This window comes from Garra rufa, chromosome 3 (assembly GCF_049309525.1).
Source record: "Garra rufa chromosome 3, GarRuf1.0, whole genome shotgun sequence".
In the NCBI taxonomy this organism is placed as follows: Eukaryota; Metazoa; Chordata; class Actinopteri; order Cypriniformes; family Cyprinidae; genus Garra; species Garra rufa.
In genome coordinates, this window is record NC_133363.1 from 62,226,397 (window position 1) to 62,298,485 (window position 72,089).

At 35.5% G+C, this 72,089-nt stretch overlaps 1 protein-coding gene across 1 annotated transcript; it reads right to left on the reverse strand.

The window, feature by feature from the left end:
• Nucleotides 1-6,945: 6,945 nt before the first annotated feature.
• On the reverse strand, nucleotides 6,946-52,689 carry LOC141331699 (basement membrane-specific heparan sulfate proteoglycan core protein-like). Its single transcript, XM_073836732.1, has 20 exons — nucleotides 52,421-52,689; nucleotides 51,340-51,618; nucleotides 48,791-49,060; nucleotides 39,857-40,135; nucleotides 39,107-39,382; nucleotides 38,721-39,005; nucleotides 38,352-38,630; nucleotides 37,964-38,224; nucleotides 37,474-37,712; nucleotides 18,636-18,643; nucleotides 12,209-12,468; nucleotides 10,970-11,263; nucleotides 10,405-10,680; nucleotides 9,781-10,053; nucleotides 9,395-9,679; nucleotides 9,026-9,304; nucleotides 8,484-8,744; nucleotides 7,917-8,162; nucleotides 7,366-7,470; nucleotides 6,946-6,986 (listed from the first exon to the last, which is right to left on the reverse strand). Exons 1-20 carry the CDS (start codon nucleotides 52,575-52,577, stop codon nucleotides 6,946-6,948), a joined length of 4,653 nt encoding a protein of 1,550 aa, XP_073692833.1. The 5' UTR covers nucleotides 52,578-52,689.
• Nucleotides 52,690-72,089: the final 19,400 nt, after the last annotated feature.

Consider the following 72,089-nt stretch of genomic DNA (forward strand, 5'->3'; position numbering starts at 1 on the left):
GAAGGAAGTTGACTCATTGAAGATGGTACTGCCATTGGAAAGACAGGGCTTGGATGAACAAATGGACCATAAGTAGTAGGAAAGGGCACTGGATAATTAGGAAACATCCATGGAAACATTGCTTGGCCCTGCTGGTGACTAAAAAGAGGCATACCACTTCGTGACATATGCTGATCATTGGGTGTATATACTGGATATGATGGCTGTTGACCAGATGACAACCAAGAGGGAACATTACTCAAATGAGCTGGATTAATACTCATTACAGGAGGATTCACCGAAGTCTGGAACTGTGAGTGAGTATGATCTGTAGTAACTGATATAGTCGGTATTTGTGAATCAGCAAGGTGTCGAGAACATGGCTCTAATAACCCTCGCCCTTCTTGTGGCAGTGGTGCTGGAAGCATAGACTGAGGTGAAGGAGGGAGTGTATTTTGTCTGTTGAGCTTAGGTAGAGATATAGATACAATATCATCACATTTTGCTTCATGTTGTCTCAAGCATTCACCCAGTTCACGGACTATAGGAGCTCTAGCATCATCATCATCTTGATGGTTAACAACAGGAGATGTGTGATTAGAACTTTGCTCAGAACTCACAGAAAAGGAAGAACTTCTACTTCTTGACTGCATTGTTCTCATTGCCTGGCTCAACTCTGATAAAATTTCCTTTTATGTGCTTTATATCATCAGCAAGAACTCTCACCTCCTCACGAGTCTCAGAAATGGAAGCTCCCTGTGATGCATCCATAAGAACTTGATCAGAAGTTACTTGTCTTTGCGTAGAAGCTGGCACATTTTGCTGTGGCTGAGTAAGTAAGTAATCTTGATGCCATCTAGGTGGTTTCAATATCCGTTTAGGTCTACCAGATCCAGATCATCATCCTTCTCCATCCTAGCAGCCTCTCCGGCTCGAAGGACCATGTAAAGTTTGCAAGGGATTTAGGGTTGGTTGAGGAACGTGCTACCAGGATGGGGTGTCCATTAAAACACAGATGAATCCAGTACTCAGTCCATGCATTTTATTCACCATTAGAGGCATAAGATTTAAGCCAGGGTGGCATGACACAGATAGAGTTGTATGGTTTCTAAGAAAAAGTCAGGAACACATCAACTCTAAAAGAAGCTCTCTTTGTGGGAAAGGAAAGGCAATGTTAGCTTCAGCAGCATGTTGCACACACTCCAAACAACAGCAGCTAAATACTGATTAGTGCACCTGAGGAGACTTAGCTCCACCCATGGTTGACTGTCATGTGACCTCCTGGGAGTTCTTAACATATATATATATATATATATATATATATATATATATATAGTGTGCTTGATGATATTTTGACTTGTAAGAGTTCCTCCTTTAATGGCTATACTAATTTTTCTACAGTGATCTACATTGAGCAGCAAATTGAAGCAGAACCCAGTGTCAGCAAGGCATGTACATATATGGGAAAAAAAAAAACAACAACATTAAACATTAGATTCAATATACAAACTGATCATAGTTGTCAGATCAAGCTGTTTTCACTCATGTAACTGTTTATATTGAAAAATCAGCAAAACAAACCACGGCGCATGCGCGTTACACCGTCCAGTACATATTGGGCCTGATCCAGCTACATCATCGCGCTACAGTCTGCAGCGAGGGGTGTCTCCTGCATTCGCGGAGAGCACGCTTAAATCTGCCACACAAACCCCAAAGGCTCTTTAAAGAGCCACCTCATTATTTCCATAAAAAAATAAAAAAAATAAAAAAACATTTTTCTCTTTAATCGCTTTCTAGGAACATGAAAAAGGTTTTGATGGGTCTGAAGTGTAACTTATTACTGAAACTGTAGTATTACTAAACGTGTTCAAACAACATCGGCAGAGGGTGTTCCAGATTGTTTTAAATCATTGCAGTTGATTACAGTTCATTATGTATATGATTTGCAAAACTAATAAATGCTTTCTGTAGAATTGTTTCTAATGTTATCCTGTTATGTCTCATTTAAAAATGAATAAATATACTTAAACCCCGTGTATTTCCGCAATGCAACATTGGAACAGAATACTAGTGGTGTGCTCCGATTAGATGTAACCAAGTGCACCTGTCTGCAGCCTGCAGATCGAGGCGGGGCTGAATCTGGGGTGGGGCTGCACGTGTCGCCCCGCCCACATGCCTTCTCATTGGTAGTAGGTAAATTAATGACGTCGACGCAACATCCATCCCACAACTCATCTCATTGGTTAGTGAAATGGATTGACGCCAAATGCAGTTGGAAACTATACCAAAGAACTTATACTCTTTGACTATACTTATGAATTATACGTTTTATATAAACGCTGAATCCTTTGCTTATTTATTCAGCTTTCAGATGTGTACAAATCTCAATTAAAACGTACGCTTATGACTGGTTTGTGGTCCAAGGTTACATACATTTACAAGCATGTTATGTAAGGGATAATGTACAGGCAGCCGGTAGTTATCGCAGAAATAAGCCCCGACAGTGTGATCAGGATCACACTGAAGGGGCTTATTTCTGCGATAACTACCGGCTGCCTGTACATTATCCCGCTTATTACACGGCTACTTGCCACATAAGGAAAAAAACTGGACATGAATATGAATTTGTAACCTTTTATTGGTATATTTGTTTTAAATTAACATTTTTATCCTTCCGCAAAACGATATAGTACCACGTGACTAACCTTCAAACTATGTACGTTAGTAAGACAATTTAAATAGATTAATGTCGAAATTTTCCATTGTTAATTGTGGTTGTCCAGTGTTTGTCACAAGATGGCGCCAAACGGTAATCTTTGATGGCAGGGAGGGATTTTAAACATACAAGTAGTACCGGCTATGCGTTATTACTTTGGAGCAGTGATTATTTGAAAATAATGAACCTGCAAATGTCTCAACTGACCAATCAGAATCAAGCATTCCAAAGAGCCGTGTAATAAGCAATGTTAACCAGTGGTGTTTATTTACAGCTTTTTTTTATTATTGTCTTAATTGTTAAGATACATAAATGTGGAAAATTATCAGCAAGAGTGTCCACTATCCTTATGTTATTAAATTAATTAATAGAAAGTGTTGTTAAACATCAGAGTTGTTTATAAATACAAACATTTATGACACATGAATGAATTATGATGACACATAAATGAATTTCACTGTTATTTATTTAAGATAATAATGTTCACAGTTATTTCTGATTCTCACTCCCGATCTTGACACGCGAAACAGCTGTCTGGGTCCTCTGTGCTCAAATACATTAATTTCTCTAAGCAATTGAAATAACACCCTATTGACCCTTCCCGAAGTATATCTACTAAATTGAAGCATATTTTAATTTCTTCTAATTTCGCTATTAATTTACCATATCGGATTACTTCCTTGTTTAGTCAAGCCAGCTAAGGCATTTCTGGTCAACTGTACTGTGCCGTAATATGAGCGTACTTTGTTCGCTTTCTCTACATAATCCATTCACAATCGAAGAGAAGTGTTGTTTGTCTATGAGGACCAAACGTCCATGTATACCGTTTCAAGAATGACAGATGCCAGTTTAAAAAAAAATAGAGTAATTCGGCTAAATATGCGCGATTCATTGCTATGATTGACAGGAATAACTGGACCAAACATCTGACAAGCTGATGGCAAAAAAGAGCTTAAATGATTCAGACTAAATTTAGAGTAACAAAACTACAGCAGGAACAAGTATGGTTAATAGATCAATGGATTTTAGAGTTCAAGATAAAACTTAAAAGATGGTATTAAACTTTATAAAATATTTAATATTCCTATCTATTCACATTGACTGCATTATTTAATTATTATACCATAATTATTTAATGTATTTGTAGTGAAATATATATTAGTATTTAAATAATTTACCCTTATAGGCTGTTTGTGTGTGAGCTTAATGATTTTCTGCACTTCCTATACTATATACTTAAGGACGGTAAAAGTACTAAAATTTATTATACTAGTAATTTTATAATAAATCGAAAAGCAAGACGTCTTGAAAAATGTAGGGAGTTTAAAAGGCAGCTGCATAATAAATAATCCTGTGCTGCCATCTTTTGGTTATATTGGGTAGTTCCATATTATGCTCAGTGCATAAGGTCAGTTGTCTTCTTTCAGTTTCATATTTCCTGCACTCTAATATGACGTGTTCCACTGTTTCTTCATGCCGGCAATATTCACATTTCCCTGTGTCATGTTCACCTATTTTCAGTAATGTTTCATTTAATCCCGTGTGTCCAAACCGAAGCCTTGATATTATTGTCTCTTCTCGCCTATTCCTCTCTGTACACCTTATTTCTCCCACTCTCCTTTGAATCTTATGAAACCATCGTCCTTTCCTACTTTCTTCCCATTGTTGTTGCCATTGTTTCTTTAATTTATTTTTAATAATAATTTTTGTCCTAATAATAACTGTAAAATCAATTTGATTATTTTTAGTAACTTCCTTTGCTATTTTATCTGCTATTTCATGTCCCTTAACTTCATAATGTATTCAACGTCATTACTTTGCCACCAATGAGATGAGCTGTGGGAGTTACGTTATCTCGACATTATTAATTTACCTACAACCAATGAGAAGGCATGTGGGCGGGGCGACACGTGCAGCCCCGCCCCAGAATCAGCCCCGCCTCGATCTGCAGGCTGCAGACAGGGGCTTCTCGATGTAACGGGTGACGTTTAGTAGACACGCCCATGATTGTGGTTTCACCTAGGTCCTTTAGCGAAGTGTAGAGACAGGGCCACGCGTCATAATATCAAGGCTACGCCCACCTGGAAGTTGCCTCTTGTCATTTCTGATTTGTAACAAAAAAGAAAGAAAAAAAAAAAAAAAAACAGAACAATGTCTAAAAGCTGCTATGTGACAAGATGTTCAGTAAACAAGCTGTCAACCTAAAAAACGAGGGTTTAAGAAAACAAAAGTAGAGGGCAACGTTATTACTCTGAGAACTGCGCCCGCTGGAGGGACATTTAACAGCGACAGTAAATATTCATTATTAAACCATATCAAAGGTTTATTTTACCACCCTGAAAGGAGGAGATATATTGAGAAACTACATTTTATTGGTCTGTGTCTGTGTACTCTTTTCCTTAACTTCCTTTTGTTGGAAAATGATCCAACTGAAATATGGCCCAACGTGAAATACCCAGACATCTCCAACTATTTGTGTCTTTAAACTCTCGTTTTTTTTTTTTTTGTGTCGACAGCTTATAAAAACGTAGTTAAGTGTTTTTAGCTTGTTTACTGTACACCTTGTCTCATAGCAGCTTTTAGACATTGTTCTGTTTTTGTTGTAAGTCAGAAATGACAAGGAAAAGTCAATGGAGAGTGTTGGAGTGTCGTATATTCTAATTAAAAGTTGAGATAAAACGGAGAAATCAACGCCGTGGTTATTATTATGATCATGCAATTATAGCAAACAAAAAATGCGGGGAAATAAAAGAAAGGAACGGAAACTGATGATGTTGATGGTTGTCAAGCATGAGGTGATGGGAGGGATTTACACTTTAAAGTCCCTGATTGGTTTAATTGTGTCCAATGAAATCCTTCAGTGGGTTGGTCAATGGAGATACAGCAATCACAGTCGCTGTTTTCTCTTTTAAAATTAGCATAGAGCAGTCCATAAAAGCCCAGACATTTATATTTAAAAAAAAAGAAAAAAAAAATGTTTTCAACTTTTAAAAGATGTAAGTAAATCGTCATGCCTGAACCAGTAAAGTCTGCGCCTATAAACGTTCACAGAAGGCCATCACCAAAGGCTGTGACCAAATACACCAGCTCAAAGTAAAGCTTCATCTGATCAGCAAACCCAAAGGCTCTTTTAAGTGCCACATATTATCTTTAAAAGAGCGTGCTACAAAGTCTTTACACTTTATTTAATAAATTTATTTAGTTCAAATAATTATCATTCACTTTTACTTAGCGTTGATTACTTCTGAATACTATATTGTCTACCGTCCCTAAACACACAATGAACAAACTAATCAAGGTCTTCAGAAGTACCAGAGTTTTTTTTTTTTTTCTCTATTTCTCTTCTCAGGGTTGGATTTAAACTTTTGATTTATTGATTATCCCTTATCCCATTGATTATCCCTTTCTGGACAATACAGCTTTTATTTTATTTAGGATATTTAATTAAACATAAATGAAAAAGTAAAAAAAAAAAAAAAAAAAAAAAAAAAAAAAATATATATATATAGTAACTAATAGTTAAATAAACTAACTAATAGTTTTAGAATTATACTAAAACAACTTTTACTTGCTGAACAGGTATAAACTCAGACAACAGAAGTCTAAACAAAGCCATTTAATAATAATATAAAAAAACACCATAAACAAAATACACATTTGACATCATTAATGTAATGCCATTATTAGTTGTTCACTGTATTTAAAACATAACATTAGTTTAGTCTTGTTAATAGAGGTCTGTTCATTAAAGTGTTATAATGAACCTGTTCCTCACATTCAATACAATTTTAATGTATCCAGTATTACGTATTGACATTTATTGATATAACTTTTATTGACAGTCAGGTTAAAACTGAGCAAAAACATCTTTGTGCTGATGTTTCATCAGTTTGAACATTTCTCATGAATGGGCCGGTATAAGGAGTTATAAACTGCTGTAAATTGTATTTATTTCATTTAAGAGTTGTATTTGTCCAGTGTCTTTAAAAGCCAACTTTCAGTGGCTTACAGTGAATTTGACTGACAAACTAAGAAACTCTTTTTGGAGTAGATGATGAGCCAGGAAGAGTTTCTGTATCGAGTTTGCTTGTTATCCATGTGTCGGTTTGGTTTCTCCCACAATCTAATATACAGCACAAGTGAATGAGAGTGTGTTAGTCTGGACTGTCTATGACCAGCCTGAGACTCCAGCATCCTGTGACCCTAAATCCAGTTTGGAGAATGAATGAAATATCAGCTTCCCATGAAGTTTATTCCTCTGTTATGTGGCTTTGTTCTTCGGTAGATGTAACTGTGAAACACACACAGACACACAAACCATTTATTTTCACTAATCATTCGGACACTTTCTGTTTAGCTTCCACTCCAATTATTGCTTATGAACCATCTGTTGTAAACAGGGGCGTCGTAGTTGGGGGAAAAGGGGGACTAAATTACCAGGGCCCCAAGTGTGGGGAGGGCCCCCGAGGATCAACCTCCCCCCCGGAACGTAGTACAGCGGGGGCCCCTTAGCTGAGTCAGTGCACAGGGCCCAGAACGACGCAGCGACGCCCCTGGTTGTAAATATTGATCTATAATATATAAAAAGACTAAAATAATTTCTGTCAGTGAATGTAAATGGTTTGTAGGTAAAAACACTCAGAGAGAGACAGATCAGATATAAGGTGTACCTCTGTAGCATTTGAACAGCAGCACGACTGTAGACAGCAGATACGGACAAGCTGCCAGAAGAAAACTGAGGATGTTGAAGACTGAAATCTGACCTGAACATGACACTGAAAAACAGAAACACAATCACATTATTGAGCAACATTACAGAGATCCTAAAGGCTTTCAAAAAGTTTCAAAAGCACTGAAATATATAATCACATCTGTAATGCCCCCTTCGCTCTGAATTAATGGAATAGTTTACCCCACAAAAACTAAACTAAAATAAACAATAGAATGAAATAAAATAGGTTTTTTGTTCATTTGTTTTCCAAAGAAGAAAATACAGGATTGGTGAACAATGAGAGAGTAAATGTGATTCTAATCCTGTAGTTAATGTCCTCTTCATTAGGGTGTTGGTTCTGAGGTGTTGATGATTTCACTGTATTTCACTATATGTGATTTGTTAGTTATACTTTTGTTAATGTGAGTTATGTGAAATAATAAACTCAGCTGTCAATAACTGATTGCTCATGAATGAAAACAAATCAGACTGAACTCCACTGACTCTCACCTCTGACTGAGATCCAGCTGTGGAGTGACTGTCCTCTCTCTGTTTTACAGTAGTAAAAACCCTCATGTGACTTTGAGACTGTAGTGATGCTCATTTCTCCTGTCGTCTGATTCTGGACGAGTGATCCGTCTTTATAGAAATCAGCTCTGAGGATGGAGGAGTTTGTAGATCGATGTAAACAGTGTAGAGTCAGAGTATCTCCCTCAATCACAGGATCAACAGAACTCACCAGAATCACATCACCATCTACAACACAAGATACACATGACTGTAGGAAGACATGTTTTACATATCATACATAATTAACCAGAAACTAACATGTAAATAATGTAGATTTCTAATAATATTGATTGTATACCTTGATATTCAGTATTCAGAATAAGTGTAAAATACCCTTCCAGAATCACAAGACAATCCACAACTGTTCAGAATTACAGCAGCTCATGTTTTTTTTCTTTCTTTCTGGTACTTAAACACATAACTTAATTCTTAAATGGTCACATTATTTTTGGTCAAAAACTGATTATTTATTATATTTCATGTAGTTTCAAGTGTAATTTGACTCACCATGTACAGTGATGTTGAGAGGGTGACGTTTGTCTCCAGATTCAGACTGACACCAGTAAACTCCAGTGTCAGATGTGCTGAGAGAGACGATTCGACATGTAGATCCTGTTTGTTTTGAACAATCTTCTGTGTTTCTGTCTGTGTATCTTCTCACTGTCCATCCAGAGTTACTCTGATCCTCACAGCTCAGAGAGAGAGACTCAGATGAGAAGTGTTGACTTCTGTTGGGACTCACCACCAGAGGTACTTGGGACAATTTACCTGAAAAGAGAAAAATCTCACTCAAAATTGACAGCACACACGTTTATGTAAAAAAAAAAATCACCTGTATTTAAGTACAATTAAGTTAAAATGTAGCACTGAAGTTTGAAAAAAGAAAGGCCTTGTTGTGCATATGAGTGTGTATTCTATAGTGCTTCTTATCTGAGTATTGGAGGAAGGTTTTTGACGTTTGCATTGGATTCAGATGGTTTTGTTCCCTTATACTAGAGTGCAACTAAACACAAATGAATACAAGCATTAATACTGTCCCACAGGCTCACCAGTGATCCACAGTGGCTGTGTGTTACTGTATTTTGTGTAATAGGCCGGTGGTCCTCTCTCTGCTCTGCACGTATAAACTCCTGTGTGCTGTAGAGCAGCAGGACTGAGAGTGTAAGAGCCTCCAGCTCCTCTGCTGCTGTCTGACAGATGATCATCATCTCTGAACCAGCTGAACGTCCAGCCTGTAGAGGAGCCTGTAACCTCACAGATCAGAGTCACTGAGTCTCCTTCAGTCAGCCACGGCTGTGGAGACACTCGCACTGCTGCCTGAGCTTCAGCTGAACAAAACATGAGGAGTTATAGAGCCACAGAGAAACTGAGAGAGAAGCTGTTCACACTGATAATAATGAACAAACACACAAACTCACCTGATACAGTCAGTGTAACAGCATCACTGCGCTGAGAGCTTTGTCTCCCCATCTGTCCTGTACAGGTGTATTTACCGCGGTGAAAGTGATCAACACTGCTGATGTTCAACTCTTGTGTTGAGATTCGACTGACAGAGTTTTTATATTGGTAGTTTGTTCCCTCTGTTTCCCATCTGTATGTCCACTCAGTGTCTTCTCCCCACTTTATATCACATCTGAGAGTGACTGTTTCTCCTCTGAACACTCGTTCATCAGGCCGTACCGTCACCACAGCTTTAGGACTCACTGTACAAACACAGATAATTGCATTTATTTTAGATTTCAAGTTTTAGACGTTTTGTATTGTCTGTGATCTGTGTGTTGTGTCACATACTATGATCTCTCACCTGTAACATTTACCCACAGTGCATCACTGTATTGTGTGTAGTAGACTGGTTTTCCTCTTCCAGCTCTACACCAGTACTGGCCTCCATCAGACACTGAATCAATCTTCACTCTGTAGGAGTTTGTTTCTGTCTTTGTCTCAGAGTTCAGTGTGTGTTTGTACCAGTAAAAGTCCCATCCAGTGGACAGATCCATGCGACAGGTCAAAGTCACTGTGCTTCCTGTCAGTGCAGCTCCTGCAAGATCTGATCTGAATTCAGGCTTTGGCTTTAGATCTGCAGGAGAACAAGAACATTACAAATCATTTGTCTGCTTCATAATAATTCCTGATTATCAAGCCTCATTTGTGTTAAAAGGAAAAATGTTTGTCTAGAAACAGAAGCACTGTAACGGTTTGCTCGATTAGGTTCAACTGCAAGTTGTTTGAGCACAATATACATGAAATACAGAAATAGTGAATTTGCTACTGAGTTTTTATACAGTTCTGCATCTAAGCAGAATAATGACTAAAGGTGAATTGCTTCAACCCTCTTATAACAACAACTTTGGCTGATAGAAGAGTATAAGTAAAGAGTTGAGCCACAAATTTAAACAAGTATTAAACAGATGTGAATATGATGAGTCACCTGATACAGTCAGTGTAACAGCAGCACTGATGTCTGATGTCTGTGAGTCTGATCTCTCTCCTCTACAGCGGTATTCACCACTATCAGACACATAATCAGCTCTGAAACTGAACTCTGCTGTTGTTGTTCTGTATGGATAGCGAGTGTTTCCATCTTTAAACCAGCTGTATGTCCACTGAATGTTTCCTCCTCCCTGTATGTCACATTTGAGAGTGACTGTCTCTCCTCTGAACACTCGCTGATCTGGATTCACCTTCACTACAGGTTTGGGTCTCTCTGTATCAGTACACATATATGCAGACATTCATTAAAAAAGCATCACTGTATCATGATCACTTTTGTTTATAGTATAATACGTATTTGCAACAAAACTAGAAATATAAACAGAGTTTAGTTAAAACCCAAACATACACATGTGAACAAGCTAATCAATGTCTTCAAGATCACTAGAAAGCTAAAGGAAGGTGTGTTTGATTAGGGTTGGAGCTAAACTCTGCAGGACAGTGGCCTTCTAGGACTGAAGTTGTCCAGCCCTGGTTTAGGAGGACAATGGTGTTCAACTCACCCGTCACCATGAAAGAAACACTACTTGATTGTGATGAGTTTGGTCTTTTATCTCTTTGTCCTCTACACCAGTACTGACCCGCATCAGATGTAATTACTCGTTTGATAATGACAGTGTCTCCATTTACAGTGTAACGATCAGAAGTCTGTAACATTACACTGTTGTATCTGCTGCCTTTGTACCACTCATATCTCCAGTCTCTGTGATCAGACTCAATCACACACTTCAGATTGACTGTCTCTCCAGTGAACACAGGACTGTCTGGTGTCACAGTCAGTGTAGATGTGGGTAAATCTGTGAAGAAAGACAAACACGTAGTGAGGCAAATAGCTTTTTAAATTAAAATGAAATTGCCCTGACAATAGTTTTCTGATCTCAGTGTTTTTTTGAGAAGGCTCTGGCTCCGTCATATATATATATATAGAATGCTAGTTTAACATAGGCTAGACTAGGTTCTCTGCCAAAACAGAACACAAGAAAAAGTCTTAAAGGTGTCAATGGTGGAAGATTAAGGGAGCATTGAGGAGGTGTCAGAGAAAGAAAAGAAGCAGAACACCTGCACATCCCTGTTGAAAAAAAACAAAAAAAAACAGCATATGCTGGTTAGGTATGTTTTGATGCTGGGATGATAGTTTTAGCTGCGATATGTATGTGAAAAGCACTATAAGAAAGACAGCGTAGCACACAGTATCAGTCACAAAAATATAAAATTAAAATTAAAATATGAAATGAAATAAAAATAATGATGAAGAGCTGATTAACAATTAAATAAATAGCATTAAAGGCATAATTCACTCAAAAATTAAAATTGTGTCATTAATTACTCTCCCTCATGCCATTCCAAACCAGTTAGACCTTCGTTCATCTTCGGGACAAAAATTAAGATATTTTTGGTGAAATCCGATAGCTTTCTCACAGTGGTTCAACCATAATTGTATGAAGCTAGGAGTAGCCTTTTTTATGTGCAAAAAAAACCTAAAATGTGTTCAACAATTCTTGTCTGATGTCACTTGGACTATTTCGTTAATGTTCTTGGTACCTTTTTGGACCTTGTGGTAGGAACCTTTGCCGTCTGCATGTTTGATTTAATCAAAAATATCTCAATTTATGGGCTAAGAATGACATGAGGGCGAATAATTAATGCCATGAATTTTAATTATGGGTGAACTATACCTTTAATAACAAAATAGAATCAGTCCTGTTTTAAAAACAGATAAACAGATGTGAATATAAACTCACCTGATACAGTCAGTGTAACAGCATCACTGATGTCTGATCTCTGTGAGTCTGATCTCTCTCCTCTACAGTTGTATTGACCACTATCAGACACAGATGTGATGCTGTAGACTCTCCAAGTGATGTGTTTGATGACTGAACCATCTTTAAACCAGCTGTATGTCCACTGAATGTTTCCTCCTCCCTGTATGTCACATGTGAGAGTGACTGTCTCTCCTCTGAACACTCGCTGATCTGGACTCACCTTCACTACAGGTTTGGGTCTCTCTGTATTAATACACATATCAGTAGATATTGACTAAAACAGCATTACAGCAATCATGATCACTGTAATAAACTCAAAACCTCCTTAAGAGAAAAACACTACATTGAATTAAAGATCTGGTTTGCTTTTAGTTTGTATTAATTGCACCAAAAATATTTGTAAATATTAGCAAAAACTAAATAAAACTTCGATATTCATACACATTTCATTGTTTCTCATCGTGGAAGTCATCATAGTTGGGTCAAATCTGAGAGCAGTGAATGGGAGTGTACCACAAATATATTGTTTTGCATTCCCACATTTGGGGAAAAAAAAAAAAAAAAAATGAGAGAGGCTGATATCAGCAGTCATAAGAGAGAACAATGTCAAATTTACCATCCCTCCCATTGACACGGCATTAGAATTTAGCATTAATTAGCTTTTTGTAACGTGATGAAAAGGTGATCAAATAAAGTGTTATAAATTATATCATATCATCGATATAGTGTTAGATCATCACAGTCTTGTGAAAAGGGTCCATTGTTGTATAATTTGATATATTCACATTCCATATAGAAATATTCAGATGACTGGATGTGTGACAGTAGAATGAGTTTAGAAGGACAATGATAACTCACCCGTCAGAGAAAGAGAAACAGCTGAGCTTAAATGTGATGAGTTTGGTCTTTTATCTCTCTGTCCTCTACACCAGTATTGATCCTGATCAGACTCAGTAGCTCCTCTGATAGTGAGAGTGTCTCTGTTTACAGTGTAACGCTCAGACGTCTGTAACATTACACTGTCTGTGCCTTTATACCACTCATATCTCCACTCAGGTGTCCAGCCATATCTCTGGTCATTTGTCAGGCCATTTCTCCATCTCCAGTCACTGTGAGACTCAATCACACACATCAAATTGACTGTCTCTCCAGTGAATACAGGACTCTCTGGTGTCACAGTCAGTGTAGATGTGGGTAAATCTGTGAAGACATACTGTATTACTATTTTAACTTGTATTTCATAACAACTCCTCAATGAGGAACAGACTATCTGAAGACTTTATGAACTCATTTAACATCATTATCTGTAAGTCTCCTAATTCTCTCTGACTTCAGGACAAAACTCATCTGTATTGAACTCTCTCACTCCAGTCCATTTCTATTCTCATTATAGTCGTGAATATTACCGGTAACCATAGTGACAGTGACTAGTTAATAATAATTAGTTAATAATACTGTGCAACAATACACTCATGTCAAGATTTGCTTAGATAAATGAAACCAGTCTCACTACATGATACTCTCATGATACTTAAAATAAATCAAATAAAAAAATATTTTTTTAATTACATCTAAGACAAATGATGAAGAGTTAACAAACATTAGTGTTCATTAAAACAGTAAATTTGGTGTTACATCAGGAATGGACTTGAATAGGCTTTGGTTTTGTTCTTCTCTCTCATGCACAGAACAACAGAGACACCAGGATAAAACATTCATGATATGCTTATAAAAATATAGTTTAATATTTGAATCATATGCTTTCACTCTGACTACACACATAATGTTTTCTTTTATTTTTTTGTTTTTGTTCAATACTTTATTAAAACTGATTAATAATAAATCAATAAACATGGAAAAGCTCAAATGTGTGACCTTCTGGGTTCATTATATTTTATGCACCATTTTTGATGCTAAATTAGATATTCAAATGTTTGGTTAATTTTTAAACGATACACACAGTTGTTATTAGTGATACTGTCATGATTATGGTCTTGTGTTTCCCTGTCTTCTGTTTAAGGACTTTTATGCTGAAGTGTTCTCTCTTCTTTATTGTCTGGTCTTTTAAATTTGTTTCAGTTTCTGTATTTGGTTGATCTTGTTCATTGCTGGATTTACGAGGACAGTCAAAAAGACTTGCTGGGCATTTCTTAACTGAATAGTTTTTTTTCCTCTTTAATTTACATTTGTTTTATGTTATACTGAGGAACTTCAGGAGCTTATAGATTCAGTGTCACAATAGAATATTAATTGTTTGTAATAGAGTTTAGAAAGATGATGATATTCAACTCACCCTTTACAATGAGAGAAACAGTGTTTGATTTTGGTGAGACCGATTCTCCATATTGTCCTCTACATCCGTACTGACCCGCACCAGACTCAGCAGCTGCTCTGATAGTGAGAGTGTTTACATTTTCAGAATAACGATCAGACATCTGTGACACTGGAAGGTATGTGTTTTCTTTCTTCCACTCATATCTCCAGCCACTGTGATCAGACTCAGTCACACACTTCAGATTGACTGTCTCTCCAGTGAATACAGTATTGTCTGGTGTCACAGTCACTGTAGGTGCTGGTAAATCTGTGAACAGAAGAAAACAGAGCCTGAACTGAATGTCTGATTTGATGTAACTGATAGTGATACAATTCTGAGTAAAATTTTCTATGTTATGATAAAAGTTGTAATAAACTAATTGTATTGATTTTTTGTTTGTTTTGTCAATTGAACTGGATTTTGAAATGAAAAATGAAGTTATTAAAACATTATTGAACATTGTTCTGGCTGATAAGTGAGACTGTTTTCAGTGAGATGTTTCAATAAAGCATATATTTTAAAGAGCTGATGAGGTAATAATACTCTTCAGATAAAATGGAAAACTTATGTCTAACCTTATGTCTAGCTGTCTGTTATCAGCCTCTTACAACTAACACAGATGGACAACACAATTTATTTGGTGCACGAACCCTTAGACACACCATTAGTTTAGAGCAGGGGTTCTGAAACGTTTTGGGGCCCCTTTACAGGGGAGAAGCTGTATTTGAGCATGTCTATAATACTCTTAGATGTTGGAACTTACATTTATTTTTTACTCTCTAGATGTTTTAAAAGCAAGAGTAATTTGAAAAAAATACATTATACATTAACAACAATTCATTAAAAACATACAAATCATATAAAATGTTGTTATATAATATTTATTGATTTATTTCTCATTGGAGATCCCCAGGTTTAGAAAGTACACTTAGGATGTTTTCTTCTATAATATCAATCACTTTATCAGTGTTTTTACTCAACAGATGTACAGTTTAACTTTACAAATTATGATTATATTTTTAAGGGGGGGAAGAAAGAAGGAAAGGACGTGTGGCAGAGTATGTTGATTAATACATTGTTATTAATGTATATGTTTGATGCTTGAATTACTGTAATAAAAGGTGACAAGATTACTGCCATAAAATAAAATAAGCCACTAGATGGCTGCAATGATCACTCAACGGCTCGTTTAAATTTGTATTGAGAAATTAAAACATCATTATAAAAATAAAAATGACTCTTTCTCAAAGTTTAACTTTTTGTAAAAGTACTATTTTTGCATTTATGTAACAACATTTTGACAGATTATATCACAAAGAGGAATTATTTTGTCTTGACATAAGGGTTAATGACACAGTCAGCAATTACAGTATACATGTTCGCAGTGAACTGCATTAAGTTTTTTATTTTATTTTACTTTCCTCATAAACTGCAGAAATAGAAGCGTCAGCATGAGGACCTACAGACAGATGATGCTGCTTGAAGATGCGTGACAGCAAAATATAGACAAAATATCAGCAAAGAAACAAACGTGGGATCCTCATGTGATCCATGTAGACAAATAAACTACTACAATAAACACAATTTACATTTGTTTAATACATAAAATTACTGCAGTAATGCACAGTACCTTGAGTGAATCCAGTGTGGATGAAGGACATCAGCACTAACAACAGAAGAAACACAAATATGAAGTATTTACATTAATTGAACACAATGCACATCATTGAAATGTGTCTTGTGTTTCAACTGAAAGTGATTTTCTGTGTTTTAAATCTCATCCTTAAAAAACAGATGCCGGATATTCTCCATCATTTAACATCAACACATACAATGATGTCACAGGACTCTGAACTACTGATGGATTCACTGCTGCCCAGAGAAGCACTTTGGCACTATGAAGATATCCTCATCAACCAATGTGACTTAAGACAGTGAATTTATGTCTCTTTAAGTGTTTTTGCTTGTTTTGAGTTTTCTTTCTTTTCTTTTTTTTTTTTCTTTTTTCTTTTTTTTTTTTGAAGATGAAGATGTATGACAGCAAAATATACAACTGAAAAACTTCTTAAAGGTGCCATAGAATGGAAAACTGAATTTACCTTGGCATAGTTAAATAATAACAGTTCAGTACATGGACATGACATACTGTGAGTCTTAAACACCATCGTTTCCTACTTCTTATATAAATCAAGTGTTTGCAAAAGACGACTGAAAAAAGGGCAAATTCCAACACAACACCGACTGTTACGCAACAGTCCAGAGGTGTAATAGTTACGCCTCCAACATTTGCATCGCCCAATCATCAGTAACGTCAGTACATCAGTAAAAACACTGAAGGGACATGGTTAGCTTAACACTAGCGGTAGCCTGTACATAAGATTTCACTCACCACATAAACGGAGAGATGACTGCAGTGATGATGGCCAATGATATACAGATCCTGAGCATCACTAAAGCATCAACACTTGTGTGGTAAGTCCTTCTTATGTTATTCTAGTTCACTGTAGTATAACGTTACACAGAGCACATGCGATCACAGTAGTGAGAGAAAAAACTGTCGCGGATTCAAAATGGCAGATTCAACAATCCGCATATTAAAAGCTAGAGTTAAATAAATGAAGCGGCCGTAATTAAATATATATTTCCTCCATGTGTTTCCTTATAGCTGTGTGAGCAAGCCGCTCTGTAAGACAGCCAATCAGAGCAGAGCTCCTCATTATTATGCAGGAACCTTCCAAATAAGGCAATAACAGGGCATTTCATTCTAGGGTTGTAAATGGACCTGTAAAACAGTTTCTGCAGATTTTTTGCCCTGTCCTATGCCATATACCTTCTATGTAGATATCAGAGAACAATTTAAAATATTCTCTGAATGCATTCTATGGCACCTTTAAACTCAAATAGATACCTAGACAAATTTCTGTCTGGTTTGCGACCACAGCACAGAGACAGCACTCATGAAGAAATTATTTTTGCTTAAATTTCTGTTAAATAATTATATTTGCTTAAATTTTAATTCTGGCAAAATATCAGTTCTGGTACTAGATATCAGTGCTGTGTCAATCTGTCAATCATAACAAACTTCTAGAGAGACTGGAAAACTGGGTCAGGCTTTCTGTGGTGGTCCTCAGATGGTTGAGGTCATACTTAGAGAAGTGAGAGGTTATCATGTGAGTAAAGGAGACCATGAGTCTAAGTGGACATCTATGACATGTGAAGTCCCTCAAGACTCAATCTAGCACCACTCTTGTTCAGCTGTATCTGCTCCCACTGAGTCAAATAACGAGAAAGAACCACATTGCCAATCAAAGCTACGAAGATAATGCCCAGATTTATTTAGTTTTATCGCCTAATGACTACAGTCCCATTGACTCTCTCTGACAGTACATTAATCAAATCAACAGTTGGAGGTGCCAAAACTTTATTTGAGTAAACCAAGAGAAGACTAAAACTAACATAACGTTCTCAAAGTGAATGTGATTCTAGATGACAAACAACAAAAAATCAAGTCAAGAATCTTGGTGTGATTTTGGAGTAAGGCCTTAGTTTCAGTAATCATGTCAAAGAAATAACCAAATCAGCATACTATCATCTCAAAAACTCTGCAAGAATTGGATGTTTTGTTTCAAGACTTGGAGAAACGTGTTCATGTCTTTATCACCAGCAGGTGGATTATTAATGGTCTCCTCACTGGCCTTCCCAAACACACCATTAGACAGCTGCAGCTCATACAGAACACTGCTGCCAGGATTCTGACTAGAACCAGAAAATCTGAGCATATCACACCAGTCCTCAGGTGTTTATACTGGCTTGCAGTTACAAATAGGATTGGTTACTCGTTTATAAATCACTCAAGGACCTAGGACCTCAATACATTGCAGATATGCTCACTGAATATAGACCTAACAGACTCAGATCATTAGAATCAAGTCATTTAGAAATACCAAGGGTTCACTTAAAACAAGGGGAGTCTGCTTTTAGCTATTATGCTAACCACAGCTAGAATCAGCTGCCAGAAGAGATCAGATGTGTGAAAACAGTAGCTACATTTACATCTAGACTCAAATCACATCTGCTCAGCTGTCCATTTACTGAATGAGCTCTGTGCTACGTCTCACTGATTGCACTGTGTTATATGAATATACTCATTGATCCTGTTTTAATAAAAAAAAAAAATAATTGTAATGATTTTAAAATGTTAATAATTATTTTTATGTAAAGCACTTTGAATTACCCAGATCTGGCCATTTAAAATGCGCGCGGGAAGTAAAGTGGTCTCGCGTGACGCCGGTGTATTCCAAGGGAACACGGAAAATACAATGACATAGGAAAGACATGATCAGTAGGGGGCAGTCATGTAACGCACTGGACTGGAGCAGGCTGAAAACATTGCTGCAAACTAAAGGGTACGGTAACCTGGAGGGGACACCTTCGGTTCACTTATGTTTGTCTTGGCCACACAAATGAATTCGTAGGAACGTCATATTACTTTTTGTCATTGCCACGAGATATTAATTCCTGGGAATGTCATATGTCGTGGCCACAAGATTATTTTGTCGAGGTAACGACATCCTTATGTTTAATGCATAAACAAACCTGCGTAACCATAACCCAGGATTATCAGAGATAGGTTTGTTAATATTTTTTTATTTTGAGTTAAGAAATGATTATATTAATTGTTATAGAAATTAATGCAATATTAAGTTATATATTAACAATAGGCAATGCTGTATATGCGAATGTCTGTGCGCGATGTAGACAGCATTCAAAAGTTTATCAAGAATAAATATTACATATAAGTACTTCAAATTAAATAGCCCTGCAAGAAACATTTTATGCATCCTAAAGTCTTATCCATTAATTGATCCTCTTTTTTCTGTAATAAATTTATTATTCGTTTATATTCATTATGTCCCCCTTAATTTCGATCTCTTAACATTCCGAATCTAAATGATAAATGCTGACATGCCATTAAAGCTTTGATTATGCTATATGGCTGGGATTTTAAATATATATATATATATATATGGTCACACACGGGCATTAATACAATCATAAAGTCAAAACTTTATTGGCATAATTGTCGTTCACAATATTTGCTAAATATATGCCAAATAGCATATACAGAAAGTTATTTAGGTTAAGCGATTCACAATAAAGAAAAAAGTAGATAGCTCTAAATCACTTATTATTTATTATTATTATAGGTTATTATTATTTCAATACCTGGTTAGGGCTATTTATTTTTAACGCCTGACAATTATGCCAATAACGTTTTGACTTTTTGATTGTATTTATCCCCGTGTGTGACGATAAATGAGAATGTTTTCATTGACAAATGAAACTGCGTGATGATTCATTTCTCAGTAAAACAGTTTAGTATTTATATAGTCTAGTCTATTAATTAGACGAAACAAAATAAAATATGTTCAATTCAACCTTTAAACTACATTCCAGTAAAAATCAGTCATATCATATGTCAAGCATTTACAGAATCATTTACATGAACGTTAAAGAGAGCCAAATTAAGGGGTGGAAACGCACGGAAATAAAAATATATACAAAAATAACAGGCTAATAAAAATAATATTAGTAATACTAATACTAATGATAATGATAATAATATTAAGACAAATACGAAAAAAAGACTATTAGTTAATAGAAGGAATGTAGGCCTATTTTACTGTGTGACGATAAATTATTTCCAAATGAAACTACGTGAATGATTCACTCTTCAATTATTTGTCTATTAATTAGACTAAATAAAATACAATATATGTTAAATTTAAGCTTTAAACTGCATTCCAGTAAAAACCGCAGTCATAGAACCTTTACAGTATCATTTACGTTCAGAATGTAACGAGATCAAAATGAAGGAAAAAATAACGAACATAAACGAATAATACAAATATTACGGAAAAAAAGAAGGTCAGTCAATGGACAAGATTGTGAGATGCATGAAATGTTTCTTGCAGGGCTATTTAATTTGAAGTAGGCCTACATGTAATACATGTAAACACTTGTGAAAGCTGTCTACATTGCGCACAGACAGCATTAGTATATACAGCATCGCCTATATAATTATTTAATATTGTATTAATTTCTATAACATTTAATATAATAATTTCTTAACTCAAAATAAAATATCTCAAATAATTATGGGTTACTAATGTCACGCAGGTTTGTTTATTCATTAAACTCGTGGCCACGAGAAATGCATGTTGAGCAAAAATACATTTCACGAAAATAATATAAAATTACAAAACAAAGAAAACAAACGGAATGAGGGATAAGCTTTAAAGTTCACGTAAAAGCCAAATATTAAGCGGCATCCTTCATGTTTTCTTTATTCAGCAAATACTTTACAGTTTTGAATTATGTTCAGCTTCTGTTTTTATGACCATAAATGACAGTTTTTTTTTTAGTTTTTTTTTTTTTTTAGAAAAACGTCCGAACACCGGTCTCAAAAGTAGAAGCAAAACTCTTGTTTCCACCAGCGCAGCATTTTTTTTTATTCACCGTAATTGATGGATGTCTAAAACAAAAATAAGGAGAATCCTAAAACATATAAATATACATTTCTTAAAATAATAACATCTGAACTTCGTACACAACAATACGGCAACGACTTTACAACAGGACACATTATTTTATTTTAAAGTAGCTTGTACACCAATGGATTTCAGATGTCGGGATATTTCAGACCGCATCTCCACAGCATAATCACTCTAATATTAAACATACGGGTCAGGAGGCGGGTCGGGTACAATATTTTATTTTTTTATTCGGCGGTCCGAGTTGCGGGCGGGTTAGTTGAAAACGTCGGTCGGGTTCGGGTTGTTTATCCACTGACCCGCGCATCACTGGTGTCAGGGCCGTGGACAATAATGTTTTGAAAAAAGTGGAGCGAGTGAGGAAAGCTTTCCCCTTCTCCCTGGCATGCATTTGAATGCTGAATTCGAAATACAACTGAATGCAGTCGGAATCCGCCCCCAGCACCCCCAAAATAGTCTCCAAATGTTGATTACAACAAGGCAACAGACAGCATTCAACACCCCAACCCACCCCCACTCTGCCATTCATAAACATTTCGCTCTTTATACTGCATGCCGCTTAATGCTGATGCCTCATTAACGGCTACTTTTCAGAAAACTGAAAAAAAAAAAGAAAAAAAAAAAAACACTTCCCTTTGGTTTCCCAGAACAGACTTAAGCCTTCTAGGCTTAACGAACTTCTTCGAAATAGAATAACTACTTTTCCACTTAAAAAAAAAAGAAAAAGAAAAAGAAAAAAGGTGGGGAAAAATTGCATAACTCACTGGAGCACTTTTGATACTTAACAACTGTGTTCGTTGTCAGTCATATAAGCTTTATTGTTTTGAAAAGTGAGCCTTCTGTTTATTTGTCTAAATTATTTTCTATATTAGGATATAATACTAGGCTATAGCTAGTATTTACATGGACATTAGGCCAAATCTACATGGGTTTCTTCCCTTTCACTTCAATTAGTTTTTAAGAAAAAAAAAAAAAAACTGCATGGGCAGTGCGCCATCTTAATGTACATCATCAAAAATGTAAGAACAAATCTAAAGACAATAATAATAATAATAATAATAATAAAATTAATTATTAACACTCCTAAAAGTACAGTATAGTGCTCAGATACACTTAAGTTAGGTGACCTAACCCTAGTTGATACTTTATTTCAACTTTTCAATTATTTCATTAATTTACAAATAAACAAATGCCTTTCCGATATGATATAAGTGAAAAGGGAGACGATTTCGAAAATGATTTCACCAAAAGGCGGACGCGAACTCGGGTCTCCCGCGTCAAAAACGATATGCTATGTTATCACTTGCGCCACTGAAAATGTTGCACAAGAGCCTTTTGTAATATTTGTAAATATGGCCTATTTGCATTGTGTAAAAACATTAAATAAAAGGCGCCAGACTACAGAAAATGGCATATACTAAAGTATTTTTTTCTGTTTTTACATTTTTACATTTATTTTGCTTCCGACGCCCATGCTTGATGATGAAGTATAGTCTATAGGATATAACAAAGTGCTTTTCCAGTCCCGATTCGACGAGGTTTTATTCCGCATCCACCCGCTCCCGCTATATTAACTATATTATTTGCCCGCTGCCTGCTTAGAATAAATTTCTAAGCACCAAAATCGCAAAAACAAATCAAAATAATAATAATAATAATAATAATAAATTAATTAATTAATTAATTTTTAACTCTATAAAAACTGTAGTTTATATTTATCCTCTCCATTTCTATTTCTCTCTACTCAAATTAATTGTCAGTGTATCTAAAATTGTGTATCTTAGAAAAAGAAAAAGACGAACTACCTCTTAAACATGCATATCTTAATTTGATGTTGCTTTAAAACGCTGAAATATATAATGTATTTTATTCTGAAGGTGAAAGTTGTCGAGTTATTCAACTGCCCGCGGCGCCGTCAGGATCACTTTTTTTTTTTTTTTCACTTTTTCTAAGTGGATACAGCTTACAATACTCCTTCAAGAGTACGGGATTGCTCAAAACTATGCTATTTTACATATTTCTGTTATTTGTGTACAATCACAATGAAAAAACAGATGTGTATGCTATTTGTTAAAAAAAAAAATGGAAACGAGATGCTAGTTTAAGGGCGCATCACAGAAATTGCCTACAATTCTGCATATAGGCTTGCTACTTATTAATTTTATTTTATTTCGTTTTGTTAAATTATTATTCATTAAGAAAATTATATTTCGCATATGGGCATTTTTATTTATTTTACATACAGCTTTTTTGGGGTTTTCTCTGTGCATAAGCTGTTCGCGTGACGTTCTGATGTTTCTGCTGCTTTTTGCTTGTGTTCAATTAACCCCTCAAAACGAATTTAGCTGTTATTAATGTGACACAGCCACGTTTCAATTTAAATTTAAATGTAATTTAACACAATCTGGTCGTTAATAGGCTAATAACTAAACGCGTCGGTTGTCGTTTGAAAAAAAAAAAAACAGAAATTAACATTTCTATTTTCAATGCAGTCTAATAAAAGTTCATCAGGAAAAAAAAGAAAAGAAAATAATAATAAAACTGCTCCTGCTTATGAATAAATTTTTGCTTGATGATGGAGTATCTAAATAGTCTATACTCTATAGGATATAACAAAGTGATTTTCCAGTCCCGCTTCCACGAGGTTTTATTCCGCATCCACCCGCTCCCGCTATATTAACTATATTATTCGCCCGCTGCCCGCTTAGAATACATTTCTAAGCACCAAAATCGCAAAAATACTGTAGTTTATATTTATCCTTCCCATTTCTATTTGTCTCTACTCAAATTAATTGTCAGTGTATCTAAAATTGTGTATCTTAGAAAAAGAAAAAGACGAACTACCTCTTAAACATGCATATCTTAATTTGATGTTGCTTTAAAACGCTGAAATATATAATGTATTTTATTGTGAAGGTGAAAGTTGTCGAGTTATTTAACTGCCTGCGGCGCCGTCAGGATCACTTGATTTTTTCCCCCTTAATAAAGTGGATACAGCTTACAATACTCGTTCAAGAGTACGGCATTGCTCAAAACTATGCTATTTTACATATTTCTGTTATTTGTGTACAATCACAATTAAAAAAAAAAAACAGATGTGTAGGCTATTTGTAAAAAAAAATAATAATGGAAACAAGATGCTGGTTTAAGGGCGCATCACAGAAATTGCCTAAAATTCTGCATACAGGCTTGCTACTTATTAATTTGTTAAATTATTATTCATTCAGAAAAGAAAAACATATATATCTTATATGGGCCTATTTTATTTATTATTATATATAGGTTTATTGGGTTTTTCTCTGTGCATAAGCTCTGCGCGTGAGGTTCTGATATTTATGCTGCTTCTTGCTTGTGTATAATTAATCCCTGAAAACGAATTTAGCGGTTTACGTCAGTTGTCGGTTGGAAAAATAAAATAACTGAAATTAACATTTCTATTTCCGATGCAGTCTAATAAATGTTCGTCAGGAAAACAAAGAAAGAAAACAAAATAACAATACAACTGCACCTGCTTATGAATAGGCTATCTTTTTGCTATTTGAACCATAATTTCAGGAAAGAGGAATCATTGAACTATTGTACTGGTATTTGTGACCAACGCCCCCCTAGAGCTGGCCATGGTGTTTGGCTACAGAATGTTGTTCCTTGCGCCACCTGGTGGATATTATATGAAGTGCAACAACGTTGTAAAAAATTCAAAAAAAGCCGCTGCGGTAGGACGCGTGCCCACGCGTGCCGAATTGCAGGCTGCCGCGTGAAAATAGACGCATTTTTAATGGCCAGATCTGATTGTGTTCGAAATGTGCTATATAAATAAACTTGGCTTATATATAATGATTATTGTTTCACACGACTGAATATTTACTGGAACAAAACAAACTACAGAAGTACAAACCACATTAGGTTAAAGTGTTTGAGAAATGCACAGCCTCACTTCCTGTTTGACGCTGAGAACATCGACTAAACCCTCACATTGTGTTCAGGTCATTTTGACCCAGAGAAAATTTTAATTTGTTCCCCAAAAAATCAAGTTAATGTCATCTCATTGGACTAAAACCTGCTGACGTTGCTCACACAGGGTATTTTCTCCAGATAACCGGCCTACAAAAAAAAAAAGAAAAAAAAGAAAAAAGAAAATTATATATAATATATAAATTATATATATATATATATATATATATATATAATTAAATAAATATGAAATAAATTAATACATTTCTTGTTAAAAATAAGAATAAAAATTCTTGTTATGCAACATTGTCACCAAATATTGGATTCAATGGTTTTGTCTGCTTTGTTTTCTTTCAGTAAGGACAAGCTTTGATCAGCATCATTGATCAGAGTCTAAAGTACACTAGTGTGATAAAGCTTATTTTTTTATTGACAAAAAAATTCCACTGTGCTAATTAAAGAAAACAGCTGCCGAAAACAATGGATTTAATATTTGATCCAATAAATGACACGGAGACAAACTTAAAAGGGTCTCAGAAAACAGAGGACAGTTATAAAATTAAAATAAAAAATAGAGCATCATTTGTTGGCAGATGTCGCTTGCCTGGTATATTGTGTTAAATGCAAATCAATTTAGACATTTTAAGTATGATTTAAGCATCTTGTTTCTTTTCTTTTCTTTTTTTTTGTGCCACTATATGGACAATTAATTTTTGATAAGAGGGGCAGAAATAATAAAAAATGTAATGCAGACAGTGAGAAACGTGTGTGTTCAGTCACTGTTCTCAATCTTGCAGGTTTGCATTGCACAACATCAGAAAGATCAGGTCCTTCCTAACAGAGCATGCTGCACAACTCCTCATACAGGCCCTGGTCATTTCTAGGATGGACTACTGCAATGCTCTTTTGTCCGGTCTTCCAGCATGTTCAATCAGATCTCTACAAATGATTCTGAATGCAGCAGCTCAGCTGGTCTTCAATGAGCCCAAAAAGGCCCATGTCACACCTCTCCTTATATCACTGCACTGGCTACCAGTCGCGGCTCACATTAAATTCAAGACACTGATGCTGGCATATAGGACAGCCACCGGCTCATCAACTTTGTTCTCCTCTCTTTCTTGATCTTCCCTTTCTAGCCTGTACTCTTCTAACAACGCCTGATCTATATGATATTATGAGCACTTCCTATGTCAATCTGCCTCCTAAGGATGAATCTCTTGTTGTATTCCCCAATTGTAAGTCGCTTTGGATAAAAGCATCTGCTAAATGAATAAATGTAAATGTAAACTCTCTGAGCCTCTGATGGAAAGTCCATTTAAAGATACAATATCATACAACACCAAACTCATTTTAACACAAATACTTCTGATTTAACTGAACTACGTGAAATAGAAACAACAAGAAGTACTACAACAAAAACAGGCAAAAGCACATGTCCACAGAGCCTCCATCTTTCACAAGCAGCACAGATAAACACATGTTCTCTGAAACTCTGTATCTGATTCACACATAACATATCATCACATTGAATCTGAACAATAAAGAAAACCAGCACTGAGACCCTCCTACACACAGCACAACCATCTTCAGCTGAATACTGTATTAACACCAGAAATAAACCAAAAACAGAAGATAGTGTAGAATATAATGAAATACTCACAGAGTATGAGAGGCAGTGCACTGGAGCCCATACTGACACATTAATGGACTGTTTTAACAGCGCTGTGTGCCCTAAATCAGACACTTCCTGTGTTTCACAATTCGAGAAGAGATGAGGGAGGAGACAAAACTCTACACAGAAAAAAAAAAAAAAAAAACATTAATATTTACTCTTTTAGTGCATGCAAGTTGTTGAAACTGTTTTTCTACTTAATAACCCAGAATCACAATCTAGTGTGGTTGTTCGTATTGAAATATATAAATAAAGAATAAAAAATAAAAATAAAAACAAAATATATGTTTAAGATATTTAACTTCTCTTTTGGTACATCATACTATCAGAAACAAAATATGAACACCAACACATTTATAAATGACTTAAAGTAAGTTGCATACTGTCACACACAAGTGATGCAAATTGTCTATTAAAAGCTATTGATTCAGATTAGGAGGAGTGATGATTCGCCACAACATTAAAATGTTTATTTCTTCTCTAAAAGGTTATATGACAGCGGTTACTTGCTAGACCAGGAGACTCAGTGTATCTTCAGCAGGATTCTTTATTGAGAATGTGCTGTTTGACGCTGCAGTCATTCAGTCTGAATAAAGCAGTGGAACATTTTAGTTTAATATATGTTTTAGCAGTGCTTACAGGTCAAGATTAAGCAACCTTGAAGTATGCAAAGGATATAAAGAGTTATTAGGAGCCTGACCAGTTTTGCATGCAGTCCAAACAGATAAAAGTCCATAGAGATAAAAAGCATTCCACAGCATAAGTAGTTCAGATCATAAACACTTGCCACAACTTCTGGAGCAGGGCCACTAAAAGCCATCAAAAGGTGATCGTATAAGGTACTGCGTTTGTTCAACTCTCAATATGGAGAACAAGAACAGGAAGAAACTTCTCACTAGAAATCGTGCTTTACCAGTCGGTACCAGCTTTATGCACTAAGTAAAAACAGTCAATTTTGATTTCATGAGGACTCTGAAGTGAACCAAAAAGGAAACTTGTGAGTGCTTTTGATGTTTGTAATGTTAATGAAATCAAGTCAAAACAAGTGGCATTTAAGAAATGTGGCACAAGCAGTTTCACTCAAAACATTTCACATAATTAAGTTATGAAACAAAAAGTTAGTTAAAATAAAAATCAAAGACAGTTTCTGATTGTGAAACATTAGTTGAACATGTTCATATGTGTGATGAACTATGGCTTTGCTTTTTCTGCAAGGAACTGACTTCACACATCCGCTAAAAATGACACTGAGATAAACGGGTTAAAAATAATTGAAAAGTGTCTAAGAAAACAGAAGTTAGTTCTGAGAAAAACTTGAGCATCATTTGTTGGCAGATGCCACTTGTTAGATATATTGTGATTAATGCAATGACATTTAGAGATTGTTATGTGTGATTTAAGCATCCAAACTGTTTTTAAATATATTTATTATTATTAACGGCTAGTTGACTATTAGGCTAATTATTAGACTATAAACCCTAATTATTATTTTTTTTATTATTATTATTATTATTATTATTATTATTATTATTATTATTATTTTTATTTTTATTATTATTAATATTTTTTTTTATTATTATCATTATTATTATTATGGGCCACTTAAGAACACATGCATGTTTGGTCACTGTTTTCAAACTCTAATGGAGAGTCTATTTAAAGATACAACATCATACAACACTAAAACTGTATTAACACAAATACGTCTGATTTAATTGAACTACCTCAAATAAGAAGAACTAGCAAAAGCACATGTCCACAGAGCCTCCATCTTTCACAAGCAGCACAGATAAACACATGTTCTCTGAAACTCTGGATCTGATTCACACATAACATATCATCACATTGAATCTGAACAATAAAGAAAACTAGCACTGAGACCCTCCTACACACAGCACAACCATCTTCAGCTGAATACTGTATTAAAACCAGAAATAAACCAAAAACAGTAGATAGTGTAGAATATAATGAAATACTCACAGAGTATGAGAGGCAGTGCACTGGAGCCCATACTGACACATTAATGGACTGTTTTAACAGCGCTGTGTGCCCTAAATCAGGCACTTCCTGTTTTTTACAATTTGAGAAGAGATGAGGGAGGAGACAAAACTGTACACAGAAATACAAGAAACAGGAAGAAAAAAAAAGACATTAAATACATGTAGTCTTTTCATGCATAAGTTACTTGAAAAGACTATTTCACAGAAAATGTTTTTCCGAAATTGTTCTTATAGTGCATTGTTTTGTTCTTTCACACTGACACACATTACAGACAGACCTGTCAATATAAGGTCATGAGATGAATCCTAATGTCGGCCTACTTATTCCCGCTCTTATTTGAGTTATTCTCTCGTCTACAATTGCGTCCCAGTCAATTAAAACTAATCTGCAATTGTGCTTCTAATGATTAATATAAAGAACAAGTGATCTGTTGTTTCTAGCAATTTCTAGCAATAACTGCATATTTCCATCTATTTTTAGTTAATTAAAAACATGATTTCTGTAATATGATCAGATAAAAATCTGCAATCACTTTTTTTTTTTTTTTTTAAGGAGCCTGACCAGTTTTACAATCCAAACAACATAACTGTACCATGCAGATACTTCATCGAGATAAAAAGTAGTATAAGTAGTTCTGGTCATAAACACTAAAGACTGGAGCAGGGCCGCCAAAAGGTGATTTTCTAAGGCATTGCACTTGGTTTAACTATCAATGGAGAACGAGAACTGGAAGCCTCTTACTAGAGATTTAACTTTACCAGTCAGTGCTATTGATCCTTTACTGTCAAATAAAAGAAAAGAAAACACTCAAAAATGTGACATTAGACAGGATTTCTAAGAAGTGGAAGTACATGAAAATGACATGCACATGTTGCTGTGAATATCTTGCTCTTGTGGTAGTGTTTTGAGGTTTATGAAACTAAAGATGGAGAATAAGAATAACTATCTCCCCCACCCTTGTTAAAACCATAGAGCAGAAACAGAGCAGAAGTCAAACCACAACCATCAGCTCGACTCTAGTATTAGGCCTCTTAACACTTCTGTCATTTTCTCACTACAAGCAGCTTCTAAAGTCAGCAATGCACAAATAACAATGTGTCTACAATGATGAGAAAGAAGACAGTGCAACTGTAAAATAAGTCAAATGTGAGCCATTATTGCTGTAACTCTAAATTTTTATTGTTTACTGTCCTTGACCTCAGAAATATGAGGCCCACTATTTAGAGACAACCCACAAAATACTGTGACTTCACTACAAGGTTCATCTACAACCAAACCACAGCACTGAGAGAAACATCTGCAGAACTTGCTTTAACTGTGAACAATGATGCTATGATTATATTAGAGAGGTTTCTGTTTTTATGGTTATCAAATCTTTATAGTATACCAAAACTGTTATCAGAGAAAGTAATGTTGATTTGCTTATATCTACAATAGTGGTCATGACTGCTGACTAGAGATAATGTTGCTTTATGAGTATCTATGGGGACAATACAATAAGGTATGTAAAATACTTGAAATACCAGAACAAATTCAAGCGAAATGGAAAAATAACAGCACCAATAATAAAAAAATGTTGTCAGATGTCAAAAAAAAAAAAAATATATATATATATATATAGTATGTTTGATGATATTTTGACTTGTAAGAGTTCCTCCTTTAATGGCTATACTAATTTTTCTACAGTGATCTACATTGAGCAGCAAATTGAAGCAGAACCCAGTGTCAGCAGGGCATGTACATATATGGGGAAAAAAAACAACATTAAACATTAGATTCAATATACAAACTGATCATAGCTGTCAGATCAAGCTGTTTTCACTCATGTAACTGTTTATATTGAAATATCAGCAAAACAAACCACGGCGCATGCGCGTTACAACGTCCAGTACATATTGGGCCTGATCCAGCTACATCAGGGGTTCCCAACCTTTTTTACTCCGGGGCCCCCCTCCTTCTCCGGCCAATTTTGCAAGGCCCCCCTATGCCTGACAGGTCATCTTATACTGTACTTCCACAGTAAAGAAAAAATAATTTATTTTTAAAGCTTTTTTATTAACCAAAACATTTGTTTTGCCTTAATTATTCTTCTACTGCATGTTAAAAAAAACTCAAAATTCAAATAAAATTTAAATTAAAACTTCAAATATACCTTATAATCTTCAAAGAAAACCTCTGCTCAATTCTAACTTTTAAAATTATTTTACTACAGACATTCTTTACAACTTAAGAGTACTTTTTCTTAAATAAGTGAACGTGCTCTACAACAGGGAGATACCAAAAGACCACTAAACCTATCCCTTTGAACTTGACTGACTGAATAGCTACTGTTTGTATCCATTAAAAAAAATAATACACGAATTCAAACTACAGCAAATACATTCTAAATCTGTTGAAACACATCGATGTGAAGGTTCGACCAAGACGGGATCAGTGAACTCTGTCAGTGCGCGCCTGCATGGTGCTCATAAACACCGAGTCTACTCCTCTTCTATGGGTGAGCAGCATCTATTATAAAACACTCACATTAATTTGGACAACTAGGCAAATGTTTGTAATTTCACGCAAAAATTCGATAGGGATCAGAGCCCCGAGAGCGCTTTTGTGAATCAATAGCAGACTTATGCGTGTCTCATGCACGACTCTGATTTACACGAGACATTAGGCACGCGCAAGTTCGTTATTATGACACTAATCATTTTTACCTTTTACCTTTACGACGGTTTGCTTCATGCATGCAGCCGAGAGATGTAACATTAGTTTGCGTACAGCATTTGGAAGTTTTGAGCCGCCATTCAGTCTGTATTTAACAGAGCGATGAGACTTGCTGCACCGAGTCTGAAGCAATCAATCACAGAACACGAGAGAGGCTGTGCTTTTATTATTCTCATTTAGCGCATTAATAATGAAATTAAACAATTATAGGATAATATTTACTTTAATTTTAAGATATCTCGCGGCCCCCCTGGAGGATCACTGAGGCCCCCTAGTGGGTCGCGACCCCCCGGTTGGGAACCGCTGAGCTACATCATCGCGCTACAGGCTGCAGCGAGGACTGACTCGATTATCCCACAAACCCACATGCAATCACCCGTGAATCTTATACCTGTTCAGAGTCTTCATACAGTAGATCTTCATCCGGCGCTGCGTGTTCAGCTCCTCCGTCCAAAAAAAAAAAAAACCGTGAAAAAGGTTTTGATAGGTGTGAAGTGTAATTTATTACCGAAACTGTAGTATTACTAAACGTGTTCAGACAACATGATGGGCAGAGGGTGTTCCAGATTGTTTTAAATCATTGCAGTTGATTACAGTTCATTATGTATATGATTTGCAAAACTAATAAATGCTTTCTGTAGAAGTGTTTTTAGTGTTATCCTGTTATGTCTTATTTAAAAATGAATAAATATACTTAAACCCCGTGTATTTCCGCAATGTAACATTGGAACAGAATACTAGTGGTTTTTTTTTTTTTTTTTTTTTTTTTTTTTTTTTTTTTTTTTTTTTTTTTTTTATTAGAACATGTAAACAACATAGTTACAGAAAGCAGGCATCAAAAACAGAGGCTCCAAAGATGGTTAAAGAACAAAAAAATAAAAGTAAGACATTCACAAGACGCCAAAAACAGATTCATAATATTTTACAGTTGACATTGCTTTTACATTTTTCACAACTTTCAGAGACTTCATTAATAGAGTGAGTTCATTAGAGAAAACCTTGTATAAAGGAGGAGATTTTGACAGTCTACACTTATGAATGAAAAATTTGCCATTCAAGATAATAAAATTAACAAAATTGTGAATATTTTTATCATCATTCTCAAAATAACAAATAATTTCCTTCATATTCAGTGTTATCGTTAGATTACTTTTGACTGAAAAAACAGAAAAACAATCTTTCCAAAATGTTTTTACACTCTGGCAATCAACAAAGAGATGACATAAAGACTCCTCATAGGTGTTACAAAAAGAACATTCTCTTCCAATATCCATAAAGTTAGAGAGCAACATATTGGTTGGATATATTTTGTGTAAAATCTTCAGGTGAATTTCTCTTACTTTGTTTGAAATACAAAATTTGTAAGGAAGCAGCCAAGCTTTCCTCCAATTAATATCCCTTAGGATGGAATTCCAATAAAATTTTCCTCTTGGAACAACTCTCTTTTTGTCATTAAAGACTTGTCTTATATCATTGTTAGTACATTTTTTATCAAATACATTTTTACCATTTATAAGGAAAATACAATCTTTATTATCAACTTTATAATAAGTCAGGTGGCTGCACATTAAAGTAACAAGACCAGAGGGAATAGCTTTGATTATTACAGAAAATTCTTTAAATTTTATAGGGAAGTTGAATTTAGATAAAAAAGAGTCATAAGAGTAAATTCTTAAAGATGAATCAAATAAATCACTCAAGTAGATTAACCCGTGATCCAACCATTTCTCAAAAAATAAACTTTTGCCTTTAACTGTCAGAATACTAGTGGTGTGCTCGATTAGATGTAACGGGTGACGTTTAGTAGACACGCCCATGATTGTGGTTTCACCTAGGTCCTTTAGTGAAGTGTAGAGACAGGGCCACGCATCATAATATCAAGGCTACGCCCACCTGGAAGTTGCCTCCTTGTCATTTCTGATTTATAACAACAAAGAAAGAAAGAAAAAAAAAACGGAACAATGTCTAAAAGCTGCTATGCGACAAGATGTTCAGTAAACAAGCTGTCAACCTAAAAAACGAGGGTTTAAGAAAACAAAAGTAGAGGGCAACGTTATTACTCTGAGAACTCCGCCCGCTGGAGGGACATTTAACAGCGACAGTAAATATTCATTATTAAACCATATCAAAGGTTTATTTTACCACCCTGAAAGGAGGAGATATATTGAGAAACTACATTTTATTGGTCTATGTCTGTGTACTCTTTTCCTTAACTTCCTTTTGTTGGAAAATGATCCAACTGAAATATGGCCCAACGTGAAATACCCAGACATCTCCAACTATCTGTGTCCTGAAACTCTCGTTTTTTTTTTTTTTTTTTGTCGACAGCTTATAAAAACGTAGTTAAGTGTTTTTAGCTTGTTTACTGTACACCTTGTTCTGTTTTTGTTGTAAGTCAGAAATGACAAGGAAAAGTCAATGGAGAGTGTTGGATTTGTCGTATATTCTAATTAAAAGTTGAGATAAAACGGAGAAATCAACGCCGTGGTTATTATTATGATCATGCAATTATAGCAAACAAAAATGCGGGGAAATAAAAGAAAGGAACGGAAACTGATGATGTTGATGGTTGTCAAGCATGAGGAGATGGGAGGGATTTACACTTTAAAGCCCCTGATTGGCTTAATTGTGGCCAATGAAATCTTTCAGTGGGTTGGTCAATGGAGATACAGCAATCACAGCCGCTGTTTTCTCTTTTAAAATTAGCATAGAGCAGTCCATAAAAGCCCAGATATTAAGTAATACAAATACAAAAAATGTTTTCAACTTTTACAAGATGTAAGCAAATCGTCATGCCTGAACCAGTAAAGTCTGCGCCTAAAAAGGTTCACAGAAGGCCATCACCAAAGGCTGTGACCAAACACACCAGCTCAAAGTAAAGCTTCATCTGATCAGCAAACCCAAAGGCTCTTTTAAGTGCCACATATTATCTTTAAAAGAGCTTGCTACAAAGTCTTTACACTTTATTTAATAAATTTATTTAGTTATCATTCACTTTTACTTAGCGTTGAATACTTCTGAATACTATATTGTCTACCGTCCCTAAACACACAATGAACAAACTAATCAAGGTCTTCAGAAGTACCAGAGTTTTTTTTTTTTTTTTATATTTCTCTTCTCAGGGTTGGATTTAAACTCTGCAGGAATGACATTGATTATCCCTTTCTGGACAATACAGCTAGACATAGTGAAGTTATAGTCGAAATTTTATTTTATTTAGGATAATTAATAATACATAAATGAAAAAGTAAAAAATATATATTTTTTTATATACTTTATATATATATATATATATATATATAATATTTATTTATTTAAATAATGCTTAGTTTCTTACCACATCAGGCTTTTAGACGGGCAGACGTCGTCTGGAAAAGCTCAGTGTCTTATAATGTCTTAATAACATAATATTTTATTGCTTAGTTTTATGATTACAGCTCTATTTCTAAACATACAATGCAATGCAATACAATACAATGATGAAAAATAAATGAACAAATACAATTATGTTCAGGCAGTCAAATAAACATATGTCCAGCAAATGTTGACTTGAAATATTTCCAAAAAAAAAAAAAAAAAAAAAGAAAGAAATACAAAAAAAGTTTTAAAGTCAGTGAAGATATTACTACATAATAGTTTTAGAATTATACTAAAACAACTTTTACTTGCTGAACAGGTATAAACTCAGACAACAGAAGTCTAAACAAAGCCATTTAATAATAATATAAAAAAAAAACACCATAAACAAAATACACATTTGACATCATTAATGTAATGCCATTATTAGTTGTTCATTGTATTTAAAACATAACATTTGTTTAGTCTTGTTGATAGAGGTCTGTTCATTAAAGTGTTATAATGAACCTGTTCCTCACATTCAATACAATTTTAATGTATCCAGTATTACGTATTGACATTTATTGATATAACTTTTATTGACAGTCAGGTTAAAACTGAGGAAAAACATCTTTGTGCTGATGTTTCATCAGTTTGAACATTTCTCATGAATGGGCCGGTATAAGGAGTTATAAACTGCTGTAAATTGTATTTATTTCATTTAAGAGTTGTATTAGTCCAGTGTCTTTAAAAGCCAACTTTCAATGGCTTACAGTGAATTTGACTGATATACTAAGAAACTCTTTTTGGAGTAGATGATGAGCCAGGAAGAGTTTCTGTATCGAGTTTGCTTGTTATCCATGTGTCGGTTTGGTTTCTCCCACAATCTAATATACAGCACAAGTGAATGAGAGTGTGTTAGTCTGGACTGTCTATGACCAGCCTGAGACTCCAGCATCCTGTGACCCTAAATCCAGTTTGGAGAATGAATGAAATATCAGCTTCCCTTGAAGTTTATTCCTCTGTTATGTGGCTTTGTTCTTCAGTTGATGTAACTGTGAAACACATACACACACACACACACACACACACACACACAAAAAAAAAACATTTATTTTCACTAATCATTCGGACACTTTCTGTTTAGCTTCCACTCCAATTATTGCTTATGAACCATTTGTTGTAAATATTGATCTATAATATATAAAAAGACTAAAATAATTTCTGTCAGTGAATGTAAATGGTTTGTAGGTAAAAACACTCAGAGAGAGACAGATCAGATATAAGGTGTACCTCTGTAGCATTTGAACAGCAGCACGACTGTAGACAGCAGATACGGACAAGCTGCCAGAAGAAAACTGAGGATGTTGAAGACAGAAATCTGACCTGAACGTGCCACTGAAAAACAGAAACACAATCACATCATTGAGCAACATTACAGAGATCCTAAAGGCTTTCAAAAAGTTTCAAAAGCACTGAAATATATAATCACATCTGTAATGTCCCCTTCGCTCTGAATTAATGGAATAGTTTACCCCACAAAAACTAAACTAAAATAAACAATAGAATGAAATAAAATAGGTTTTCATTTGTTTTCCAAAGAAGAAAATACAGGATTGGTGAACAATGAGAGAGTGAGTAAATTTTATTCTAATGTAGTTAATGTCCTCTTCATTAGGATGTTGGTTCTGAGCAGTGGCGATTTCTTTAAGACTGCAAGGGAAGCTCAGCTTCCCCTATAATGTCACAAAATTAATGGTCAAATTACGTACTATTGTATTAACATTTTATTGACTAAAAATGCGTTAGAAAACGTTCATCTCAAAGACGAATTCGTTCAGAATCAGTTAGATATAGCAGGTCGGCTGACTTAATTTTCTTCTCATACATTCCCGTAGCGTCACAGTGCATTTCCCCATTGAAGCCCAGCGTCAATTGACTTCAATGGGGCTGCTTTGAACGTTTTTTTTCAGTGCTTTGAAACTAGACGGTCATTGGATAAACGCTGCGATTATGTCCCGCCCACGGACGCTCAGCGTCTCTGGGGGTGAATGAGGAGTGGGCTGGCCTGGACGCTGAGCTTCTGCGTGATGATTGGAGGGTCTGTCGAAAGATTGCATGTCCTTTTGACTGACAGCGATTTTGTCCTATAAGGAATCGCTGAAGCTATTCGTTCGCGCTCTCTGCGGCCGCTCAGTCCCATCGTGGATTTCTCAAGTTCAGTCGAAATAAAAACTGCTGCAACCTATTTCTTTATATTTGCTTGGCGAAATTGCTTGATTTTCATCATACATTTCACACAATTATACACCACATTCCTTGTTTCACTTTTACAGAGTTTAATATTTTTTTTTTAGATCATTCATTCATATGAAACTGCACACGAAAAGTCACTGGAAAAGACGCCTAGTTGGTACGACAGGGTCACAGACCATTTTCTTGAAAAGGAACGTAGGGCAGAATTTACTTTTAAATAAATAGACAATTTTATGATGTAGACCGAAAATGAGCTTCCCCTATTTGACAGACCAGTAGCCGCCACTGGTTCTGAGGTGTTGATGATTTCACTGTATTTCAGTATATGTGATTTGTTAGTTATACTTTTGTTAATGTGAGTTATGTGAAATAATAAACACAGCTGTCAATAACTGATTGCTCATGAATAAAATCAGACTGAACTCCACTGACTCTCACCTCTGACTGAGATCCAGCTGTGGAGTGACTGTCCTCTCTCTGTTTTACAGTAGTAGAAACCCTCATGTGACTTTGAGACAGCAGTGATGCTCATTTCTCCTGTCGTCTGATTCTGGACGAGTGATCCATCTTTATAGAAATCAGCTCTGAGGATGGAGGAGTTTGTAGATCGATGTAAACAGTGTAGAGTCAGAGTATCTCCCTCAATCACAGGATCAACAGAACTCACCAGAATCACATCACCATCTACAACACAAGAGACACATGACTGTAGATTATTATTGTTGATTGTATACCTTGATATTCAGTATTCAGAATAAGTGTAAAATACCCTTCCAGAATCACAAGACAATCCACAACTGTTCAGAATTACAGCAGCTCATGTTTTTTTTCTGGTACTTAAACACATAACTTAATTCTTAAATGGTCACATTATATTTATTCCAAAACTGATTATTTATTATATTTCATGTAGTTTCAAGAGTAATTTGACTCACCATGTACAGTGATGTTGAGAGGATGACATTTGTCTCCAGATTCAGACTGACACCAGTAAACTCCAGTGTCAGATGTGCTGAGAGAGACGATTCGACATGTAGATCCTGTTTGTTTTGAACAATCTTCTGTGTTTCTGTCTGTGTATCTTCTCACTGTCCATCCAGAGTTACTCTGATCCTCACAGCTCAGAGAGAGAGACTCAGATGAGAAGTGTTGACTTCTGCTGGGACTGACCACCAGAGACACTGAAGAAGAAACACCTGAGAAGAAAAAAATATCATTCAAAACTGACAAAGAATTTGTGTTTTTGTAATAAAATCATATGTCACTAGTATGGAAATACAACTACAGATGAACTCAAGCACAAATAGTGTCACTTAGACTCACCAGTGATCCACAGTGGCTGTGTGTTACTGTAGTTTGTGTAATAGGCCGGCGGTCCTCTCTCTGCTCTGCACGTATAAACTCCTGTGTGCTGTAGAGCAGCAGGACTGAGAGTGTAAGAGCCTCCAGCTCCTCTGCTGCTGTCTGACAGATGATCATCATCTCTGAACCAGCTGAACGTCCAGCCTGTAGAGGAGCCTGTAACCTCACAGATCAGAGTCACTGAGTCTCCTTCAGTCAGCCACGGCTGTGGAGACACTCGCACTGCTGCCTGAGCTTCAGCTGAACAAAACATGAGGAGTTATAGAGCCACAGAGAAACTGAGAGAGAAGCTGTTCACACTGATAATAATGAACAAACACACAAACTCACCTGATACAGTCAGTGTAACAGCATCACTGCGCTGAGAGCTTTGTGTCCCCATCTGTCCTGTACAGGTGTATTTACCGCGGTGAAAGTCATCAACACTGCTGATGTTCAACTCTTGTGTTGAGATTCGGCTGACAGAGTTTTTATATTGGTAGTTTGTTCCCTCTGTTTCCCATCTGTATGTCCACTCAGTGTCTCCTCCCCACTTTATATCACATCTGAGGGTGACTGTTTCTCCTCTGAACACTCGTTCATCAGGCCGTACCGTCACCACAGCTTTAGGACTCACTGTACAAACACAGATTATTGCATTTATTTTAGATTTCAAGTTTTAGACATTTTGTATTGTCTCTGATCTGTGTGTTGCGTCACATACTATGTTCTCTCACCTGTAACATTTACCCACAGTGCATCACTGTATTGTGTGTAGTAGACTGGTTTTCCTCTTCCAGCTCTACACCAGTACTGGCCTCCATCAGACACTGAATCAATCTTCACTCTGTAGGAGTTTGTTTCTGTCTTCTTTGTCTCAGAGTTCAGTGTGTGTTTGTACCAGTAAAAGTCCCATCCAGTGGACAGATCCATGCGACAGGTCAAAGTCACTGTGTTTCCTGTCAGTGCAGCTCCTGCAGGATCTGATGTGAGTTCAGGCTTTGGCTTTAGATCTGCAGGAGAACAAATACATTACAAATCATTTGCCTGCTTTATAATAATTCATGATTATCACGTCTAATTTCATCAGACTATCTGAATGCTTCATGAACTCATTTAACATCATCATCTGTAAGTCTCCTCGTTCTCTCTGACTTCAGTACAAAACACATCCTCACTGAACTGTTTTACTGAAATCCATTTCCATTCTTATAACAGTCATGAATATCACCTGTAACCATAGCAACAGTGACTAAAGTAAATACCAAAGATGTAGATGCCCATAACAATGAAAAGTTTTGTTCACAAAAAACACACAGGACCTGTAGTATTGCATCTAAACAGAATAATGACAGAATAATGAAAAGTGAACGGCTTCAGTCCTCTTATAAGAAAAGATGTTGCTACAGGATAATATATAAAAATTATTGAGCCAAAAATATTGATTTTTAAATGAGCATTAAACAGGTGTGAATATTATCAGTCACCTGATACAGTCAGTGTAACAGCAGCACTGATGTCTGATCTCTGTGAGTCTGATCTCTCTCCTCTACAGCTGTATTCACCACTATCAGACACATAATCAGCTCTGAAACTAAACATTGCTGCTGCTCTTTTTGTGTATGGATATCGAGTGTTTCCATCTTTAAACCATCTGTATGTCCACTGAATGTTTCCTCCTCCCTGTATGTCACATGTGAGAGTGACTGTCTCTCCTCTGAACACTCGCTGATCTGGACTCACCTTCACTACAGGTTTGGGTCTCTCTGTATTAATACACATATCAGTAGATATTGATTAAAACAACATTAGAGTATCATTATCACTGTTATGAACATATGCAAGACATAATGCATTACATTTAAGATCTGGTTTGCTTGTAGTTTATATTAATTACACCAGAACTTTTCGTAATTAATGGTAAAAGCTAAATAAGATAGTCTACATGTATGTTCTTTTGTATTCACATATGCGTGATTTGTACAATAATTACATACTTTAAGAGGATAAAAAGAGTGCAGAACATGCCATGATCACAGGACAGATTGAACGGTTTGTTACTGTTTTATAGACTAGAAAGAATCAGGCAAAATACAGCACTATATAGAACAAAAAAGGACACGATGTAATGTTCTGCATACATTTTTTTTTTTTTTACAGGTGTTTTACCTGTATTTTGTATTTTACATTGCAATGTGTTATCAGAGATGCTGTAAAATTACTAGATATATATTCAGTCTATATGTATATCCTGAGCTTTTTATTCTCAACAAAATCACAAAGTCTCTTGATTAGATATGTTATAATAGAGTGAGTTTAGGGGGACAATGGCATCCTCCTGACGACCAGAAAAAAAGAAGAAAAAAAATTGTCTTTTTCTTTTCTTCATGTCATTAGACTGTGTAGTGTAGGAACAGTTGGATTTTTTTTTAATCATTTTTTTTATACTAACCTTTATATTATGATGATTCTCAACTATGCTATGAAAGATATAACAGAATAATTTGCTATATCATTTTGCTTTTGGAATAAGAATATTAATATACAATTTCTTTCCATATTTTCTAATATAGTTTTGTCTCTCAAAGTGCATAAGTCCTGTGGTCCTCTACACTACAGTGTGGGGACATATATGAAATCGATGTCCTGTTTTATAACAGAAAGTCATACTTTGATATGAAACCCCATAACATTTTCCTGACATTTTGATTTATGACAAACCATTCGAAAATTTGTCGGATTTAAAGATTTACATTTGATCACTAAATTAATGTCAGCCAGTTTTAAAGAAAAGGAAGAGGCAAAGTTAATGGGGAAACCTACAAAAATCTGGCATTTCTAAATTGTGCTGAATGTGCTCTTTACAGGACATCCAGACTTACAACTGTGACATGTAAGGTCCCAGAGAAATTTGCTAAAATATAATGTCCTCTACAGAGAATAAAACTATCAAGAAGATATTCATCTCACCCGTCACAGTGAAAGAAACAGCAGAGCTTTTGTTTTGTTTTTTATAAAAAAAAAAAAAAAAGAAATGGACACGAAAAGGCAAAAAACCAAAAAAAAAACAAAAAACAAAAACAAAAAACAACAACAATACAAACTTTATATTAAGATGATTCTCAACTATTTTATGGAAAATACAATAGAATGATTTGCTATACCATTTTGCTTTATGCAATATGTGTCTGTAAAATAGCCATAAACATGTTGTCCCATTATATACAATGTATCTACACACTGCATAATGTGCTTTTGGGGCAACACATAATGAAAAAAAAGTCTCCAAAGGAGAGTAATAATGGACAGTATTTATATATTATATTTTCATAGGAAATTGGTGTGTCTTTCAAAACATGCTGTAAGTCCTGGTGTCCTCTGATGTGGACATCTATGAAATCGATGTCCCATTTCATAACAGAAAGTCATACTTTAATATAAAACCCCATGACATTCTCCTGATATGTTGATTTATGACAAAAAATCTTAAAATTAGTCAGATTTAAATAACAAAACAGCATCATGTTATTATAAGGTTGTTAAATATTGATCACTAAATACATGTCAGCAAGTTTAAAAACCAAGGAGAGGAATAGTTAATGATGAAACTTAAAAAAAAAATCAAATCAAATAAAAAAACTTATCTTTGAAAAGTGCTGAATATCCTGTTTACAGGGCATCCAGAATTAAAATGGAGGCATTTGAGATCTCAGAGAAATTCAATTTCATAAGGTATTCTGCTTAGCTTTTGTCCTGTCATTAGTTTTCTGATCTGAGTGTTTGTGAGGGGGCTCTTGCTCCGTCACGTCCTCAGACAAACACCTCTGACTCTCAATAGACAGCAGAATGAAGCTCCTGATGAAGGAGAGCTGAAGACCTCCAACTACAACCTCATATGAGGAGCAACTGAATCTCAATCAACTTCAACAGACTATCTGAAGACTTCATGAATTTAACCTCATTCTCTCTGACTTCAGTACAAAACTCATCTGTATTAAACTCTCTCACTAAAGTACTTTTAGGGTTCATTATGTTTTATGCACCATTTATTAAGCTAAATGAAACCTATTTGCACATTTGGTTGATCCATAAACAACACACACAGTTGTTATCCATGATATTGATTATGATCTTGAGTTTCTGTTTTGTGTTTAAGGACTTTAATGCTGAAGTGTTTTTCTGTTCCCATTGTTTCTGTGTTCACTTCCTGTGTTTAGTTCCTGTTTCCCTTGTTGCCTTGCCTACCTTGTTTGTTTCTATATTTACCCTCATCTGTTACCATGGCTACTCATTGCCTACACCTGTACTTTCCAGTCTATATGATCTCCAGAGTTTCTCTTGTTTATTGTCTTGTTTGATGTATAGAGTCCATTTGTTTAAACACTTTAATTTTTAGAAACTTAAATTTTCTGTAAAGCTGCTTTGCAACAATTTGTATCATGAAAAGTAAATTTGAATTGTTTCAGTATTTGGTTTATCTTGTTCATTTCTGGATTTACTTTTGTTGTCCTGTTTGAATAAACTGTAAACTGAACTTGGATCCAACATTGTGTTTTAATGACACTACAGATCATTAGACACTCATGGATCACATTATTCAGCTTCAACAAGGAACTTTCTAACTCAAGGACCATCTAAGACCTTTTGGACATTTCTTATCCAACTGACTGACCTGACTTTGCTCTCATTGATTTCAACAATAGTTACAATCCACACTGATCTGTGATGGTCCTTGAGTATCACTGAGTAAGTTTCTACATAATGACACTCTTACACCCTTTGAGTAACACTGATGTTAAAGAGGAGAGATGTGGAGAGGATGATGGTCTCTGCTCTGTCTGATTCACTACAGGTTTAAAACAATCATGATTCATGAGACAAGTGCTTTATTTTATTGATGTATTAATGTTCCCTAACTTATGTTTTATGTGTTATGCTGAACTTCAGGAGCTTGTAGATTCGGTGTCACAATTGTATTTCATTCTCATGTAGTAGGAGAGTAGGAAGACAATGATGTTCAACTCACCCTTCACAGAGAGATGACCAGAGCCAAAATGTGATGAGACTGATCTTCCATTTATCTGTCCTCTACACCAGTACCGTTCCTCATCAGATGCAGTGGCTTTTACAATCCTGAGAGTGTCTCCAGTTACAGTGTAACGATCAGACGTCTGTGACATTAGATTGTCTTTGCTGCCTTTATGCCACTCATATCTCCAGTTACGGTGATCAGACTTCATCTCACACTTCAGATCGACTCTCTCTCCAGTGAATACAGTATTGTCTGGTGTCACAGTCAGTGTAGATGTGGGTAAACCTGTGAACAGAAGAAAACAGACTCTTGAAAACTGAATATCTGACTTAATGTAGTTAATAGTGATACAGTTATGAGTGAAATGTAACATCATGATTAAAGATGTAATAAAATGTTTTTTTCTTTTTCTTTTCTTTTGTCAAATTAACTGGATTTTGAAATTACAAAGTTATTAAAACATTATTAAACCATTCCTGTTCTGGCCAGTAGGTGGGACTGTTTTTAGTCAAAGGTTGTAATAAAGCATTTATTAAACATGACTACATATAAGCTTTGAATATATAATCTCTGTATACTTGTATATAATAATATAAACTAACTATACAACTTTCACTGATCAACTTTCTCGGTCATCTCAGAGTTTATGGAGTGTGTGCACATGAAAATGTGACATCAGTATTGAACAGCCAATCACATTCATTCAAACTGTGATTTTCTTCTTACAAGAGAGAGTCTTTGTGTTTCACTGCCAAATATTAAAATATTGACAAAAATGAATAATTTAGACACTTTTACAGCAGGGATAAAAAGAACTGTCCATGAAAGAAGACAACTTAAAGTAAACGTGTCATATCAGTACAAGTACCAACAATACTGGACTGAATTGGTTTGGTTTAGTCAACTCAAAACTAATCCTGTAATCATGAGTTTGTTCAGCCATCATCATGATACAAACCTAATGCATGTGTTTTACAAAAGCATCATTAGCCAACGGATGCAAGTTCCACTGAACTCTATTGATTTATTAACTACAGAACCTGTGACCATAGATGCTTTTGGGAAACACATCACAGTTAGACTTTATTTCTGTCATATACAAGTTCTTACTGAGAGAGAGATTTAGATGTTGATGTTGATAGAAAATGTTTATATTTTCATCATTAATAAATTAACTAATTGAATGTTAGAAATATTGCATTTGATTAAAATGACTGTAATTGTAATCCAAGAAAATGTAAAAACCCATAGACTGAAAGGATAAACGGAGCTAAAGTAATACATTTTACCCTATTTTTTTTAATGAAAATTCAAATAGAGCACACTTTAAAGCAATTATAAAACATTTTGGGTAATTTATGTGACTACTCTTAAAATCAATTTAAGTGTCAATGCTAATTAGTCTATTTATATTAAGTTTACTTAGCACATTTGGGACAAACATACTTGCAACTATTACATTGAAACTATATTTTAAATAACCCTTTTCTTCTTATTTTCTTTTTTTTTCAGTGTGCTGTGATTGTCACAGTTGTGTGCAGGTGGTGATGTGGTGGAGATCCAGGGAGAAGGGGAAACGGAAGTATAAACCAAAACACTTTATTAAAGAAAACTAAAACAAAATCCAGCAAAACAAACAGGAATTCAGTGAACAGAGAATAACACAAAGTAACGTTATCGACGGACAAAGGGGAGTAAGCAGACACAGACTATAAATACACAGAAACAGGGGAGTGGCCACAAACGAGCAAACAAGGGGGAAATGCAAATATGGGCAAGACTAAACCAACTATGACAAAACACTAGGGGGAGACAAGGACTAAACCAAATGAACTAGAAACAGAGGGGGAGAAAACACAACGAAAACAGAACAGAACAGGACAAAACATGACACAATCCTGACAGTAATTGTGTTGTTAAGCCAGGTTTGTTAAGATGATTGTTGCTTCTGAAGATTAAATATGCTTAAAGTGTTACTAATGTCACAATATTGATTATATTATCCCAGTGATGCTATCATGAGATCCAGCAGTGTCGTGACAATCAGATTATTTGACTGAGTTGACAAAAAAATAAGTCTGTATTATTCAGACACACACAGACAACATGAACAGCGTATGAATCTCAACAATGATGACAATCAACATAAAGCTTCATGCTGAAGTGCATGATGGGAGCTGGGTCACTCCCAGCATGCACTGCGTCATGAATAATTTATACAGTTGAATTGTTTTAGTATTTTTTCTTATGTCCTTTCATTTAATGATATTGATATTTAATCATCGTCTGCTGAGATCGTGAGTCAATGTCTTCTTCTGTTCTTCATCTAAGGCTGTGGCTGCTGTAACAAATTGCTGTAAAAATTACAGCAATATTTTACAGCAGCGGGTTGCATTTCTTATAATACAGCGCATAGCTGTAAACCACAATGCTTTCTGGTAAATTTCAAATCTAACGAGGTGGGATTTCTGGTTTATTTTTCATATTTCGTGACTGTATTAGTATATTAAGGTGTCATAAATAGGGATGCTCATTTCGGTTAATTTTCCTGACCGACAACCGCTGCTCGTTATCCGATCATTAACCGTTAACTGATAAAATTAGAATAATGAATTCGTTTAAAATAAAAATAGAATGCACAAGTATCTGTGATGATACATAAACATACAAACAAATGTTTTATTTTAACGTGCAAACAGCAGCATACAGAGCAACAACAAAAACTGCATTCATATACTCAAATTATCACGCATCAGCATCGCTTCTGAGAACAGAGAAAATCAGAATGAAAAAAAAAAAAGAATAATATAAATAGGCCTACACTAAATATGTATAAATTAAATAACTACCTAATTAAGATGACAGAACTAAAACACTGAATCCTTCTATGCGCTTTGAAGAAAGGTACCTGTCTTAAAACATAAAGCAGTCCAGCCTATACCTCAGTTTTTAACATGTGGACATGCTACACGGATAGACTGGGATGCTGTCTGTTAACTCTTAGATCCGTGACAAAAACACTTCACAAAAATCCTTTCAATTTGCGGTTCGGGTCTTTTCATCCACTGATCCACATATGTGGAGAAACGTGTTTTCACAGTGTTCAATAGCCAATCACAGACATTTCTGTAGATTACATTATCGCAGTGGCCAATCAGAGGCGGCTATGTTACGATCCACTCACCACTGTGTAAAGTGCCAGTTTCAGTTCTGCTGAATTCTATACCTCCACGAACTCTCTCATTAAAACAAATAAATGCTGCGTTCCAGCCCAGGCAGGTTTTTAGGCTCGTAAATCACGACTTCAAATCACGACTCACGACATTAGCGTTCCAGGCAAGTCATCCCAAAATGCCTGAGCGCATGTATTAATATTACATTATTATTCATTTGTTTGCAAAGTTATATTGTCCTAAAGTCTATTTTTTCACTGTGTACCACTTGCATAAACACCGCACCCGTAGGTGCTGACATTGTTGTTTCGCGGGTTATGTCACGTCATAACTCGTAACTGGGAGTATATCGATGTAGTACGAGTGGAAAGTCACGGGTTTGACTGCCATTCGGGTGCACTTTCACGGGTAGAAGGTTGTAAAAACACGAGTAACAGGTTGCCTGGAACGCGGCATAAGTGTAGACATGATGTTAATAAGAGATTCTTTGTACAGTGTAAAGGTTATTTTATTACTTTTTATTAACTTTGTGAGATTGCGATTAATACAGTAATGTATGAGTGACAGCTTTCCAGTGATTGTAAGGGGAGCGCGCACTTTTTAGACTATAATTAATTCAGAATTTGAATACATTTATTCATGGATTCACTCTCTGATAACCCAATATCGCCATTGCCATCGTGTTGCATACAGGCTACTACATCAGTTACATAAACTAAGAGAAGGTAAAGCAGGTGCTTACTCAGCTAAATATGTCTGAACAGCCGCACTGCACGTGTCCACGCGCGCCCGTGAGTAAACATTATTTTTTCTTTCGCCATGCAGCAAATATAAAAAATAAAAAAATAAAAAAATTAAATGCTTTTTTAACCGTTTAACTGATAGTAATAATCGGTTAAAATTCTAACTGACGGTTAACGGTTAAACGTTCAATATGAGCATCCCTAATCATTGCGGTAACCGCAGATTAACGAATCCTCCGTCCGCGGAGCACAATAGAGACTTGTGCAGGGATTCGGCAGTACAGTCGCGGGAGAATTTCACACATTCCCCAATTTATATCGGCTATAGGCGTAACATCTCTGGGTTCCTACTCTAAGAATGACAAGCTTTATTGGCAAAAGATGTGATTCACGGCGATGTTGTCCTGATCAGCACACTATCTCATTATTATTTTATGCTGTAATTCAAATCTGCACAGGCAGCCATCTGTTAAGACGTGTGCTGAATTAAAAAGCGTATTTAGGGCTCGCAGATTCGCGGTCAACCGCTCACAGAGGATGTGTGTGACACGTAAACTCTGAACGGTGCTGTTAAAGCGGTTAACATAAGCAGTGAGATGTGCACTTCAGAAGTTTCGTTGGACTCACTTGATGTTGGTTAAACTTTGGCTAAATAACCTTAAAATTTAGCAGGGTAATATATGTTTCAAGTAAATATGTTCATGCCCAATTTCTATGACATTTCTTTCATGCAAATTTGAGAGTTATTAAATAAGAGAGTTGTTAAATAAAATTGGAACTTTTTTCATGTTAAGATGTTTAAAAGTATTACCATTTTTGTTTTTATTAAATAATAGGTGCACTGAGTTTCATACTATACAATACTTTATGCAGTTAAATATTGTTTAAAGCTTATGAAGTTAATATATTGTTTAAATTGCTAGTCATTAATATTCAGCAATCTGGAAAATAAATACTGCAAATGAAGAATACAAAAATTAAAGTAGTATAATATTTTTACAGTGAAATGTTATTTCATGAGTTCTAGTGCACTTGTAAACTATTGCTGCAATTTCACAGGAGCAGCTGTAAAAAATTATCAGGATGTAGTTTTCCTCATTGACAACCTGTTGTTAGCATCGGCTAACTAACACCAGATTTCAGACTGCAGTGGACAAGCCGAGATGAGCAATGAAGGGTAAGTTCACACTCGGTATCATGATTCAACACACTTTAGGTCAATATCACACCGGACTTCTCCTTTAAAATACAATGTAAACTTTAATGCAGGCAAAACATATATTCTATGTAATACATCTCATTCATCAAAATATTTTACCTTAAAATGAATAATATCAAATCTTATTAATTTTTTCTGTCTTTATACAAAAACACCACTGCAGACAAAACAGTGTTATGGAAAAAAATAAATAAATAAATTAAAAATACATAAACTAAATAAGTATTCTGTCTGAAGAACAAGAACAGACTCACCTGATACTGTCAGTGTAACTCCATCACTCATCTGTGAGTACTCTGGAGCTTTTGACTGGGTTCCTCCACAGCTGTACACACCACTATGAGACCGATCCACAGGTGAGATTATATAGTTCCGGTCTTGTCCTGCACTGCTAACATGATTTTCGTCTTTATTCCAGCTGTACTGCCAGTCTCCTGTCTGCTGTATGTGACATGTGAGAGTGACTTTCTCTCCACTGAACACATTTTTTTCAGGATGAACATGTACTACAGGTTTGGGTCTCTCTGTGAAATGAGCAAACAACACACTTCACATGTTAAAACAGAATATTAGCTTTTCACTTTCAGTCAGCAGTACAGTATCTGTTCTGACCAGCAGATGGAACTATTTTCAGTCCACATTCAACAAACTATTATTTAACACAATGACATTGAGAAATCATGTCTGTTCTCAGTCTTTCATCTCTACATTTTTTTATAACAAATATTGAATGAATAACACTAAGAATAGTAGGTGCACAAGATCATTAATTACAGTGAAAACTGTTGCATTAAGCTAGCTTGCTCTTCTAAATTTACCATTCATTATTAAAATAAATCAAATTAAATTGTAAAAAATGTATTTTAAGGACCACTTCTCAATATTAATTAGTTGCTTATTAGCAACATATTATAATCATATAGGCTGTTCACATAATAATCACATGATAATGTTAAATAATAAACACATAATACAAAACAATGCATAGTTAGTTAGATAATTTGTCCCCAAACTATACTGTGACAAATAAAATAAAATAAAAACATGAATCTCAGGAGTGATTAAATAAATTACATATTTTCTTGGTCTGTTCAAGATTACAATTAATCAACTTTCTGGTAGATTTAATAATAATAATAATAATAATAATAATAATAATAATAATAATAAACAAAGAAAAATATATACTTTAGTACTTCTAAGAAAATCTAAAAAAAGTTACCACTTGTACAATTGAAACAATCTTTCACATTTAAATATCATACATAAAAGATACACTTATTCATTATATAAAATGTAAGATGAATACATACATGACAATATACAACATGTATTGATAATGTATTGCCCACATACCTTTAGAGATTAAATAATTCATTTCAAATGGATTGCAAGTATGTTTACATTCCTTTTATATGAGTATTTAACTTTTGGTGCATTTAAATAGTACAATCAAGTACACAGTTACTTTGTCATTAGAAGCACTTTGTTTATTAAAAACATAGCACTTCAAATACTTAACAGTACTCAAATTTGTTGTTTTGTGACCATGAATGTGAAAAAAATAAATAAAAATAATTGGTTACCACTTGTAGTAAACTTGAACCCACTAGTGTGTGAAAGATATGTTCGAGTGTTCCACAAGTGGGAAGTAAATACATGTTTAATGGTATGTCTAAAGCACAAGTAGTTCAAATTGTGTGTGTGTGTGTGTGTGTGTGTGTGTACATTTTACATCATAAGCCATTTTATCAGTAATGCTAGTGTAGCATAACATAACAAGAGAACAATTCTTAAGGTGACCATTGCGGAAGAATTAGGGAGCATTGAGGAGGTGTCAGGAAAAGAAAAGGAGCAGATCACCTGCACATTATATAACTCTTAACAATGATTTCTTTTATAAAAGTGTGAACTGCAAGAGAAAAAGTCATATGTCCTGCAGGTCTCTTGGTTTTGGTGTCTCCACTAGTAAAGTCTATTATTTTTGGCATCGGGAACTCTGTGTCTTAACTGATTCTTCAAAGGGAGATGCAATTGATCCACAACAAAAAGTGTTCAGTATCTGTCCGAAAAATTTGCAGAAAAGCTGGTTAATTAAATAAAGTTATCTAAGTTGCACAAATGTGGCGAAAGATGGCAGTGTGGAACTGAAAATAACCTCCTCCAAACTACTGATAAGGTCTATAGCTGTAAGCGTCGAACTGACTGCTTTGTGGCGATATGTGAAAAGCACTATAAGGAAGCCAGCGTAGCCCACAGTATCAATCACAAAAAATACAAAAATAAAATTAAAATATATAAAATGAAATAAAAAAGCTGATTAACAATTAAAAAAAAAAATAATAATAAAGGGATAATTAATTAAAAAATGAAAATTGTGTCATATTCCTCGTTATTCCAAATCAATTAGATCTTTGTTCGTCTTCGAGACACAAATTAAAATATTTTTGATGAAATCCGATAGCAGTGGTTCAACTATAATTTTATGAAGCTAGGAGACACTTTTTTACTGTGTGCAAAAAAAAATAAATATATAAATTTATTCAGCAATTCTTGTCTGATATTCACTTGGACTATTTCGTCAATGTTCTTGGTACCCTTTTGGACCTTGAATGTTGTAGGAACCTTACCGTCTGCATGTTTGATTTAATCAAAAATATCTTAATTTATAGGTTAAGAATGACATGAGGGTGAGTAATTAATGCCATGAATTTTAATTATGGGTGAACTATCCCTTTAATAACAAATTAGAATTAATCCTGCTTTAAAAAAAAAGATAACAGATGTGAACATAAACACTCACCTGATACAGTCAGTGTAACAGCAGCACTCATTTCTGAACTCCGTAAGTATGATCTCTCTCCTCTACAGCTGTATTCAATACGATCAGACACATAATCAGCTCTGAAACTGAACATTGCTGCTGCTCTTTTTATGTATGGATTGCGAGTGTTTCCATCTTTAAACCAGCTGTATGTCCACTGAATGTTTCCTCCTCCCTGTATGTCACATGTGAGAGTGACTGTCTCTCCTCTGAACACTCGCTGATCTGGACTCACCTTCACTACAGGTTTGGGTCTCTCTGTATTAAAACACATATTATAAACTGTTATAAACTCAAAACCTCCTTAAGAGAAAAACACTTGCTTTTAGTTTGTATTAATTGCACCAAAAATATTTGTAAATATTAGCAAAAACGAAATAAAATTGATATTCATATTCATATTCATATTATTTTTTTATTTTTTTCACACATCAACTGCAGACTGTACGACAAAACATTTAAGAATGTGAAAACTGTGCTGAATGTGACAAGTTTATGGACCTTTTTCACATTTACGTGTTTCTCGGAAGTCGTCATAGTTGGGTCAAATCTGAGAGCAGTGAATGGGAGTGTACTACAAATATTTTTTGTTTTTGCATTTCCACATTTGCTCAAATAGCATTAAAAAACTCCACAACAGTGTTTTCACGACGTTCAAAGGAAAAAAAGAGAGGCTGATATCAGCAGTCAGAAGAGCGAACAATGTAAAATTTACCATCCTCCATAGACACGGCATTACAATTTAGCAGTAATTTGTTTTGTTTTTTGTAACGTGATGAAAAGGTGATATATAGTGTTATAAATGTACATACATTTTATATTTGAATCGAAATATGAAAAACTTAAAGATTTATGATGATAACAGTTAAAACACAGTCTTGTGAAAAGGGTCCATTGTTGCATAATTTGATATAGAAACATTCCATTTAGAAATAAGCTAAATATACTGAGCTGAATTTGGTAAGCAGTAAGGCATTTTTCTATTCTCAACAAAACCAGTTCAGATGACTGGATGTGTGACAGTAGAGTGAGTTTAGGAGGACAATGACATACAACTCACCTGCCACAGAAAGAGAAACAGCTGAGCTTAAATGTGATGAGTTTGGTCTTCTATCTCTCTGTCCTCTACACCAGTACTGACCCGCATCAGACTCAGCAGCTGCTCTGATAGTGAGAGTGTCTCTGTCTACAGTGTAACGACCAGACGTCTGTAACATTACACTGTCTGTGCCTTTATACCACTCATATCTCCAGTCAGGTGTCCAGTCATATCTCTGGTCATTTGTCAGGCCATTTCTCTGTCTCCAGTCACTGTGAGACTCAATCACACACTTCAGATTGACTGTCTCTCCAGTGAATACAGGACTGTCTGGTGTCACAGTCAGTGTAGATGTGGGTAAATCTGTGAAGACAAAAAAAATCATTATTATTTTTTTAAATGTATTACTATTTCAACTTGTATTTCATAACATAACTCCTCAATGAGGAACAAACTATCTGAAGACTTCATGAACTCATTTAACATCATTATCTGTAAGTGTCCTCATTCTCTCTGACTTCAGGACAAAACTCATCTGTATTGAACTCTCTCACAAGTCCATTTCTATTCTCATTATAGTCGTGAATATTACCGGTAACCATAGAGACAGTGATGAGTTAATAATAATTAGTTAATAATATTGTGCAACAATACACTCATGTCAAGATTTGCTTAGACAAACTAAACTGTTCTCACTACATGATACTCTCATGATACTTAAAAATTTAATTTTTAATTACATCTAAGACAAATGATGAAGAGTTAACAAACATTAGTATTCATTAAAACAGTAAATTTGTTGTTTCATCAGGAATGGACTTGAATAGGCTTTGGTTTTGTTCTTCTCTCTCATGCAGAGGACAACAGAGACACCAGGATAGAAACATTCATGATATGCTTATATAAATATAGTTTAATATTAGAATCATATGCTTTCACTCTGACTACATACACAAAATATGCTTTAATTTTGTATTTCATTAAATAATTTATTACATGTAATTAATAATAAATCAATAAACATGGAAAAGCTCAAATGTGTGACCTTCTGGGTTCATTGTATTTTTTGCATCGTTTTTGATGCTAAATTAAATAGTTTTAAACATTTGGTTAATTTTTAAATGATACACACTGCTGTTATTTGTGACACTGTTATGATTATGATCTGGTGTTTCCCTGTCTTCTGTTTAAGGACTTTTATGCTGAAGTGTTTTTCTTTTCCCATTGTTTTTGGATTCACTTCCTGTTTAGGTCCTGTTTCAGTTTGTTACCTTGACTACATAGTTTTTTTTTTTTTTTTTTTACCATAGTAACCCTCATCTGTTTCCATGGCTACTCATTGCCTACACCTGTCCCTTCTTGTCTATATCTCCAGTGTTTCTCTTGTTTATTGTCTGGTTCTATATGAATGTATTGTGTGCATTTGTTTCTGTATTTGGTTTATCTTGTTCATTGCTGGATTTACTTTTGTTGTCTAGTTTAAATAAACTTTAAACTGCATGTGGATCCAACATTGCGTTTAACTGAAAGAGCAACAGTCGTACAGCAGTCAAATTAATTCAGCTTCACTAAGAAACTTATTCACTCAAGGACCATTAAAGACTGTCTGGACATTTCTTTTTAATTTGATTACTTTTCTCTCATTTTTTTTTTTTTTTTCGTCTACAAACCCGTTACAATCCACACTGATTTATGATGGTCCTCGAGGATCTCGAATGAGTTCCTACATTATGATACTCTTACACCCTTTGTGTAACACAGATGTTAAAGAGGAGAGATGGTGATTCTGTACTGATGTAATGTGATTCAACATCAGATCATCTGAAACAATCATCAGACGTACAGCGAATGTGTTAGTTTTAGTTCTCTGTGTTTTAGAAGTTATGCTGAGGAACTTCAGGAGCTTATAGATTCAGTTTCACAATTGAATCTCATTCTCGTGTAGGAGAGAGAGTTTAGAGATATTGATATTCAACTCACCCTTTACAATGAGAGAAACAGTGTTTGATTGTGATGAGACTGATCCTCCATATAGTCTTCTACACGTGTACTGACCCGCATCAGACTCAGCAGCTGCTCTGATAGTGAGAGTGTTTCCTTTTTCAGTCATCTGTGACACTTCACGGTATCTGTTTTCTTTAAACCACTCATATGTCCAGCCACTGTACTCAATCCCACACTTCAGAATGACTGTCTCTCCAGTGAATACAGGATTGTCTGGTGTCACAGTCAGTGTATGTGTGCCTGTGAACAGAAGAAAACTGTCTGAACTGAATGTCTGATTTAATGCAGTTGATAGTGATACAATTCTGAGTAAAATTTGCTGTGTTATGATAAAAATTGTAATAAAAACATATTGATTTATTTGTTTTGTAAATTCACTGGAATTTGAAATGATAAAGTTATTTAAACATTATTGAACAGTTTCTGTTCTGGCTGGTAAGTGAGACTCTTTTCAGTCAGAGGTTTCAACAAAGCATTTCTTTTAAAGAGCTCATGAGGTAATAATACTGTTCAGTAAAAAAAAAAAAAAACCTTGTGTCTAATTCTAGCTGTCTGATATCAGCCTCCTACAACTAACACAGATAATCAACATTAAGTTTATTTGATGCACGATCTTGCAAGATCCTAACCCTTATACACACCATTAGTTTAGGTCAGGGTTTCTGAAACTTCTGGGAGCCAGGGACCCCTTACAGAGGAGAAGCTGTGTTTGAGCATATCTTTAATACTCTCAGATGTTGGAACTTCGGTTGAATTATTTATTGATTGATTTATTTATTTATTTATTTTTTTCTCTCAAGCTGTTTTAAAAGCAAGAGTAATTTGAAACCATACAACTTATACATTAACAACAATTTATTTAAAACATATGAATCATACAATATGTTGTGTAATATTTATTGATTGATTTCTCCTCTGATCCCGGGTTCGGAAAGTACACTCAGGATGTTTGGTGTCTCCCCACAACCCAGAAGGTAAAATGTACTATTACTATTGAATAGTATTATGTTTCTTCTATAATATCAATCACTTTATCAGTGTTTTAACTCTACAGATGTGCAGTTTAACTTTACAAATCATTATGATCATTTTTTTAAGGGGGAAAAATAAGGAAAGGTTGTGTGGTCAAGTATGTTGATTAATACATTGTTGTTAATGTCTAAGTATAACGCTTGCATTGTACTGTAATAAAAGGTGACAAGATTGCTGCCATAAAATAAAATTGCATTTAATAAAATAATGTTATATATATTAAGCTACTAGATGTCAGCAATGATCACTCAATGGCTCATTTAAATTTGTATTGAGACATTATTAATCATTATAAAATAAAAATGACTCTTTGTCAAAGTTTAACTTTTTGTACAAAAGTACAATTTTTGCAATTATGTTACAATATTTTGACAGATTATATCACAGAGGAATTATTTTGTCATGACGTAAGGGTTAATGGCACACAGTCAGTAATTACAGTGTACAGTTTCGCAGTAAACTACATTAAAATTATTTTATTTTACTTTCCTCAAAAACTGCGGAAATAGCAGCGTCAGCATGAGGACCTACAGACAGATGACGCTGATTGAAGCAGAATATAGACATAAAGAAACAAAGAAACAAATGTGGGATCTTCATGTGATCCATAGACAAATAAACCACTACAATAAACACAATTCACATGAGTTTAATAAATCAAATTACTGCAGTAATGCACAGTACCTTGAGTGAGTCCAGCGTGGATGAAGGACATCAGGAGCACTAAAAACAGAAAAAAAACAGAAAACACGAAAATGAAGCATTTCCATTCATTGAACATAATGCACGTCATTGAAACAAGTCTTGAGTTTGAACTAAAAGTGATTTTCTGTGTTTTAAAGCTCATCCATGAAAACCGATGGTGGATATTCTCCATCATTTAACATCAACACACATGATAACATCACAGGACTCTGAACTGAAAAGAGATACTGATGAGCCCAGAGAAGCATTTTGAAACATTGTGGCTGACAACATACGACACATGATGATATTCTCATCAGACACAAGACAGTGAATTTGTGTCTCTTGTTTTTGCTTGTTGTTTTTTTTGTTTTGTTTTTTGAAAATGAAGATGTATGACAGCAAAATAAATAACTGAACAACTTCTCAAACTCAAATAGATACCTGGACACATTTCTGTCTGGTTTGCGACCACAGCACAGAGACAGCACTCATGAAGATATTATTGTTGCTTAAATTTCTGTTAAATAATTATATTTGCTTACATTTTAATTCAGTCAAAATATCAGTTCTGATACTAGATAGCACTGCTGTGTTAGACACTTTCGATCATAACAAACTTCTAGAGAGACTGGGAAACTGGGTCAGGCTTTCTGTGGTGGTCCTCAGATGGTTGAGGTCATACTTAGAGAAGTGAGAGGTTATCATGTGAGTAAAGGAGACCATGAGTCTAAGTGGACATCTATGACATGTGGAGTCTCTCAAGACTCAATCTAGCACCACTCTTGTTCAGCTGTATCTGCTCCCACTGAGTAAAATAATGAGAAAGAACCACATTGCCAATCAAAGCTACGGAGATGATGCCCAGATTTATTTAGTCTTATAGCCTAATGTCTACAGCCCCATTGACTCTCTCTGCCAGTACATTAATCAAATCAACAGTTGGAGGTGCCAAAACTTTCTTTGAGTAAACCAAGAGAAGACTAAAACAAACATAACGTTCTCAAAGTGGATGTGACTCTAGACGACAAACAACTAAAAATCAAGTCAAGAATTTTGGTGTGATTTTGGAGTAAGGCCTTAGTTTCAGTAATCATGTCAAAGAAATAACCAAATCAGCATACTATCATCTCAAAAACTCTACAAGAATTGGATGTTTTGTTTCAAGACTTGGAGAAACGTGTTCATGTCTTTATCACCAGCAGGTGGATTATTAATGGTCTCCTCACTGGCCTTCCCAAAAACACCATTAGACAGCTGCAGCTCATACAGAACACTGCTGCCAGGATTCTGACTAGAACCAGAAAATCTGAGCATTTCACACCAGTCCTCAGGTGTTTATACTGGCTTGCAGTTACAAATAGGATTGGTTACTCGTTTATAAATCACTCAAGGACATTGCAGATATGCTCACTGAATATAAACCTAACAGACTCAGATCATTAGAATCAAGTCATTTAGAAATACCAAGGGTTCACCAAAAACAAGGGGAGTCTGCTTTTAGCTATTATGCTTACCACAGCTAGAATCAGCTGCCAGAAGAGATCAGATGTGTGAAAACAGTAGCTACATTTACATCTAGACTCAAAACACATGTTCAGCTGTGCATTTACTGAATGAGCTCTGTGCTACGTCTCACTGATTGCACTGTGTTATATGAATATCCTCAAAAATTGTAATGATTTTAAAATAATTATTTTTGACAGAATAATTTTTAAAATAATTATAATTATTTTTATGTAAAGCACTTTGAATTACCATTGTGTTCGAAATGTGCTATATAAATAAACTTGGCTTATATATAATGATTATTGTTTCACACGACTGAATATTTACTGGAACAAAACAAACTACAGAAGTACAAACCACATTAGGTTAAAGTGTTTGAGAAATGCACAGCCTCACTTCCTGTTTGACGCTGAGAACATCAACTAAACCCTCACATTGTGTTCAGGTCATTTTGACCCAGAGAGAATTGAATTTTTTCCCCCCAAAAAATCAAGTTAATGTCATCTCATTGGACTAAAACCTGCTGACGTTGCTCACACAGGGTATTTTCTCCAGATAACCGGCCTACAAAAAAAAAAAAAAAAAAGAAAAAAAAAAGAAAAAAGAAAATATATATATAATAAATATGAAATAAATTAATACATTTCTTGTTAAAAATAAGAATACAAATTCTTATGCAAAATTGTCACCAAATAGTGGATTCAATGGTTTTGTCTGCTTTGTTTTCTTTCAGTAAAGACAAGCTTTGATCAGCATCATTGTTTAGAGTCTAAAGCTTTTTTTTTTTGTTAATTGACAAAAAATTCCACAAATAACACTTTTTCCCTGAAAAAGGTGCATAAAAGGTGCATAATCCTGCCTACGATCAATTAGTTCCAGAAAAAAAAGTCCTAATTAAAAGAAAACAGCTGCCAAAAAAATGGATTTAATATTTGATCCAATAAATGACACTGAGAAAAACTTAAAAGGGTCTCAGAAAACAGAGGACAGTTCTAAAATAACACTATGAACACACACCGGAGCAGAGGGCAGCCATTGCTCCAGCACCTGGGGAGTAACTGGGGGTTCAGTGGGCACTTCAGTCATGGTATTGAAGGTGGAAAGAGCGCTGTTCATTCACAATCCCCACCTTCAATTCCTGCCGGTGTGGGAATCGAACCGGCAACCTTTGGGTTACAAGCCCAACTGTCTCACAATTAGGCCATGACTTGGCAGATGTTGCAGCAACAATAACCCAGAATCAAAACCTAGTGTGGTTGTTCATATTGACGCTGCAGTCATTCAGTCTGAATAAAGCAGTCAAAATGTTTAGTTTAATATATGTTTTAAAGAGCAGTGCTTACAGGTCAAGACAAAGCAACCTTAAAGTATGCAAAGGATATAAAGAGTTATTAAGAGCCTGACGAATTTTACATGCAGTCCAAACAGATAAAAGTCCATAGAGATAAAAAGCATTCCACAACATAAGTAGCTCAGATCATAAACACTTGCCACAACTTCTGGAGCAGGGCCACTAAAAGCCATCAAAAGGTGATCGTATAAGGCACTGTGTTTGTTCAACTCTCAATATGGAGAACAAGAACAGGAAGAAACCTCTCACTAGAAATCATGCTTTACCAGTCGGTACCAGCTTTATGCACTAAGTAAATACAGTCAATTTTGATTTCATGAGGACTCTAAAGTGAACCAAAAAGGAAACTTGTGAGTGCTTTTGATGTTTGTAATGTTAATGAAATCGAGTCAAAACAAGTGGCATTTAAGAAATGTGGCACAAGCACAGTTTTATTCAAAACATTTCACAAAATTAAGTTATGAAACAAAAAGTTAGTTAAAATAAAAAGCAAAGACAGTTTCTGATTGTCAAACAGTGGAACATGTTCATATGTGTGATGAACTATAGCTGTGCTTTTTCTGCAAAGAACGTGAGAAGAACTGACTTCACACATCCGCTAAAAATGACACTGAGATAAACGGGTTAAAGATAACTGGAAAAACTGTCTCAGAAAACAGAAGTTAGTTCTGAGAAAAACTAGAGCATAATTTGTTGGCAGATGCCATTTGTTAGATATATTGTGATTAAAGCAATGACATTAAGACACTGCTAAGTGTGATTTAAGCATCCAAACTGTTTTTAAATATATTTATTATTATTGACTATTAAGCTAATTATTAGACTATTAGCCCTAATTATTATTATTATTATTATTATTATTATGGGCCACTTAAGAATTAAGAATTAAAAGTGATAGAGACACATGCATGTTTGGTCACTGTTTTCAAACTCTAATGGAGAGTCTATTTAAAGATACAACATCATACAACACTAAAACTGTATGAACACAAATACATCTGATTTAATTGAACTACCTACAATAAGAAGAAACAGCAAAAGCACATGTCCACAGAGCCTCCATCTTTCACAAGCAGCACAGATAAACACATGTTCTCTGAAACTCTGGATCTGATTCACACATAACATATCATCACATTGAATCTGAACAATAAAGAAAACCAGCACTGAGACCCTCCTACACACAGCACAACCATCTTCAGCTGAATACTGTATTAAAAACAGAAATAAACCAAAAACAGAAGATAGTGTAGAATATAATGAAATACTCACAGAGTATGAGAGGCAGTGCATTGGAGCCCATACTGACACATTAATGGACTGTTTTAACAGCGCTGTGTGCCCTAAATCAGACACTTCCTGGGTTTCACAATTGGAGAAGAGATGAGGGAGGAGACAAAACTCTACACAGAAATACAAGAAGAAACAGGAAGAAAAAGACACCCATTAAAGATATGTAGTCTTTTCATGCATCATGTAGACATTTTCATTTCAGAGAATGTCTTCCAGTAATTGTTCTTATATTGCATTGTTTTGTTCTTTCACACTGCCACACATTACAAACAGACCAGTGAATATAAGGTCAAACCATGAGATGAATCCTAATGTAGGCCTACTTATGCAATTCCTGCTCTTATTTGAGTTATTCTCTCTTCTACAATTGCAGCGTCCCAGTTAATGGCAACTAATCTGCAATTGTGCATTTACACGATGATTGATATAAAGAACAAGTAATCCAATGTTTTATCTGTCAGTAATTTCTGGCAACATCTGCATATTTTCTTCTATTTTTCATATTATTCTTTAATATTATCAGATAAAAATCTATATACAATTTGAATGCAACAATAACCCAGAATCAAAACCCAGTGTGGTTGTTGATATAGAAATATATGAAGTAAATAAATAAATACGTTTAAGATATTTAACTTCTCTTTTGGTATATATATGTCATACTATCAGAGGAAAAATATAAACACCAACACATGTATAAATGACTTAAATAAGTTGCATATTGTCACACACAAGTGATGCAAACTGTCTATTAAATGATATTGATTCAGATTAGAAGGAGTGATGATTCTCCACAACAACATTAAAATGTGTATTTCTTCTCTAAAAGGTTATATGACAGCGGTTACTTGTTAGACCAGGAGACTCAGTGTATCTTCAGCAGGATTCTTTATTGAGAATGTGCTGTTTGACGCTGCAGTCATTCAGTCTGAATAAAGCAGTGGAACATTTTAGTTTAATATATGTTTTAGAGAGCAGTGCTTACAGGTCAAGACAAATAAATCATAAAGGATGTAAAGAGTTATTAGAAGCCTGACCAGTTTTACAATCCAAACAACATAACTGTACCCTGCAGATACTTCATAGAGATAAAAAGTAGTCCACACTGTAAGTAGTTCTGGTCATAAACACTAAAGACTGGAGCAGGGCCGCCAAAAGCCATCAAAAGGTGATTTTCTTAGGCACTGCACTTGTTTAACTATCAATATGGAGAACGAGAACTGAAAGCCTCTTACTAGAGATTTAACTTTACCAGTCAGTGCTACTGATGCTTTACTGTCAAATAAAATAAAAGAAAACACTCAAACATGTGGCATTAGACAGAGTTTCTAAGAAGTGGAAGTAAATGAAAATGACATGCACATGTTGCTTTGAATCTTTTGCTCTTGTGGTAGTGTTTTGAGGTTTATGAAACTAAAGATGGAGAATAAGAATAACTATCTCCCCCACCCTTGTTAAAACCATAGAGCAGAAACAGAGCAGAAGTCAAACCACAACCATCAGCTCAACTCTAGTATTAGGCCTCTTAACACTTCTGTCATTTTCTCACTTCAAGCAGCTTCAAAAGTCAGCAAATAACAATGTGTCTACAAATGATGAGAAAGAAGACAGTGCAACTGTAAAATAAGTCAAATGTGAGCCATTATTGCTGTAACTCTAAATTTTAATTTTTTCTACCCTTGGACTCAGAAATATGAGGCCCACTATATAGAGACAACCCACAAAATACTGTGACTTCACTACAAGGTTCATCTACAACCAAACCACAGCACTGAGAGAAACATCAGCAGAACTTGCTTTGACTGTGAACATTGATGCTATGATTATATTCGAGAGGTTTCTGTTTTTATGGTTATCATATCTTTATAGTATACCAAAACTGTTATCAGAGAAAGTAATGTTGGTTTGCTTATATGTGTGCTTAATGATATTTTGACTGGTAAGAGTTCCTTCTTTAATGGCTACTCATTTTTCGACAGTGATCTACATTGATCATCAAATTGAAGCAGAACCCAGTGTCAGCAGGGCATGTACATATATGGGGGAAAAACAACATTTAATTTACAAACTGATCATAGCTGTCAGATCAAGCTGTTTTCACTCCTGTAACTGTTTATATTGAAATATCAGCTAAACAAACCACGGCGCATGCGCGTTACAACGTCCAGTACATATTGGGCCTGATCCAGCTACATCATCGCGCTACAGGCTGCAGCGAGGACTGACTCGATTATCCCACAAACCCACATGCAATCACCCTTGAATCTTATACCTGTTCAGAGTCTTCCTAGAGCTTCATCCGGCGCTGCGTGTTCAGCTCCTCTGTCCACCATCATGCCCAAAGATATTCAATTGGCCCGAAGAGCACGCTTAAATATGCCACACAAAACCCAAAGGCTCTTTAAAGAGCCACCTCAATATTTCCATAAAAAAAAAAAAAAAAAAACAAACACATTTAATCGCTTTCTAGGAACATGAAAAAGGTTTTGATGGGTCTGAAGTGTAATTTATTACCGAAACTGTAGTATTACTAAACGTGTTCAAACAACATGATGGGCAGAGGGTGTTCCAGATTGTTTTAAATCATTGCAGTGGATTACAGTACATTATGTATATGATTTGCAAAACTAATAAATGCTTTCTGTAGAAGTGTTTCTAGTGTTATCCTGTTATGTCTCATTTAAAAATGAATAAATATACTTAAACCCAGTGTATTTCCGCAATGTAACACTGGAACAGAATACTAGTGGTGTGCTCGGATTGGATGTAAGTTACGGGTGACGTTTAGTAGACACGCCCATGATTGTGGTTTCACCTAGGTCCTTTATCGAAGTATGGAGACAGAGCGCCACGCGTCATAATCTCAAAGCCACGCCCACCTGAAGCTGCCTCCTTGTCATTTCTGATTTGTAACAAAAACAGAACAATGTCTAAAAGCGTCTATGTGACAAAGTGTTCAGTAAACAAACTAAAAACATAGAACTACGTTTTTATAAGCTGTCGACCTAAAAAACGAGGGTTTAAGAACAAAAGTAGAGCGCAATGTGTTTTATTATTACTCTGGAGGGACATTTAACAGCGACAGTAAACATTCATTATTTAACCATGTCAAAGGATTATTTCACCAACCTGAAAGAAGGAGATATATTGAGAAACTACATTTTAATGGTCGTTGTCTGTGCGCCCTTTTCCTTAACTTCCTTTTGTTGGAAAATGATCCAACTGAAATATGGCCCAACGTGAAATACCCAGACATCTCCAACTATTTGTGTCCTGAAACTCTCGTTTTTTTGGTCGACAGCTTATAAAAACGTAGGTAAGTGTTTTTAGCTTGTTTACTGTACACCTTGTCTCATAGCAGCTTTTAGACATTGTTCTGTTTTTGTTGTAAGTCAGAAATGACAAGGAAAAGTCAATGGAGAGTGTTGGATTTGTCGTATATTCTAATTAAAAGTTGAGATAAAACGGAGAAATCAACGCCGTGGTTATTATTATGATGCAATTGTAGCAAACAAAAAATGCGGGGAAATAAAAGAAAGGAACGGAAACGGATGAGGCTGATGGTTGTCAAGCATGAGGTGATGGGAGGGATTTACACTTTAAAGCCCCTGATTGGCTTAATTGTGGCCAATGAAATCCTTCAGTGGGTTGGTCAATGGAGATACAGCAATCACAGCCGCTGTTTTCTCTTTTAAAATTAGAATCAGAATCAGAATCAGAATCAGAATGAGCTTTATTGCCAGGTATGTTTGCACATACTAGGAATTTGTTTTTGTGACAGAGCTCCACAGTGCTACAGAATGACAGTGACAAGACGATACATATTATAAAAAGAACAATATACAAGTATACAAGACAGACAATGTGCAAAAATAGCAAAGACATTTGAATGGAAGTAAGTATGTGCTTTAAATAAATAACGGAAAAATGAATAAAGAATGTATAGTGTTGTATGTTCCACGATCAAGTGTTCATGAGATGGATTGCCTGAGGAAAGAAACTGTTTCGGTGTCTGGTCGTTCTAGTGCTCAGTGCTCTGTAGCGCCGACCGGATGGTAACAGTTCAAAAAGTGAGTGTGCTGGATGTGAGGGGTCCAGAGTAATTTTGGCAGCCCTTTTTCGTACTCTGGATAAGTACAGATCTTGAAGGGTAGGGAGGGTAGTACCAATGATTCGCTCAGCAGTCCGGACTATCCGACGTAGTCTTCTGAGATCAGAATTTGTAGCTGAGCTGAACCAGATGGTAATTGAAGTGCAGAGGACGGATTCAATGATGGCAGAGTAAAACTGTTTCAGCAGTTCCTGTGGCAGGTTGAGCTTCCTCAGCTGGCGGAGGAAGTACAGCCTCTGCTGGGCCTTTTTCACAATGGAGTCTATGTGAACATCCCACTTCAGGTCCTGAGAGATGGTGTTGCCAAGGAACTTGAATGACTCCACTGTGTTTACAGTGCTGTCCATGATGGTGAGTGGGGGGAGAGCAGGGGGGGTTTTCCTGAAGTCTATGATCATCTCCACAGTCTTGAGCGTGTTGAGCTCCAGGTTGTTATGACTGCACCAGACAGCCAGCTCTTTTACCTCCTGTCTGTAAGCAGACTCGTCACCGTCCTGAATGAGGCCGATAAGTGTGGTGTCGTCTGCAAACTTCAGGAGCTTGACAGAGGGGTCTTTGGAGGTACAGTCATTTGTATACAGGGAGAAGAGCAGTGGGGAGAGGACACAACCCTGAGGGGCGCCAGTGCTGATAGTCCGGGTGCTGGATGAGAATTTTCCCAGCCTCACTAGCTGCTGCCTGTCTGTCAGGAAGCTGTTGATCCACTGACAGACTGATGTGGGCACAGAGAGCTGAGTTAGTTTGGGCAGGAGGAGGTTTGGGATGATAGTGTTGAAGGCTGAACTGAAGTCCACAAACAGGATCCTCGCGTAAGTCCCTGATTTGTCCAGATGCTGCAGTATGAAATGTAGACTCATGTTCACTGCATCATCTACAGACCTGTTTGCACGATAAGCAAACTGCAGGGGGTCCAGTGAGGGTCTGGTGATGTCCTTCAGATAAGCCAGAACCAGTTTCTCAAACGACTTCATGACGACAGATGTTAGCGCCACAGGTCTGTAGTCGTTAAGTCCTGTTATTTTGGGTTTCTTTGGAATGGGGATGATTTCAGAACGTTTGAGAGAGGCGGGGACTTCACACAACTCCAAAGACCTATTGAAGATCTGTGAGAAAATGGGTGCCAGCTGATCTGCACAGGTTTTCAGACAGGCTGGTGTGAGCATAGCATAGAGCAGTACATAAAAGCCCAGATATTGAAGCAATTGTATTCAACGTTTGAAAGCTGTAAGCGTCGTGTCTGAACCAGAACCAGTAAAGTCTGCGCATTAAAAGGGTTCAAAGAAGGCCGTCACTAAGAAAAGCTGTGATGAAATACACCAGCTCAAAATAAAGCTTCATCTGATCAGCAAACTCAAAGACTCTTTTAAGTGCCACCCATAATATCTTTAAAAGATTGCTTTGCTACTGAGTCTTTACACCTTATTTATTTAAAGTTCAAATAATTATCAGTCACTGTTACTTAGCATTGATTGCTTCTAAATACTATATTGTCTGTCTACCGTCCCTAAACACACACTGAACAAACTAATGTCTTCAGAAGTACCAGAGTTTTTTTGTTTGTTTTTTGTTTTTGTTTTCTTCTCAGGGTTGGATTTAAACTCTGCAGGAATGACATTGCTTATCCCCTTCTGGACAATACAGCTAGACATAGTGAAGTTATAGTTGAATTTTTTTTCTTATTTTATTTAGGATAATTAATTCAAAGTAACTGAAAAAGTAAAAAAAAAAATAATAATAAATAAATAAATATATATATATATATATATATATATATATATATATATATATAGGCTATATATTATTTTTAATTTTGCTTAGTTTCTCACTTTTACATATTTTTATAACATTATATTTAATTGCTTAGTTTTATTTTTGAAGCTCTATTCCTAAACATACAATGCATGTAATACAATGATGAAAAACAAAATGAACGAATAAAAATTATGTTCAGGCAGTCAGATAAACATAAGTTGCTTCAGTCCAGCAAATATTGACTTGAAATATTTCTAAAAAAAAAAAAAATAAAAAAAATTGTCTTAAAGTCAGTGAAGATTTCACAACAGAATAGTTTTAGAATTAAAACAAATTTCACTTTCACTTAAAAAAGGTATAAACTCAGACAACAGAAGTCTAAACAAAACCGTTTAATAATATTAAAAAAAACACCATAAACAAAATACACATTTGACATTATTAATGTAATGCCATTATTAGTTGTATTTAAAACATACAATTTTGATGTTGATAGATGTCTGTTCATTAAAGTGTTATAATGAACCTGTTCCTCACATTCAATACAATTTTAATATATCCGATATTACTTATTGACATAACTTTTAGATGATGAGCCAGGAAGAGATTCTGTAAGGAGTTCAGCCTGAGACTCCAGCATCCTGTGACCCTGAATGCAGTTTGGAGAATGGATGAAATATCAGTTGCCTTGAAGTTTATTCCTCTGTTATGTGGCTTTGTTTTTCAGGAGATGTAACTGTGAAACAAACAAACACACACACACACACACACACACACACACACACACACACACACACACACACACACACACACACACACACACACACACACACACACACAATTTATTTTCACCAAACAGTCTGTTTAGCTTCCAATCCAATTATTGCTTATGAACTGTCTGTTGTAAATATTGATCTATAATATATAAAAAGACTAAAGGAATTTCTGTCAGTGAATGTAAATGGGTTGTAGGTAAAAACACTTAGAGAGAGACAGATCAGATATAAGGTGTACCTCTGTAGCATTTGAACAGCAGCACGACTGTAGACAGCAGATACGGACAAGCTGCCAGAAGAAAACTGAGGATGTTGAAGACAGAAATCTGACCTGAACATGACACTGAAAAACAGAAACACAAGCACATTATTAAAGGGGTCCTAGTATGCTTTTTCACTTTTTGAACTTTAGCCAGTGTGTTGTGTGTATGTTTGGGCATAAAAAACATCTACAAAGTTATAAATCTCCAAGTCCACTCCAAACTGAGATATTTAGTTTTTAAAAAATCCCTTTTCAAGAACTACAACGAACGACTCGTTTGGACTACAGCGTTTGTTTTCCGCGTGCAATGATGTCACAACGCGGTATCCCGCCTAACTTTACCCATGTATTATGGACAGCCACTTTTGGGATGCTACAGCGAGCCGTAGGTCGGCTCGTTTAAACGCAGCTTTAACTAAAGGTCCGCGAACTGCTCCGGTAGCCGTGCTGAAGCCGCGCCGTTCACGTGTGTTGTACAAAGGGTCCAAACACAAGCAGATCCGCGGCTGCTGTAAACACGAACACTGACTAGTGATCATCCGTGGACACGTCGGCGCCGCGCCGTAGACATGTGCAGTGTGTGGTAAGAGATTTATTCATCATACAGTGTTGATAGCTTCACTAGCCTTATGGTTTCAGGCATACAAATAATTAAATACATTAGCACAATAATGATAATATCACGTATCCGCGATCTCGTATGCTGGCGATAGGACCAACAATAGCGTATTATTTACTCACCCTTTATGCATCCTACGTGTATATGACTTCCTTCTTTCAGACGAATGCAATCGGAGTTATATTAAATCAATTCTGGTACTCATAGAACAGCATAGACTGAAAATACGTCGATCCATAGTAAAAAAAGTGCCTCACATGGCTCCGGGTCGGTCGGTAAAAGCCTCCTTTAGCGATCAGATGTGTTTGTGTAAAAAATATATATCCATATTTAAAACTTAAGAATCACTTTAATCTAGTTTGCTGCTTTGGGAAGGGGCGCAGCAGGGCGAAACGCTGTCTACCTGTTTGCCAATCGCAACGCAGTGGGACAGCTGACCAATCACAATACTGTTGGTTTTTCAGAAGCCGGAACCCGGAACTGATCGAGCCGTTTGTGCCAGCCTGGGGAGAAAGCTATTGTAATAATGTAGATTATGTGAAAAATAATGCGTTTTTCGAACAACTAAGCATGAGAGCATGTTCAAGTACACCCCAAAACCAAAATAAAGACTTTGTAAAGGAGCATAATAGGACCCCTTTAAGCAACATTACAGAGCTCCTAAAGGATTTCAAAAAAGCACTGAAATATATAATCACATCTGTAACGTTCCCTTAGCTCTGAATTAATGGAATAGTTTACCCCACAAAAAACGAAACTAAAATAAACAATAGAATGAAATAAAATAGGTTTTAATTTGTGTTCCAAAGAAGAAAATACAGAATTGGTAAACAATGAGAGAGTAAATATTATTCTAATCCTGTAGTTAATGTCCTCTTCATTAGGATGTTGGTTCTGAGATGTTGATGATTTCACGGTATTTCAGTATATGTGATTTGTTAGTTATACTTTTGTTCATGTGCGTTATGTCATGTGTAATAATAAACACAGCTGTCAATAACTGATTGCTCATGAATTAAACCAAATCAGACTGAACTCCACTGACTCTCACCTCTGACTGAGATCCAGCTGTGGAGTGACTGTCCTCTCTCTGTTTTACAGTAGTAGAAACCCTCATGTGACTTTGAGACAGTAGTGATGCTCATTTCTCCTGTCGTCTGATTCTGGACGAGTGATCCATCTTTATAGAAATCAGCTCTGAGGATCGGGGAGTTTGTAGATCGATGTAAACAGTGTAGAGTCAGAGTATCTCCCTCAATCACAGGATCAACAGAACTCACCAGAATCACATCACCATCTACAACACAAGAGACACATGACTGTAGATTATTATTGTTGATTGTATACCTTGATATTCAGTATTCAGAATAAGTGAAAATACCCTTCCAGAATCACAAGACAATCCACAACTGTTCAGAATTACAGCAGCTCATGTTTTTTTCTGGTACTTAAACACATAACTTAATTCTTAAATGGTCACATTATATTTATTCCAAAACTGATTATTTATTATATTTTATGTAGTTTCAAGTGTAATTTGACTCACCATGTACAGTGATGTTGAGAGGAGGACGTTTCTCTCCAGATTCAGACTGACACCAGTAAACTCCAGTGTCAGATGTGCTGAGAGAGACGATTCGACATGTAGATCCTGTTTGTTTTGAACAATCTTCTGTGTTTCTGTCTGTGTATCTTCTCACTGTCCATCCAGAGTTACTCTGATCCTCACAGCTCAGAGCGAGAGACTCAGATGAGAAGTGTTGACTTCTGCTGGGACTGACCACCAGAGACACTGAACGAGAAACACCTGAGAAGAAAAATAATCGTATTCAAAACTGACAGGACACACGTGTTCGTGCAATAAAATCATCTGTAACAAATAAGGGAATACAACTTGATGAAATTTAGCGCTAAGCACTAAAGTTTGAAATACGAAGGGCCTTTTTATGCATATATTTTAAGTGTATATATTTGATGGTTTAGACTGAGAATTGGAGGTTTTTGAGGTTTGTATTGGTTTGAGATGTTTTTTCTTCAGCCTGTGCCAGAGACTGCAATGCGACACAAATACAGATGAACTCAAGCACAAATAGTGTCACTCAGACTCACCAGTGATCCACAGTGGCTGTGTGTTACTGTACTTTGTGTAATAGGCCGGTGGTCCTCTCTCTGCTCTGCACGTATAAACTCCTGTGTGCTGTAGAGCAGCAGGACTGAGAGTGTAAGAGCCTCCAGCTCCTCTGCTGCTGTCTGACAGATGATCATCATCTCTGAACCAGCTGAACGTCCAGCCTGTAGAGGAGCCTGTAACCTCACAGATCAGAGTCACTGAGTCTCCTTCAGTCAGCCACGGCTGTGGAGACACTCGCACTGCTGCGTGAGCTTCAGCTGAACAAAACATGAGGAGTTATAGAGCCACAGAGAAACTGAGAGAGAAGCTGTTCACACTGATAATAATGAACAAACACACAAACTCACCTGATACAGTCAGTGTAACAGCATCACTGCGCTGAGAGCTTTGTGTCCCCATCTGTCCTGTACAGGTGTATTTACCGCGGTGAAAGTGATCAACACTGCTGATGTTCAACTCTTGTGTTGAGATTCGGCTGACAGAGTTTTTATATTGGTAGTTTGTTCCCTCTGTTTCCCATCTGTATGTCCACTCAGTGTCTCCTCCCCACTTTATATCACATCTGAGAGTGACTGTTTCTCCTCTGAACACTCGTTCATCAGGCCGTACCGTCACCACAGCTTTAGAAAAAACTGTACAAACACAGATTATTGCATTAATTTTTGATTCAGAGTTTTATACCTTCTGTAGATATTGTCTCTGATCTGTGTGTTGCGTCACACACTTTTCTCACCTGTAACATTTACCCACAGTGCATCACTGTATTGTGTGTAGTAGACTGGTTTTCCTCTTCCAGCTCTACACCAGTACTGGCCTCCATCAGACACTGAATCAATCTTCACTCTGTAGGAGTTTGTTTCTGTCTTCTTTGTCTCAGAGTTCAGTGTGTGTTTGTACCAGTAAAAGTCCCATCCAGTGGACAGATCCATGCGACAGGTCAAAGTCACTGTGTTTCCTGTCAGTGCAGCTCCTGCAGGATCTGATGTGAGTTCAGGCTTTGGCTTTTGATCTGCAGGGAACAAAAACATTACAAATCATTTGTCTGCTTTATAATAATTCCTGATTATCACGCCTAATTTCATCAGACTATCTGAAGGCTTCATGAACTCATTTAACATCATTATCTGTAAGTCTCCTCGTTCTCTCTGACTTCAGTACAAAACACATCCGCATTGAACTGTTTTACTGAAATCCATTTCCATTCTTATTATAACAGTTATGGATATCACCTGTAACCATAGCAACAGTGACTAAAGTAAATACCAAAGATGTAGATGCCCATAACAATGAAAAGTTTTGTTCACAAAAAACACACACAGGACCTGTAGTATTGCATCTAAACAGAATAACGACAGAATAATGAAAAGTGAACGGCTTCAGTCCTCTTATAAGAAAAGATGTTGCTACAGGATAATATATAAAAATTATTGAGACAAAAATATAGATTTTTAAATGAGCATTAAACAGATGTGAATGTTATCAGTCACCTGATACAGTCAGTGTAACAGCATTATCACTTTTATGAACATATGCGAGACATAATGCATTACATTTAAGATCTGGTTTGCTTGTAGTTTATATTAATTACACCAGAACTGTTCGTAATTAATGGTAAAAGCTAAATAAGATAGTCTACATGTATGTTCTTTTGTATTCACATATGCGTGAATTGTACAATAATTACATACTTTAAGAGGATAAAAAGAGTGCAGAACATGCCATGATCACAAGACAGATTGAACTGTTTGTTACTGTTTTATAGACTAGAAAGAATCAGGCAAAATACAGCACTATATAGAACAAAATAGGACATTATGTAATGTTCAGCATACATTTTTTTACAGGTGTTTTACCTGTATTTTGTATTTTACATTGCAATGTGTTGTGTTCTAGCATTATCAGAGATGCTGTAAAATTACTAGATATATATCCAGTCTATATGTATATCCTGAGCTTTTTATTCATCACAAAGTCTCTTGATTATAATAGAGTGAGTTTAGGGGGACAATGGCATCCTCCTGACTACCAGAAAAAATAAAAAAAATTGTCTTTTTCTTTTATCTTTTCTTCATGTCATTAGACTGTGTAGTGTAGGAACAGTTGGATTTTTTTAATCATACTAACCTTTATATTATGATGATTCTCAACTATGCTATGAAAGATATA

Bases quoted from the DNA above. Each gene is read 5' to 3' on its own strand.
- LOC141331699 (XM_073836732.1), bottom strand. From the start codon at position 52,577: ATGTTACAGACGTCTGGTCGTTACACTGTAGACAGAGACACTCTCACT. The intron at 38,631-38,720 runs GTGAGTTTGTGT...TGTTTTGTTCAG, and splicing joins TGTTACACTGACTGTATCAG to CTGAAGCTCAGGCAGCAGTG. The intron at 11,264-12,208 runs GTGAGTTTATAT...CTTTCTTCACAG, and splicing joins TGTTACACTGACTGTATCAG to ATTTACCCACATCTACACTG.